General features: G+C 35.7%; 5 protein-coding genes across 5 annotated transcripts in view; all 5 read right to left on the bottom strand.

Moving 5' to 3' along the window:
- Window positions 1-1277: 1277 nt before the first annotated feature.
- On the bottom strand, window positions 1278-20912 carry Smp_028650 (hypothetical protein; the record flags this gene model as incomplete). The annotated part of the gene is made up of 8 exons (XM_018799977.1): window positions 1278-1448; window positions 2992-3518; window positions 5144-5306; window positions 8809-9068; window positions 10708-10977; window positions 16013-16090; window positions 17134-17296; window positions 20880-20912. 8 exons carry the CDS (start codon window positions 20910-20912, stop codon window positions 1278-1280), a joined length of 1665 nt encoding a protein of 554 aa, XP_018653836.1.
- A 690-nt stretch (window positions 20913-21602) lies between these two features.
- Smp_028640 (hypothetical protein) lies at window positions 21603-27795 on the bottom strand (the record flags this gene model as incomplete). Its single annotated transcript, XM_018799978.1, has 2 exons — window positions 21603-21723; window positions 27599-27795. 2 exons carry the CDS (start codon window positions 27793-27795, stop codon window positions 21603-21605), a joined length of 318 nt encoding a protein of 105 aa, XP_018653837.1.
- Window positions 27796-29225: 1430 nt separating this feature from the next.
- Window positions 29226-51229, bottom strand: Smp_028630 (exocyst complex component sec6, 3' fragment; the record flags this gene model as incomplete). Its single annotated transcript, XM_018799979.1, has 17 exons — window positions 29226-29321; window positions 30089-30181; window positions 31892-31975; window positions 33183-33294; window positions 34342-34497; window positions 36137-36208; window positions 36873-37021; window positions 38918-38988; window positions 40605-40707; window positions 43030-43122; window positions 43962-44028; window positions 44995-45105; window positions 45151-45224; window positions 45275-45358; window positions 47505-47607; window positions 49721-49834; window positions 51123-51229. 17 exons carry the CDS (start codon window positions 51227-51229, stop codon window positions 29226-29228), a joined length of 1689 nt encoding a protein of 562 aa, XP_018653838.1.
- Window positions 51230-51234: 5 nt separating this feature from the next.
- Window positions 51235-52040, bottom strand: Smp_028620 (exocyst complex component sec6, 5' fragment; the record flags this gene model as incomplete). Its single annotated transcript, XM_018799980.1, has 7 exons — window positions 51235-51270; window positions 51325-51400; window positions 51440-51546; window positions 51584-51674; window positions 51705-51817; window positions 51861-51917; window positions 51957-52040. The coding sequence occupies 7 exons, from the start codon at window positions 52038-52040 to the stop codon at window positions 51235-51237; spliced, it is 564 nt and encodes a 187-aa protein (XP_018653839.1).
- A 9332-nt stretch (window positions 52041-61372) lies between these two features.
- Window positions 61373-72089, bottom strand: part of Smp_137610 (tyrosine kinase) — a gene marked incomplete at both ends in the record, with an annotated part of 73142 nt that continues 62425 nt past the window's right edge. Inside the window, 6 exons of the mRNA XM_018799981.1 lie at window positions 61373-61564; window positions 63457-63528; window positions 64959-65416; window positions 66662-66689; window positions 68725-68919; window positions 70555-70902. Coding sequence (XP_018653840.1) covers window positions 61373-61564; window positions 63457-63528; window positions 64959-65416; window positions 66662-66689; window positions 68725-68919; window positions 70555-70902 — 1293 coding nt within the window. The remainder of the gene's footprint in view (window positions 61565-63456; window positions 63529-64958; window positions 65417-66661; window positions 66690-68724; window positions 68920-70554; window positions 70903-72089) is intronic.

The raw sequence follows: 72089 nt of genomic DNA on the forward strand, positions 1-72089 counted from the left end.
ACTGACAATGGAAAACTAAAAACACTATCAAGTAAAGCATTGATTGTTCAATGAAGATTGTGAATTACACAACAGTTGAAAACAATAAATCAATACTGACATAATAAACCAGAGAAGTACTATTACTGTTACTAATAACAATGAAGGCAAGTAAAATTGGTACACGTGCACACTCAGGACGAATTGAGGTTTACAATGTAAGTAAGAAGCAAAATGAACTGTTTCTTGATTATAAAAAATTTCACTGAGTAATCTTAAGGCGACACAAACAATAATACATCAGGTGCTGAACATACAAGAAAACAGAACGCCGCCATCATTCTTGAAAACAAGTGATTATGGTTGTCTCTGTGTTTATGTTTGAGAGCAGACATTAAAACAGATGTATTGGCCTAAATTGACTTTAAACAACAACTGAGACATAAAAAAAGCAATTGATTAGAGAGTAGAGAAGAAAAATCTAACAGATACAGACAGTAACGAGAAGTCGTGGATGAGACACTAAAAGGTACGAAAAAGGCAATCTGGACATATAAAATATGATAACTAAAAATAGTGATAAAACGACATGAAAACTTGCTAAAAACGAATAATACAGCAAGAATAAAAGTGATCTCAAAAAAATAAATGAATATCGGTGTTTATTTTTGTAATTTCTCAAAAGAAAAACAAAACAGGCAAAAGTCATAACCTACTTGTGGTTAAGTGGTATATAGTAGGGAGGAGAAACATTAAAGCGCACTGTTACGTAAAATTATAGGGAAACAAGTGAGTTATTTCATTGTTCATTTCTATGGACTTTTTTGGTTAGTTCATGTTAGTTGAAGAAAAACCTAAATTGTCTTTTCTACTTGGAAAAGTGAACAAACAAACAATGTTGGTAAATATATATCTACACAGAATCAGGCGTCATTCGTTGTTGTCATCTGCTTCATTCCTCTCCTTCGGTGGTCCTACCTAGACTCTTTCCGAAGAAAAGTAATTCAACAGGTAACTAGACAAATATTATCATTAAGAACGTGCAGATCTCTTTCGAGTGTACAGTAGCAGGCACATTGTGTGAATAATACAATAATTTCATGAATGTGCATCAAATTAATAAAAAGGTAAAGTGAAAACCAAGAAGTAGATAATGATAATAATAAAAGGAAGAATAAAGGCGAAACAAAAGAAAAGGAAGTTTTGTAGCTCATAAAACACAAGAAAATTACTACTTTTTACATACAGGTGGTTAGTGTATAAACGAATATGTTCATGTGTATGAAAAAAAGAACATATCAAGTGATTGAAATATACACCATAGATATCGTTGAACCTGTACATATTACATTAATGAAATTAGGTGGGTAGTTTTTGACCGTGATTAACAGGACGTTGTTGAATACTTGATGGTGGTGGTCGAGGTTCCGGACCATAATATCGTTCAACAATATAATATCGTATTTCAACCTTAAGGATAATTAAATTAAATAAAAGCATGTGAATACACAAACGAAAACTTAAAAAAATTACTGAAAATGAATATAGACTGTAACAACAAAGCGATCAGCGGGCAGTAATGAATATGTAATAAAGTTTCTGATAATTTAAGTGCTGTTCCATTGATTACGTTGTTTATAGTGTTTGAAAAAAGTCAACTGGAAACCATGAAACACAAATGTCATATATTCCCATGGTGTTTACCACCTATTTAGTCTCGGATAAAAATAATCATAGTAATAATACTAGACTCATACACCAGTTACTTGGGTTCGAGTCACACTAACTGTGAGATCTAATGATACGAATTGGTGGTCCAAACTGAAGTAGATGGAGATAAGTACCGACCTGGAATTCAGCAGCTCTTTAAAAAATCCTAACTATTGTTTACTATACTTAAAAATATACAGTCGTGTTTCTGTTCTTCGAAAATAACTCTTGATAGAAGGGATGGATTTTGGTTAGCAGTAGAATACAAGATGCTCGTTTTGTCCTATGCGGAAATTGCCAGATCAATGTCCCATCCATCACAGAGTCACACCCTGGACTCTACTGCTAGCCACAATCTCTTCTAAAAAAACTTGTAAAAAATAGCTATATCAAGGCAATCTGATAAGGATACATGTGTCAACTAAGACTAATCACAATTTAATTGTAAGCACTTATACAGTAGAACCATTGAGGTTAGCTTCCAACGGTACATTTTCCAACTTCAATCAATTTGTGATAAAAAGGAACGATTACAGTTAAAAATGCTTCCTCCTAAAACCTGAAAGACCAAAGTTCGACTTTTAGTAGCGTTGTGGATGTGCACTTCAGAGGAAACTCATGACAAGAGAAAACAGTTGTGCAGTATTTCCTGTTTTCGATTTTGCCTAAAAGGAGACCAATCTGCGATAAACATAAACTATGAACTTTTTAAAATGGATACGAAAGTAATTTTGATACAAGAAATTATAATAATAAAAACAGCGCTAATATTATTTAATTAAACATATTTAAGGGCCTAAAAAACAAGGACAGCATACAGTACTTGCTATCATTAATATACTAAGATTAGAAAATATAACAGTTGTATGCTTTTGTGTAAGAATCAAACTATATATATTACATACCATATCAAACAAAGAATGCATTAACAAGAAACTAGGCACTAAAAAACAGAAGAGATAGTGTGAGCGACAAAAGCCACTACTAACTAACAATGAAAGTATTCAGAATTCATAAGTATATTCACTACTCCCAACTGAATCTACATATAATACTTATATGCATTCATTTAAATACCGAAATAGAACAGATGACTGAATACAAACAGTTGCCATATATATATATATATATATATATATATATATATATATATATATATATAGGTCACATGTACACAACCTTGTTCAAGAGTTCAACAAAAACGGGAGAAATAAGTAGATCAAGCTAAAAATAGCTGAACAGGGAAGAAAAGAATATATTAGATGCAACAACAAGCTTTATAACAAAGAAACGAGATTTTACCTCTGGATAGTTTTCTTTTTCTTCAACTACTGCTGGTTGAAAAGAAGAACGTTTGACTGGATAATCTTTAAAACAATTTGTTGTTATTGACGTCGACAGTGGAGGCAACGGACAATTAGGTGGACTTGCAGTAGTTAGTGGCATTGTATGTTCAGGTGTAGAAAGTGTATGCGAATGACGTTTACAACCACCTGTCATAGTTGATAATAATTTATTTGGGTCGCCGCTACTGCTACTATTACTACTACAATTCCATATACGTTCAGGAGCGGTAAATACTAAATGTCCAATATCATTCACATCAACATCATTCCCATTAATGTTGAACTGACTTAGATTTTGGATGTAATCGTTTGTTGTTGTCGCATCTTCAGACAGATCAATGTCCATTAGTGAAGATGAATCAAGATCGGATAATGAATGTGGTTCAGTAGATACAACAGGATAGTTTCTAAAGTTAGACTTATTATTATTAGTTTGAGATGTGTTTAATTTATTCTGAATTTGGGGTATGGAACCGTGTACAGCTAGTCAGAGAAAGAAAAAGACAATTATGACAGTTTGCATGTAAACATTACATATGCACAAACTTGACTATGAAGAGCCAAGTATTTAATTTGACAATAATTAATATCATTAATCAAGTGTACCGATGAAAGTAGACTGATAAGACCTAAATGATCTAATGGATAGGAAGGTAAATGTATCCGTAAATCACTGAGTCGCATATTCTTTCTGATAATAAAATGCTATTGATGTAAGAAAACATTATCTCATTCATGTTTTTTCGGTTGGCGATATGATCCCTAAGAAGCGACCTACAAAATAATTTCTTTCAAACACCTATAGCAATTTATCATGTTTGTAATGTGATGTAATCTTGAAGGAACTGACGCTTTGTGTGGGATTCAAACTTTTGTCACTCAGCTTCACAGTATATAACGTTACTACTGAACTGTCCGGGTCACTATCCAATGGTCAACCAATTGTACATATCTTAGTCGTATAGGAGGTCAGTTACATCCCAAATTTTTAGAAACATTAGTAATTAGTGCATGTTCAACTGTCATCCAAGAAATAATCGTTTTAACAATATTACATTTATAAAGAGAATTTTTTGTTTCTGTTGTCGTAATTAGTTTCTTGTCATCATATAAGTTAATTTTGCATAAAAGTTAAATTTCACAAGCTCTAATAAATACATTGCAATTCTGTGTGGTCAGAACAGTCTTTTTTTCTAGTGTCGTACAGGTCTATATACTTGTTTTGTTTGAAAGGGACCTAATCAAAATAGATGTTTTTTTATCCCATTTTTCGATTTTCAAAAAAATATTGACCTTACTTATTTAAGGTGAAATAAACATTATTGCTAAATATGACCAACCGGGGTATGAGATATGTAAGTAGAATTGCATATAATTCCGTGTAAAGCAGTTTCTCAATGGTTAGTCTTTTCTACTACGTCATACGTTCAAACCACACTGTCTGCTTCAGTTTGAACAGCCCTGACTCTTAGAGTATGGTTTGAACCCAAACAGATAAATGTGTACTTACCAAGTAGGTTAATAACAACTATTAACCTCTTTGTATACGGCAATTACCATTGTAAATTTAATCAACACATGAAACCCGTAATTAGTTGTTGAGTCGCATAATTCTTGCTAAGTTTCACTACACTCATTAGATACATATTTCTTACTTTGACCACGATAGCATGATTAACGACATGAAAAGTAGAACCCGTTGTTCGGATTAACTTGTTTAATTAATTAATGGTGAAAACAGACTTTATTTTGGTCTTGGATAGAGATAACTACAGTAAAAATAATATTTTCGGGTCGTCTGGATGAAATAGCCAGTAATGTTGAAAATAAAATTGTAAAGAACCAACAAGAACAATACTGGACAACTGAATAATACTCATTCGTAAATAATTTCTACAAAGTATTGTTTGAAGTGTAATTTTCAGGCCGCTTATTAAGATATTTTTCTAAGAATTCTAGGCAAACTGAGTCAATTCACCAATCGACCAAACTTCAAAGAGATAGAAATCGTACATACAGAATAAAAAACTATACGAAACATACATTGCATACAATAGTATGAGGTTATGCAGTAAGAGAATGAAAGTATCAATTGCACTTAAACTCACTTCCAGGAGTACTAGGATTCAAGTGCATTAAACCAGTCGATGAGCGTAAGCCAGCTGGGGGACTAAGAAACCAATCGGAACGTTTTTGTAAGCGTTCCAACTGACGTCGTTTAACAGAATTAAAACAAACTGATTGAGAAGATGGTGTTCCATAGGTTGCACTCTGAGGAAATATATAAAGATAGAGTACAAGTTTTAAATAAAAGAAAACAGAATCATAATGAATTTATTACAAAATATAATTTATTTTAATTGTGAAGATATTAGTAAAACCATAGCAGTTATAGAGAGAAATATACGACAGTAACTTTAGCTACAACTAGGATACCGTATACAGCAACCCTGCTTTCATCTAGCTCTTAGCTGCTCCAAAAGACGAATTTAGCTAATATTTGTAGAAAATTCTCAAAGAAGATTCAGACTTACATGTAAGTCAATCCAGTCAAATATCCAATTTAGTGATTATTAAATAGCGAGTTTTGTCTACTGACTAATTGTCACTGAACGCAAAATCAAAGAGATATGTTTAATACAAGAAAAGTACAGTGAGAATTAAACAGCTAGTTACCGCTGACAATACACTGAGACTTAAGGAATAAAACTCACTCTGAATAATTTAATTCAAGGAAAATGCATCGCAGTTGACTGAACGAAAAATCACCTTTTTTATATTGTATTTAGGGATATATATAATCATTAACAGTTGTTTGTTTGGGTTTTAATTTCTTGTTGCAGAAGTAGTAATCATAAAAGTTGGATAGCACATGGTTATGGTGAGAACTAAGTAAGTGTGCAACACGTCTACATACTTGTTGGAGATTTGGAAAAAACGAAATTATACGACCTGTCATTAACAAGACTACACTTAAAGCTAGCTACGCTGATGATACTTTTATTTTGTGTGATGACATGAACCATACAAATCAAATGCTTGAATCTTTTGGTAAATTTCAATCCAGTATCAAATTCACAACAAAACGTAAAAACTACAGTGCGCCCCACTTCCTCGATTTAGTTATTTCCGGAAGAAATGATGGGACCTGTCAAATGTTCATGCATCTAAAAGATACGTAGAGTGGACAATACGCTTGTCATCACAAAATAGATTACGCTATACACAACACAATATCCGATAAAAAAACAGAAGTAGATAAGTATTCATCACACTTCACCTCCAACCGCATATATCGAATCGCTGTACATTTGAAGGACTGAAGAGTGAGCTTTTACTCGTTTTACCGAATACATATGACCTTAATATTTACAAAGAATCAGTAGTTAACCTTCAACTCCTTTGATAACAATTTGACCTTCTGTTTTAATTGACTGTAATCATAATTCAGTAAGTTGAACTCATACTTCCTTTTTTCCTTTCTAAATGTCCATAATTTTGTCAATGTCATGCAATTGAATTTACCTCAGCATTGTAGAACTATTACCTCAAGGTATTGTGAAAAGGAGTCTCTTTTTTAAAACATTAACGCTTCTATAACACTAAATACAATTTATTCGTATACTGATTGACAAATAACTTTTCAATATTATGTTAATAGTTGGGAACAACTAAACCTAATAGTTCGACATGCAACTGAAGAGAAATCAACGGGATACATAATGAATTTGCTGTATTCTAAAAATATATTATCGTTCATGATTTGTTTAAACTTAGTAAAATACCATACAATCCCGTTTGAATAAATTGTGTTCTGTATGAATATTGTTTCATGTGCACACTGGACAATTGAAAATACACCCAAAATTTCACCGCATCAACTACTTTAAGGGATTCGCATAAGGAATTAATATAAATTTAATTAAATACAGATCTATTTACTTGAAGTTTGTGTTACATTAATTGGTATGTGTAAGTAACCAACATAATATCTCAGTGTCTAAATTTCAAACCACTAGAAACACATCCAACAATTCTGTACAACGTAATAATTTTACCAAACACATAACAATAAATTTAGCAATAAAGAATACAGAGAAACAAATGTTATATGATAAGAAACATATTTGAAATCTCATAAAGAATTTTCTGTTGTGCAAGACAGCTAAAATTATTTACATTCAGTCATTTTACATATTAATAACAAGACTCTAAATCTATACTTTTAATATTAGAAAACAAACAACAAACCAACTGTTGAAAAATCAAGTTTTGGCTAACAATATATGACTTGGCCCACAAATGCCCTGGTATGGCCGAGAGTGGGGAAAGTTCGCTCTCCCTCTCCAAATGCCCTCACATGACCATGCGTATATAGCCTCTGCCAGGGAAGTCCTACTCACTGCCTTCTCGTGGCATTACTGTTGTTTACGAAATTGAGAGAACGAAAAGCGAATGTCCCACGCTTTAACCGGGTTGGTGGACATGGAAAATCCACCTAGGGGAGTTGGAAAACCCTGATTCCAAACCAATGATGCACATGGGCTCCAGCATCCTGAAAGAACAAATGGCGTACGAATCAATCGTTGGTCACCGGCTACTATGGGACTGCATCTCCTCACGATGCTCCACTGCCTAGTGGATCAGATCTTTAGGACAAAGGCGGGGGCTGTGGTACCCTAAGAAAACCACCTGTTTCGGTTTGGGCACCCGGGTAGTATCACAGCCCTCACACAAACCAAATGACATTTGCGCGGCGCATATGTATCTGGTGCTTCCTTGTACCAATATTTATGTGTTTAAATAAATAAATAAATAAAATGATAAAGGACAGTAACAAAATAATGCTTAAAAAATGTACTCATAGTTATTGCAATTTATTAAAATCAACTTTTAACATACAACGTTATTGCAAATTAGTATTTTTACTAGAAGCATTTTTGGTTTTTATCATATAGAGCTCCTATACTGGACCAACGAGCACCCTTGAACTAAATCTCAGTTTTCGTCTTCACAGATGTTTTTTGTACTCGAAACGCAACGGTGTAAATAAGTTGTAAGCAGTCGTCAGAAGACATTACAAAATGACTAAAATCCAAGTCGCTTATTCAGAAGGGGAGATGGACCTGTAAGCATATACGCCAAAATTGGCTGAGGATAATATGACCTGAATATACGCTCGAAATGCAGATTCGAAGTATAATATTAAAAATATTTATCGAACGTGCTTGGTTGAGTTTGTTCAATTGCAAAGATTCACATGTTTTCCGATGAGCACTAAGAATAAAACATCCGCTTACACCCTCTTACTTTTACTGGAATACGTTAAGATATCAAGCGGCGCTCCATAAAACACGTTATGTACATGTGACAGTATGAGAGCATCTCAAGAAGTAAAGCGAGATTCATTTATCACAGGTTATATAGGGGTAACTATGAGGTTTAATCAGGAAAATAAAAAGGAACTCTTCAAATTAATGATAACAACAGTTCCTTGTTCGAGATTGGTGATGAAGGTATTCACGTTATCAAAAAATATTAGCCATAAATTAACTTTAATAAATATTTGATAGCAAGCACTGAGAATCCTATATCAGTATCTTTAAAATATTTACTGGTAAAATAGATGGGTGATTACAGAAGTGTGCAGCAACTTGGCAAACACTTCGCATTTGGATAAGAGCAATAATAACGGGACAACTAATTCAATTAGTAGAAAGGAAAAATAGGTAGACACTTAGCAAGAATGTCTAAAAAATACCAACTGACCTACCTTTAATTTAGCATTAGATTCTTTATTCCCAACTGATGGAATGGATGAAACAACAGAGGGAGGTTTGAAATTCTTGGATGAATTATCTGAATTCATAACTGTTGTTGTTGGATTTGAAAAATCATGTGAGTTTAATGGATCTAAATTGACTACTGGAGTGGTATGATGAGAGGTTTTTCCAATAGGTGTCGTAGTAACACATGTACGTTTTTCTGATGTTTGCTGAATAGGAGCATTTAATATGTCAAATCTCCCAGTATCTATATGAGAAAATAATTTTTTTAATGCGTACGTCATAATTGTGATAAAGTGAAGATATTCTCAGTTACGAACCAAATAGCTCAATGGTAACATCCCAGACTGTGAAAACGAATGACCTAAGTTCGAATCCACCAAACATTAGTTAGTCCCCTCAAGTTTGCAGATATTCCTTGCTAATGAGTGGCCAACGAACATGGAACCTATGTCAAAGGGTTTCTAGCAGACTACTAAATATCCAATTACTTAACATTCTAAACCGATATACTTAATTACTATATTTAACACTATCCTAATCATGCGGAAAATAACAAGTTGAATAAATAAATATTACTTTTTGTTGTCTACATTCTGTGACACATGAACTCCCAGACACATAGTATGTGAGGGAAGAAAGTAATTTAAACAACAATCGATTAAACCATATTTACGAAAGTCGGTTCTATTGTTTTCACTGCGTAATATAAATTTCTAGATGTAGAAAATGATAAAAAATATTAGAGAGAAACAGTGACCCAGTATTTTCGAAGCATTAATGATTACAGGTCGGAAGCTCACATAGCAATTAAACGAAATAGCTGAAAACTACATTTTTCATAAAAATGCAAGAATAATTCCATTTATTAATCGGTCTATGTAAGCAAATCAACTAGCGTAGAGTAGTGTGGTGATAGAAGTTAGATGACAGTGAGAGAGAGAGAGAGGTGTTTCAGTGATAAATCAATTGCTAAGATAACAAAACTTATCACAGAGATGTGAAACTATACACATCAAACAACAGAACTTAACACACTAACTAGGGAATTTCTGTACAAGTCGACAGTTTTTGAAAAATGTAGTGATTTGTTAGGTAAAATCTAAACACCTTTTTCACCAATAAAATATAAAGATGGCGAGTTGACCAACAAGATAATGAATTTCAATCGGTTGAGACATGTATTATGTATGGCTAACCATAGCATATCTCAATGAGTGTTGTTTGCTGGCGTAGGAGTAGGCTAGACGAAAGTCAGAAGTGACCAGAACAAGATGTGATATCAATCCGTGAAATGATTGGCTGTTGAACAAAGCTATTTCGGTATGTGTAGATTGCCTGGTTGGGACCCGCATAATTATCATGACCAACGATTGTAGAAGTTGAGTGGAAGGGCTCGAAATTGGTCACAATGACACAAATGCGCGCACACTTTGTCTTTCCTTATACCTCGAGTTCCAAAATCACCACGAACCTCTTAATCCGAGTATTTACTTTAGAATCATATTGTCTGTTTAATCTTCTCACTACTATTACTACTTCTACCTCCTTCCTATTTATTTTGGTAATTTTGTCATTGACATGGTGTGATAACTTGAACCGATGGACATAAGTCCCAGGTCCTACGTTGCTTATGATTAAATGATTCACTATTAAATGTTACCTAATCTTGAATGGAACAAATTATTTTTGCGAATTTTAAAAAAGTTTAGGGAGAAAATTCTGAGCATGAAGAATGGATAATGAATAAAAAAGACTACTTAATACGTAGTCTAATAAGGGAGGAATGTTATAGTTTAAATTAGATACCAACACTTCGGTTGATTTGTGATCAAAACACACGTCCGCACAACAACATATCGACTTGAGGAAGATAGTCATCATACCTATTTCAAAAGGTCGATTTTCACGTCTTAGAAGAGTAGGTGTTAGCGTAGAGCTTGCCTCTGTATATAAAATGGTCCCATCTCCAGATATGTAACTCTCACTCTGTGTGGAACTGATATTCTGAATATATGAAACATTTGGTGGGATATTTTCAACTAGCAAATTATCATCTAGACGAGAAGTGACCTGATTAGATCCTGAGTTCATTGCACTGTTTGGAGTGGATATGTTATTACAAGCCGCTTTTTCAAAAACCTCCTTGGATACGGCTAAAAATAATACAAAACAAATACAAGTGTTATATGATTCAGAGGAAGTAACTAAAATAAGCTTAAATTGATTCATCAAAAATTAGTGACTGAAAAGTAGTTGTACACCAGAATCTGTATAATTCATAAAGAAAATACAAACTGTTTGCAAAAGTCCCAAACGTAGCGGTACCTTGATGTGATGGTCAGAGTTGTCTATCATGATGACTCAACCGAGCTATACTAGCTGTAACACATTTTCCTTTGAGCTCTACCACCAATGCAAGAAGGTTGGCTCAGTCAGTCGGTCACAACGTAGAACTTCGTACGTATGTACATCAGTTCGAGTTGCCATACCACATTAACACAGAGATGCAGTTGTCGATTCAAATCCCATAGTGGTAGAAATAGTAACAGTATAAGCAGTAATCGAAAAGATTAGGGTTTGAAGATCTTATTCAAGGAGTATAATCCAGTGAAATAAATTTGGAAAGAAGAAAAAGATAGAGACAAGAAGAATCCAGAAGATTATAATTCGGGAGAACACAAAGAGTGGATGCACCTTCACCATTGCAAACGATTTTAGGCCATGTCATTCAAGGTCTCTAACAGTCGATTGCTATCATCTCGCGGATCCCAACCAGGTAGTCTACACCTACCAAAATGACTCAGTCCACTTGTCAGTGACTTCATGGATGTGTGCCACGTTTTGGTCTGGCCGCCCCTAGCTTTCTTTCAACCCACTTCTACACCATAAAACATTGCACGTCGGGGCAGTCGATGGTTTGGCATACGTGACACGTGTCCTAGCCATCTCAACTGATGAAGTTTCACTACTTCATCAATCGATTTGCCATCCTTACCTAGTACCCGTTTCCTAACAACTGCATTACTTACTCGGTGGTCCCAGGATATACGAGCAATGCTTCGAAGACACCTATGATCGAATACTAGCAGCCTACGAATATCCTCTACTCTTATCGGCCATGTTTCACTGCCATAAAGTAGGACGGAACGAACTGCTGCGCAGTAAACCCGTCCTTTGGTTGCTAGACGGATATCTCGCCTACGTCATAAATGACGCAAGTAGGTGAAAGCTAGTCGAGCCTTCTGCATCCGAAAGCCAGCCTGGGTTTTCTCTGGTCTGCTCTTCACGAGCTTTGGTTAGACGTCGAAGTATTATTGAAGCTAATATTTTAGACACTACAATAGTCAAACTGATTCCTCTGTGATTGTCACAAGAGGACTTTTGTTTTCTTATAGACTGGAAAAATCAGTGATTGAGACCAGTCAGATAGGATTATGTCCAGTTCCCAGATTCTACCAAAGACCTCACTCAATCTCGCTGCTAGTACTGGACCGCCATCCTTAAAAATCTCAGGAGTAAACCTGTCAGGGCCTGCGGCTCTCCCTCGCTTCAGATTTCCTATAGCTTTTTCAACCTCGTAAAGAGTTGGAGGACTTACATTAACTTGCCATTCAGGTCGACTGGGAATCGTGGGTAACTGAAGTGTGGCTAAAGGCCAGCTGAACTGACCCCTAAAGTGTTCTGCCCATCGATCCAATCTCCTGGATTGAGAGTGAATAACATGTCCATCTTTTTCCGAGTTAGTTTCGTTGACAGTTGGGTTCCTAATACCGGTTTCTTTACTAAGTCTGAACAGTTGTCTGTTGTTGCCTATCGCCGCTGCCTTTTCCATCTCTCTTTTATTCGCTACCCACCACTGTTTGCGATCATTGCGTAAGCTTCTTACTAGCCTGAACTTATGCTGACTCCGCTCATCGCTATGTTCAGAGCCAAGTTGGCTGAAAAACGACAAAACTAAAGGTCTGAGGGCAACGTCGGGCTCGTGATTGTGCTGGGGTGTGACGACATTAAGGTGCTTCCCCCGGACAAATGGCATCTGCAGCAATACTACCTTCCCACACTAGAAGGAAAGGGTCGACCCTTAAAACGTCACACTCCACCTTACCCCGCGGGTTTCCGTCTCCTGTGGTAAGGCTTTTTGAAGTGAGAAGCTAACACATCAAGAACTTCCCATAAAAAGGCTGTGCATGAGAGGTCTCAAACAGTTATCCCTTAGGCTCCATAGCCATGCTTTCAGATCGCTAAGACCACCACTAACCTAACAACCGCATTTTTGGGCCTCTCGAAAATATATATCCATCCACATTGTGGCCCCCAAATGCCCTGGTACGGCCGAGAGTGAAGAGAGTCCGCTCTCCCTCTCGAAATACTCTCACATGGCCAGCGAATATATAGCCTCTGCCAGGGAAGTCCTACTCACTGCCTTCTCGTGGCATTACTGTTGTTTACGAAATTGAGAGAACGAAAAGCGAATGTCCCACGCTTTAACCGGGTTGGTGGACATGGAAAATCCACCTAGGGGAGTTGGAAAACCCTGATTCCAAACCAATGATGCACATGGGCTCCAGCATCCTGAAAGAACAAATGGCGTACGAATCAATCGTTGGTCACCGGCTACTATGGGACTGTATCTCCTTACGATGCTCCACTGCCTAGTGGATCAGATCTTTAGGACAAAGGCGGGGGCTGTGGTACCCTAAGAAAACCACCTGCTTCAGTCTGGGCACCTGGGCAGTATCACAGCCTTCACACAAACCAAATGACATTTGCGCGGCGCATATGTATCTGGTGCTTCCTTGTACCAATATTTATGTGTTTAAATAAATAAATAAATAAACATTGTGAAGAGCCAGGAATTGACAACAGCCCTCATACCTTTAACAGAACCCGAGGTCATCTTGTTTACGATAAAACCCCTCCTGCATATCTTATAAAAGCCTAAAAAGTATGAAGATTTGGTACCTTAATAATAGCTGGGAATGACGAAGAATTTCGGTTATAACAATAGTGAAGTAAAATGACGAACTTTTTCAACAATTTTCTATGGGACATCTTTAGAATGATTACAAACATATATAAATAACGGGAAATAAGCAAACAAATGTGAAAATAAACATGTCATTTGTACTAGGAAAGCCACTAGGAGAAAAGAAATAAAGTGACAGCAAATAATTGAGGTAGAAAAGGAAAGTATACATGTGAAGACAGAGAACAAAATGTATGGGATATTATGGTGTTGAAGAAAATGAAGTGAGCGGACACAGTGAGATGCTTTAGGTTTTGACTTATCCTACTTAAAATAGCTCTTCACTGATTGCGGCTATCTTATGAAATATCATGAAATCACTGCATCTCCATATAACTTGAATCCATATAGTGAAAGCTTACGGAATGACACCAAGTTCAAATTCTCCTTACCAACATTTGAATTAGACAGGAGAGCATGATAAGGTAGGTAGTCGATGAAAATTGATAACATCGTATAGCTCAGAATAATTTGTGATTTCTCAGACAAATTAATTTCCCACTATCTATCAAATCGTCAACTTGTACTCCATTACATCCTTTTTCTTACGTTGTGAAAGAAATTTACATTATATAGATTCCTAAAATCATCGGCAATTTCATTTTCCCTCCTTTCATGCTCATCATGTCAACTTTTCAACTACGCCTATGTGAATAGTGGGAAAATTGTACTGGGTCACATTTAAACCAAGTTCTGTTGTTCATAACTAATCAATAGTCGAAACAGTAACATTTTAAAATAGCAAGAATATTTAAATGGTTTGAGGGCGTGTTGCTCTGGTTCATCTTTATCTCAAAATTCGAGCAAACCAGTTAAACTGTTACAAGCTTCACGTAATCCATTACATAACATTCTATCTTCCTTTAGACTTTGAACTATAGTATTCCTTCATACATATCTTTCCGTTCATCTTTTCAAACTATATTCACAATGTTCGGTCATTGTTACTATCATTGGTATTATATTATTTCGACCGATTTTGCTATTCACCTTTTTATTTCAATTTTGTAATGCTAATGTAGTGTAGCAACTTTGGTCAACACACATCTGACGCAGGCTCTATGTTATGTCTGTCAGTGTTTTTAATATCCGAAAGTTTTTATCCTTACTAACACCCTATCAGTAATGCCCTCATCAGACTGCTTTAGAATATCCACTTAATTACAATAAACAAGGGCCTAATCTCATCAAAAATCCATGAATTAGTGAAAACGAAAACCTCAACGATGAAATTTAAACAAACCAAACAATATAGTAAGCAGCATAGTTTTATTCAAAAATGACTCGTAGAGGCCATAGCAATTAAGTTGAGACCTGGTTTTTATTTCTAATGGTTTTTGGTTAACTAAGTGTTGCCTTAGTAACGAAAATAGAGCATTCAAATAATTTTGTTCTCCTTCGAACTAGGACTACAATCCAATGAACTCAAAACTTTTCATGGTCTTCACTAGTATTCCAGAATGTAATTTTTAGGAAATTATGAGAAAATAACAGAACATATATATATATGGTTGAATCTGTCGAATTGCTTTTGCCTTGCTTCGCCTCGTCTCGATCCGATTTGACTCTGAATCGACCTTTGTATTCGCTTGCTCACGCTCATTAGCCCTTATGCTCAAAGTCACTCGGTGTTTTTGTAATACATATATATATATATGTATATGTATATATATATATATATATATATATATATATATATAATTACGCTTTACAGACAATTTACTATCAAATAGATGATGTGACTAGTAGAAGAATCGAGGGTGTGCCTTTAGTCTTATTCGCGACATGTCAGCTAGATAAACCTGCACTCCAGAGTTGCTGTCCACCTTGAGATTCAAATCCGGTAACTTTCATTTCGAACACACAAAGCGTTATGCACTTATATCAACTAGTACTGATCAAATTTCAGTTAAATTGCCAACCTTTGTAAACTGAATTAAAATTTAATATTAGTTACTTGATGGATGATTCAATTTGAAATTTTCAAGTATATTACTGTTTGTTAAAACGTCATATTAACATTGAACTTATCGACATGTATGTTTGTAGAAGTCGACGGAATAAAAATGAATTTATCGTTCACTCTACGAGCTATGTTATTTTTTGCTTCATTGTAAAATATGTGAAGGAAACTCATTAGAGGTATTTTTCAAAAGTTGAACACGTACCATCTTTAATCAGGTGAAATCCATGTTTTCTACCTTCTTCTAATAGCATTCGAACGAAAAGACGCACAGATTTTTCTCCTGTAAAATTAAAACAACGGTGTAGTCAAGGAGATCAGCAACAAGAAAAATTTTGGTTTTATATAGATATAAACTAAGGATTTAATTGGTAGGATAGTTAGCAAAACCCAACGACAACACTGTCGTGTTCGCCTAAAAACGTAGGTATGCAATACGCAACAGTAAAAGGGGGACAAGTATAAATTGTAAACTTTTGATCGTCAAGTTCATCCGAAAATATATTAATAACATTTGATAAGTAATTTCAAAACTGAAAGATAGTGTTCACAAGTAAAGTTATTATACATTAAAAAAATGGTGAATATGGGGCTATTAATCACAAAGTAATCCATACAGTTAACATTGCCCTTCGAATTGCTTTCAACTATTGCTTTGGTATCATTGAGAATGAGATTTTGTACATCAGTTACCTTAGATGAAACTAGGACGAGTTACAGCTTTAATTACTTCTCAATCGAAGGTTACTAACAAGTGAATTAGGGCAGTTGTTTCTAATCTTTACTTACAGATGTACAGATTAGACTATCAATGAATAAATAAGTGATGTACTCATCACGATAAGATCCTATGTTTAGACTTGACCAACACAACATCCTTATCATTACTTTTCGTGAAAATTACACAATAATTACTGTAGACGTTTTACAATTTTTCGATCATAGCTATTGAGACTGGAAACTGAATTGCTTTTGAACTTGAGTAGAGCTTCTAGTTGAACCAAATGGTCATATATGAGTATGGATAACTATTTGCAAATAAATGATACATATGAATACAACCCTGTTATAAATTACACTTAAAACCCTATGGAACAGGACAAATTTATTTTCTAATCAATGTGTCAAGAACACGTCGGCTGAAGTTATTCAAGTGTTATGATACAACGGAAAATCGGTAGGGGAAGCTTCATCAAACGGACATTCAGACATTTTAAATTCTTGTAAAAAGGTGAAAACCTACATTTACGCAATAAATCGAAAAACCAGTAACATTGCATAGAAAGACAATCTTTCAAAAGCTAATGCAAATGGACCTACTTGGTACGTCTTTAGGAAATCGAAACTCGTACTTGAACTTCTCCACTCTCGAGATGCTAGTTTTCGTTTCTAATGTGAAGTATTCAATAAGCTCACGACTGAAAAGATCAGCAGAGGCAAAGCCAGTTATGAGATATTCCATAACTTTTGATGCTCGTTCAACCTGAAATAAGACGAATCTTAGTTCTTGAGGAATTTTGATCATTATTATGGCGAGATTTTAAACACAATCATACCATTCAGGTATAAATATCTGCCTTATTTTCAATGTAAATAATCTACTACGACAAAAGTATGACAAATCTTATTTGCTGAAATAGGAATATATCTGGAAATAAGACAGACACTAACTGCATACAGAAAAAGAACTAATTAAGTATGTACAGCACTTGATGTGTGTTAATATACGAATAGTGAATAAAATGTTTTAGATGATAAAAACATTTTTAAGGTTAACAACACAACAGATGAATTCGTTACACATTGTCAGACACCTTTGTGATAGACATTCACAGAATTATACTGTACTACTATATTGTATATGTAATTAAGGAATAAGTCCATTATGCGAGAACGTTGGGGAGCTACTCATCAAAATGTGTTCGGAAATAAATAAAGAAGTCTTTGAAAAAGAGAGCCAAACATTTGTTTTGACGAGATAGATAGGTGAAAGGGTATCAGTCTTATATCACATGAAAAAAGGAATCCAGAATTTTCTAATACTTTCACACTACAGCGATTGACAGAACCATCCTTCCAAGAGATCAAGCAGTAGTTCTGAAATGGAGTTTTTTTAATAAGTCTTCAGTTAACAGACATCGTATTGTTGTTATCAACGACACAATACAAAACAGTTTTCCTTCAGTGTCATCAATCACTTATTAGTGCATTTAAAATATACAAACATTCACTGCCGGCAAAGTTTATGAGGACTGACCCAAACCTAGTATAAAAACATTTTCCACCAAACCACACAATATCAGACGTAAATACTATGATATAAAAGAATACCTGAGCGATTAATCAAAGCTAATAGCCGAAATGAGTGAACTGAAGCTAAACCATGTATACAAATGGCGTTTTCTGAAAATAACCATTCGACCCAAAAATAAAATCATTAGTTAAGAGCCATATAACAAGTATCTCTCACTTTTCTTGGGGTAGTCGTGCAGCTGGGGAAAACAGACCCGGCAACAGATTTAGCAACAGCTTCCACAGACATAGCATTAACTTCAGTATGATAGATCATTCGAAACCAGATGCCGAATAGTAGAGCAAGTAACTGCTGAACAGGCCTTGGTTGGGAAACAATCACACTAAAAATGTAGGAATGGTAATCAGAACACACGTTTTAAAAAGAATTCAGGCCATTAGTTCGTCGAAATATCCATAAGATTAAAAAATATGAAGTTTTTGTGCTGCTTATCATTAAAATGGCGTAGATGTAATTTAAGCCTTGACTAGGAAATAATCTGATGGGTGATTCACGACGTCAATGGCCTACCTTGATTTCCGTCATCGTCGTGTTGATGTGAAGTGTACCAAACTGCCTAGACTGCTACATATTTAAGTTATGAGATCAATAATGGACAAGTATCAACATGTTAGAACTAAACATTTCAGAAGCTAAAGCACGCATTCATCAGGAAACCTGCTATAGCTCAATCTTCGTAACAAGAAAATGAATTCTTAAATAAGTGTGTATAAATCTGGTTCCCCCTTAAATCAACATTTATGTGTTCAAATAAATAAATAAAAATAAATTCTTACAAAGACATTAATTTTCATACAACTGAAAATAATTGTATTTGAAAAAAACCTGTAGCTGCATGCACTTGAAGTTTCTATTACCTAAGAAGTTAATGTACTGAATAGAAGAGCAGAAGTGTGATTGGCGTTTTCATAAACTGAGATCAATAACTTTAACAGGGGTGTATGAAGCACTCACCTTCAAATTCCAAGTAATTTTCACCACTGACTGACAGTTCTTTACAAAACAAACACTAGACATATCTCCCACTTTGCGCAAACTGCATAACAAGTCTCAGCTTACGTAGCTTACATTTACGACGGAGCAGCGGTACTGTCAGATTAGGCTTTCGCAAAGTTCTAGGTGTGGTCCCTGCATTACCCCGTTTTGGTTTGAGAAGTCTGGTAGTTTTATTGACCCTCGTACAGAAAATGTGGTTAAATAACAAGTACGTAAATATGTACCTGGTAATACCTATTGCACATGCACGTGCGAAACCAGAATCTCCGAGTTTCTTCGTATGGACGCCATTGGTAAGTAACTGACTCCACATTGTGGCAACAATATCAACGGCTCTGTTGATATGCTCGATAGCTAGAATTTGTGAACTTGATTCAGTTGAAGCTGTAAATGACCATAACACTAAACTGAGTTAGTCAATCAGAAAGATGAAACTATCAGACCATATACCAGGGCAGTAGACGTAGTGACGGTATCACCAAACTTGAAGGACCGTTCTGATATCAGGAAATAGTAAAAACCCAACAAAACAATCGATGTAATTTTAACGATTATATATGATTACTATTACAATGATCAGTATTTAGAGACTTCTACACAACAAAATCAATTCAAAGTGAGCAAGTATATTAAAATTTAGTCCCCTTGCAAATTGTATGCAGCAAGAGAACAAAGCGGGACAAGTGAGTATTATGATTTGATAGTTAGTGAGTGGGCTGTACGCTGTACACTATTAAAAAAGCAGGATTGGTATCTATGCCTGAAGACTGACAGATAAACATTAACTAGAGCCCGTGGTTTTGCATAAACGCCTGCTGGAACGATTAGGAAAACGATATTACTATGAACCGCACTACGACATAAAGCACAACGTTTCATTAAACGATACGAATCTTCAGAATTATACTAACCAGTGCATTGCTTCGATGCGAGCTTGATCATCTGGAATGTCAAGAGTAGAAAGCAGTTGCTCTTCAGATTCAGGACCCAAAATCCCGCCCTCAATATGCAGCAAATACCGTTTGGCAATATTTGCAAGGGTATAAAAGTTGTAATCTGTCCATCTAATTGGTCTCCCGGCTTCAAGGTCAGAGATAATCTTTTTCATATCTTGTTGGTTTCCAGGTCTTCTGAACAAATCCGTTACAGCTACTCCCTCACGAGCAATGTAAACCAATAAATCCTAAAAGACCATATCAAAAACAAAAAACCTACTCGAATCTGTGACGGTATATTCTGTGATTTAAAAGATTCATTAATCTTTACATTGAATAACACCCTGGTTAGGCGACGAGACAATCCATGTCTCCGACATACACATTTTCGGATATTTTCAAATAGTGGCATGTGTATCATATGCTTTGAAACATTATTTAGAGCAAAGCAAGTATAAAGCACGTAAGGAAAGTAAACACAGTGAGTGAACTATAGCGGTTCACGTCTAGCTAGAAGGTAATTTGTGTACTTGGAAGGCATGTAATGTCAGTGAGGAAAGCTGCAAAACAAAAAATGATAGAAAGTCAACAACTAAGCCAGAGCAAACAATGTATATCCATTTGTTAGGTGGAACAATCAATAACAACCATGAATTACTCAGGTATCAGACCAAGACCACCAACCTGCTACAGAACTTACAACCGTACCCAGCGCCACACCAGAAGTTGGGGATTTTCATATGTTCAATATTCACTTCAACTTACAAGGTGCAGATTTTAAATTTTCCTTCTAGAAATAGAATACTCAAAATATCTTTTACTTTTTCCCTCACAATTATTAGCTTTTTCGCCATTTTTCTGATCAGATCGACAGGATATTCAAAAATCTTCATTTCCTAAACTGTGTACTAAAATTCATAAAGAGACTAGAAAATCTATGGAAACATTTACTGTCAAACTAAAAAATCGCCCTATAGCCTTCAAATATCTAGCAAAAAGAGATCTGAGTATATTTTATGGGAAACTCATGCTTCTAATACCATGGTAGTTTGATAATTTTTGTAGACATAACTAAATAACATATTTTCCCTCTGATTAAAGACAATATATGTATTTGCATTTTTCTAAAGCCAAGTTTTATTGGTTCTGTTTTCTGAACGAATAGTGTAATGTTGATGTGAATATTGGCCCTCCTAATTCCACTTCCACGTAGTTTGGCAATTTTGTTAATAAATCGAAATTTATGACTCACCAAGACATTCAATTGATCAGTCCGATAACAAAGATGTTTCCTAAGCACCCATGTAGACAATACAATCGTGTATAATGATGGACACGATATTTATGAACTGTCAACCTTTAGAGGAGAGATGTGTTGAGCTATTTTGTTATCAGATATAGCAAAGACTGACTACCAGATTTATTCAATTAAGTCCACAAGGTCTGAAAAAAAAACTAGATAGCTACGAAACTGTCCTTCTTCGTTATAAACCTCAAAAGACTATGTAAGTATTTCTTCCCCATTCGAATTCTGAAAGATTTATTCACGCAGGTTCAAAATTCATAGTCTTTATGTAGATATTCTTTTGACGTTCAGATAAAGGTCCATATATATTTACGGATTGATGCGTCAATCGTTTTACATCGAAAACGTCATCCTTGTGTCTAACATCTGAAGAATAAGCAGTGAAATTTACTGAAGTGCACAAACTTCAAAGTTTATTTACACTGATGCATAGATGTTATTCCATTTTGAATAATACAAAACTGATATGTTTATTTATTGAAAAGAGGTAATCTGATCACCAGCAAATATTGTACGGACAGCTAAACAACATCATTTGACCAGTGAAGAATTAATTCGTAGCTGGTATCATCAAAAACACATGAGCGAATACGCGATTCATTGATTTAAAGGTGCCGTGAGTATCTAGGTTTTCACGTCCTTACACGAAACACCATTATTATCGAAGGATACTAAGCCAGTCGAATAAGATGTTAGAAAAGAAAGGGTTTGAAGGTATATTTTGAAAGCTATCGATATATTGAGAGGCGTTTGGCCCAAGCTGGCTAGTAGTAGTAAGGGATGTGAGCATAGTGTAACTACTTGTGACCTAGTGCGTATGCTGAAACGGATGCCTTCAGCTAGGGTGTGCCCAGAACTAAAGAGGTCAGCTTTAACATCGAAGATCTAAGAACTACTTATTTTTAGTATTTGTTTTCTGTTGCCGCTCATCCCTCTTTGGGAGAGGGTAGTGATGACCTAAGATATGGCTAGTCAGGGATTAAAACTGAAGGAGCTTGAGGTGTGTAAACACTATTGGTACAGCTTGCTTTGTTCAGTAGCCTCTGATCGTCTTTCAATAATATAAGGGGCCATGTGTTGCAATCATCTAATAAAAGACGCAAAATGAAAATTTCTATCTCAGTCGTCCTGGAAAAAAATGAGAACGTAAATTTATTTCGAAGTACATTCGTACGTACGAAAAAAAACTGGCATACGTAACAATGCGAAAGATTTCACACAATGGTTTTTTTGACCTATTTTGAAATAGGAATATACACATATATGAGCATACCAGAAAAATAATGTTTTTGACACAAAAAATAAGCAAACAAGGCAATATAAAACGCGACTCAATGTCTTACGCGCAGAATCGTTTAGATGTTCTGAAAATCTTATCTTCCTTCCAGGGAGAGTTACTTTAGACAGGTTTTCAGAAATCGGCGAGGTTTCAACATCACCGTTTATCGTCGGAGGAGGCGATGAAGGACTTTGGAAGGTTCTTCGTTTAAGTCCATATTCAATGAAGAGGATGAAAGATCCAATAAGTCTCCTGGAAGTCGGTGTGTCATTTCGAAAACTAATTTGGTCTCAGCGCATCTATCATCAGATTCCACTGCATTGCGGATACCGATTAAAGCGAGTGGAAGAGCCTCAGTCCATCGTAAAGTTTGCAGCTGAGAATCAAGCTTTTAACTATCTATAAAATCGTTCTACCAACACTTTAGGTTCTGTGTGATAGGCGGTTGATCAGAATCATGTGAGTTTCAGAAGTGTAGTAATAATAAAAATAATAACATATATATTCTGAAAATAATAATTACAGAACTCATGCCAGTTCACAGGGATGATCTATTTGATATAAATAGTAACATAAGGTGTAGAGAACAAACTTGCGATATAAGATTGTTTTACTAAACCTGTATGTTTTAATTGGTGCACAGAGATCTAGATTAAAGTTAACGATCAAATAGAATTTGTCCATGGCATCCATGAGACTACTTCATGAGAAAAAATTATCTAAGTCGAGGATTTTAGTCAGTGAGCGCAAGAGGTCCAAGTCAGTATGTTTATAGTCTCTATATTGACAGGTTTTTTTGAATGAGTCGGTTATAAGAAAGGTAGATGGAGAGGGCATAAACTACTATCTCGTTGTTACTGCCTTCAAATTCATTGTATAGTTGTACAGGTGGTGGGATGAAATCTCCACTAAATATCATACCAATTATATTATCACCCCTTGTTGCGGTATGAACCCACTGTGACCAGCAGTGCAGGTTAATGATTGCCGAAAATTCGTCATTACTCAACTGACTACTACCGAAACTCTAGTTACTCCCAGGATAATTGAAATCTCCAGTGATAGCCTTAGCACTGAAGTTCAGAGCAAATGCATGTATAAACGTATTGATAATAAGATCATTCACGTTATCCGAACTATCAGGAGCTCTGAATGAACATCCTAGGATTACACTATGATTCACGGTGTTGATTGATATTCAGACTGATTCTGGTAAACTATCCAGGATATTGTCTCCAACTCTATTAGTTATAAGGGTATCCAAAGCAAATACAAGACAACCGTCTCCTCGTTTAGTTTCTCTGCCACAGCGATAGACTCGACAGTTCTGGATATTTAATTCGGAATCAGCTACTACTGGATAGCACCATGTGTCAGTGATAAGTATGAAAGAAGGCTTGGATAGAAAGGCTAAGGTTCTCAAGGCTGAAATTTTGTTCAGAAGTGAACGTGCATTGATAATTAGTAAGTTTAAAAAGGGAGTATGTAGTGTAAAAAAACCGAGAGCATCCTTATCGATGGTATGAGTTCTAGACAAGCCTGGACTATGGTTTAGTGTGTTTGCCTGATCGTATGGGCTATAGCTTGAGCGAATTGTAGTGCTAGTGGAACAAAGGATTTCTGGAGGCCGAAAAAAAATCCTTATTTTGGTAAGGTGAAATAATTTTTTGCAATTGTCTTGTTGGACAGTTATGACAGACGCCTGCTAGTTGGGGTTGCGTTGATGGTGCGTAACCTAGTATTCCATCTAACCCATTGCGAAAGTGATGGGAAGAGTTGCATCTTGCAGGTTTAATATTTATAACATTTGAGGGTAACCATGGGGCACATTGGTTCATTGCCGTCTGTCTAATAGTAGGCCTGCTTACATGATGGTTGTAGTGGCCGTCTCGTGTGACGTTTGAACGAAATGTGTTCTTATAACCTCCCTTACGATAAGTAAAGTAAAGCATGGTTTCGGAAAGTATGTTTTTCTTCTGTAAGGCCATTGAAACATTTTTGGTATTTGGTCTAGAACCAGAAGGTTCTGTATTTCCTTTCTTCCTAAGTGGTATAGACTTTTTAGTTTTAACAGTGATTTTAGGCGCCTTCACATTAGAATTAGGTGTTCGATTGTGGGCTTCAGATATTACACTGGAAAGAATCGCATTGGTGTCTCCATTAGATATGCATTGGTTATCTAGGGTCACTAGAGGTATGAGAGATGGACTAGCACTCTGCATTGGTAAATCAGTGCACTGTCTAACATGAGGTGGATTAGCTGCACCAGTGGGTTCAGCTGCTGACGCGACGGGATTTGTTGTCACCTCAACAGTGTTATTTTCGTTTAAGGTACGCTTTTGCGTAAGTCTTTGGTTCGTGGTCTTATCTGAAATTATACGAGCGTTTCTAAACTTCTTAAGCGCGCAGATTATCCGTTCAGATTCTTTCATCTGCTTAGCAAATAAGTGGAAATCGACTTTAAACAAGATTACTTACTTACTCCTGTTACGCCCAAATGAAGCATAGGCCGTCGACGAGCAGTCGCCAACCCACTCTGTTCTGGGCCTTCCTATCTAGTTCTATCCAGTTCTTGTTCATTCTTCTCATATCTGTCTTCATTTCTAGGAGTAATGTGTTCTTTAGTATTCCTCTTGTCCTTTGGCATTCAGGACTCCATGTGAGGGCTTGCCTTGTGACACAGTTGGGTGCTTTCCTCAATGTGTGTCCTATCCACTTACAGCGCTTCCTCCTGATTTCTTCCTCAGCTGAAATCTGGTTTGTTCTCTCCCACAGTAGCTTGTTGCTGATAGTGTCTAGCCAACGGATCCGAAGTATCTTGCGTAGACAACTGTTAATAAACACATGTATTTTCTGGATGATGGCTTCCATAGTTCTCCAACTTTCCGCCCCATACAGTAGAACTGCCTTGACATTGTATTGAAAATTCTGATCTTGATGTTGGTTGACAATTGCTTTGAGTTCTAGATGTTTTTTCAGTTGTAGATATGCTGCTCTTTCTTTGTCGATCCGTGCCTTCACATCTACATCAGATCCACCGTGTTTATCAATGATGCTGCCAAGATATGTAGGGTTTTATCTAAACAAGATAGGGCACGAGTATTTCTGTTGCTTTTTATTGAGTCGAATGCATTCTCATGAACTGTCTTGGAGGTCAGCTGCCCTTAATGTGGAATTCCTTACAGATTTAATGGCGATTTTGTGAAGTATGTTGTGGACAATCACGTTATTTCGAGAGACAATTGGCTAAGTAACTTCTCTAGTGTTAAAACAGATTCTACATTGATACTGTCTTCAAGTTTCCCAAGAATTATATCCTTTGACATTATCAGTTTAAGGGAGGATAGTGTCTATACTTCTTGCTTAAGATCATCATGCTTTGATAAAAAGCCCTCCACTTTAGAACGCATATACCTTAATTGTTTATACATAGTGTCTAATTCACTCCTAATATTATTGATACTTTTTGATCTTGAGGTAAAACTCATTGCTTAAGTAGAAGCTGAATCATCAGGCAGCATATGTGATATAAGTCCAATCCCAAAACTATTTTGTTCAAAAGGTGATGCAGAGCATGGACATAGCTATTGACAGAATTGTTATTATCTGAAGAATAAAGGTTTTCCCGTGCTCGTTTTAGGGTCGGTCGACCCATTTTGATTCAAAGGCTAATTCTAATGCTATTAATGAGTTATACACTAGGATTCAACGATATATAAAGACTTTATAAAAGATACCGTGTAATCATAACGCAGACTTCAAAGACAACGGAAAAGTCGAGATACGACATGATGTCCATGGTGTGGAGCGATAGTTGAAGAGCAGACGAAATTTGCCACCCGTCGTTCGACAGAGACTCATGCCACCGCTTTAGCAGTGATATCCTTGACAAGTAATGTTTCTGGCCGTCATATAAATGGTTCATGAACAATAAGAGGTGAGATTGTTTACATGAATCTGACAAGAGTCCTACCAAATGAAGCTGAAAATGGTTGAACCGAAAGTTGCAAATTAGCCTAAGGGACATCTGTTTTGTTTAGCCACCTTATTCATACCAGGCCAACAAAACACTTGGTTGTCAAACACCTGGATGAGTAACTTTGCGCACCGTGTAACAAACGGTGCTTTGATAATGTTTCGGCACGCTCAGACGGTCTCTACTTGCAGATATGTCACATGGAAACGTTTCTTTACCTTTCCCATCTGTTTAATCGGTAGTTTCAAGGGTATCGCGAATGTCTTGTGCTGGAGATCAGTATCTTCTTTCTGAAGCTGAGCGAGTTCAAAATCGATTCTTTGGAAACTGTTCGAGGACCTTATACTGGACAACGCGTAAGCAACTACATTCTTTGCATCAGAAATGTCATACGTCTAAAGTGAACTGCCAAAATAGTCCAGTTTCAGGGACTCTTGAGGGGCATTCTTCTCTGAACACGAGCTTTAAGGCAATATGAGAGGTTAGTAAACAGAGTGAATTATAGGCCTTCCACATAGTGTTGAAAGTGCCGTTCAGAGCGACACATGGTTGCGAGTTTCCTACTGAAAGTGAAATACCTCGATTTAGGGTCTTTCAACCGCCTCAAGAAGAATGTCATGTATTGTTGCCAGTGTTGCATGAATCCTTCGATTGCTGAGTCAGATGCATTTGTCATGAATCATTAACAGAAACTTGCCAGGCAATTGTACGTGAGTAATTGCTTGACTGATGTCGGACATAAGTAGTTCGGAATGTCTGCTAATTTGTATTATGGAGTGTGAGTATCCTGAGTTGCAACAGTACGTTCGACCTACAGCCAGAAAATGAAGTTCCACAAACGTGATCTAGTTTTGCAGTCCACTAACCTCTTTTTAAACGCGTCGACAGTGGATTATGCTGTAGCAGATCTTTGATGATGATTGGTGCATAAGCATCTAGAACAAAGAAGATCGAGTGAATTGATTCTCGAAAAACTCACGCTTGAGTGAACATATCTCTAGTCGGAAGCAGTTTTTCTTTTCCCACCAGTAAGTCAAAGATCGATTTATGAGAACGGTGATTAGGCTTCGCAGGATAAGCGCATACCCCCACACCAATGCCGATGAGATAGCGAAATTTCGTCGTCACATCGCTGTTCGATAATAGACGACCATGTACGCCAGCTACGGTCGCCATAATCGCGAGCTGGTGGGGAAGCTTCTCGAAAGGTTCCACGTGTTAAATGGTGGAGAGATTGGGAAACTAAAGCGTTTTCCGCAGTTTCTATGGGATTTACCATACTTATTGTGGTGCCAACATCAATCAGGATTATCTGTCTCTCATGGTCTAAAAACAGAACTTTTCGTGACGGGTTTTTTCGACGAGTTTTGGAATATGAAGATAGCAAATGAGAACGTGACGGTGAACTGCAACGTCACTTAGTGTCGGTCGCGGCTTTTTTATGGCACTTGAAGTCGTTGTAATCTCCTGAATTCGATCGACAGATGCATCCAGTTCGTCTACGACGTTATTTCAGAGTGAGACAGGACCATCTGAAGCTGTTTGGGAAGCTTAGATGAAGTGCTGTCGTGGAACGCCGTCAAACGCTTGTTGTCTATCGGGGCTCGACACGATGGTGCCGAAGTTATTAAGGGTTTCACGTCCTTACACGAAACACCATTATTATCGAAGGATACTAAGCCAGTCGAATAAGATGTTAGAAAAGAAAGGGTTTGAAGGTATATTTTGAAAGCTATCGATATATTGAGAGGCGTTTGGCCCAAGCTGGCTAGTAGTAGTAAGGGATGTGAGCATAGTGTAACCACTTGTGACCTAGTGCGTATGCTGAAACGGATGCCTTCAGCTAGGGTGTGCCCAAAACTAAAGAGGTCAGCTTTAACGTTGAAAGCTTAAAGAACTACTTATTTTCCACGACCGGTTATTGCTGTGACGAATTTTGACTCACAACACTTGAAGATTCTATTCCTGATCCTTCCCAATTGAATTTTACAGAGCTCTTACTTTACACGAATTACGACGTGAGGTTTGTGATGCTGCGAGATACGAAATCTAGGTCCTTCATATGAACGTTGACTATAATGGAATCTTAACTGTTCGCTATCATAACCAGTCTCGAAACTCAGTTGGATGTTTCGACCACCAGTCTTTCGTTCCAATGCCCAAACCATGACCTCGTACATCTCAGTTTTTGTGGTACATACTGTACCCTTATGCACCTAAACTCGTCCCCTTGCTGGTATGAAGGATATGTATGTCAAATCAATCTAATAACTTATCACTGCAAATCTGGTGCACTTAATATTCATATTATTAACTTAAATCTCCTGGTGACATGATAAATAGATGTAGCTGCAGATGTGACTTTTAGCACTCCGTTCAGTTAAACAAAAATGGTTAGAAGAAAAATGTTGGAGTGCTGAGGATTACCGTTGTTAGTATTACATACGTGATTTAATATAGGGGTTTATCCGAAGCATAAGACAAATAAACAGAATGTGGAAAGTAACAAGGTGATTACATTATAAAGATTTAAAAAAATCAGGATTGAAAAAACCAGTCGCGAAATTGATAAATTTTGCATCCCTTTTTCGGCCAAAAGGTGAACACTAATGCGTGTCCATTGCAACGACTAATCGTGTGAAAATTGCGAACGGTGATGGCTTCTGTGACAATTCCCTCCCGTAATGAGAGTCCGCCGAAAGCTGAGAAAGTAAATAACAGTGTGATGGTTAGATACAATACCACATTGAGTTAAGGAATGGAAAATTTCGTGTTCAGACAATAGTCTCAAAGCAAAATGTTACTACTATTGTCATAATTAGTACAAATTTATAATAACGATTTCACAACTTAACAGGAAGGTATAGATTCTAAAATTTAACAGCATATACCCTAAAGTGAAAATACATTTTATCATGGGTTGGATACCAGAATTCTCGTCGTTTGAGGCCCGACTGAATATAGTGATTAATCATTTAACTTGTAAAGGTTCTCGTCTTCTCGTTATCAATGTTAAGGACAGGGTCTGTTCAGTCTTCGTTGGCATATGTACATCGTAAAGGGATTTTCTCAATACTGCCATTTAGTTACAGGCTTTTATTAAGGTTGGATGGTGTGTAAATGTGGGATGCAAGGGGCGCGTTTAACCCTATTTGAGAGGCCTGGTAGGTAATCGGAATCAGCAACTCAGTGAATAAAATGTTGGTGCTTAAGCTGACAGGTAGTGGGTTCGAATCTCCGTGTGAACATCAACACTGAGAGATGCAGGAACATCCAGCTGATGAGTCTCAAATGAGGTGAAATGCGTCTATTGGATTCCACCCTTATCCACCATAAAACCTCAATAAAATGCCATTTAAATACAGTGAGAAACACCTAACTACAATCGAAGCTAAAATAAAAGCAACTCTCAAGGGAAATTGAATACTTCTGATCATTAAACAGCTCTTTATTTTTCTCGGAAACTTACTCCTTTAGCATTGTCTGATGAAACATCTCCACGAGCCACAAGCAACGCATAAACTTGATCAGAACGAACATCAGGAAATTGACGTTTCAAATTCTATAAGCAATACACATACATAAATATTGATAAATAAATTCCGAAAAAACTCAATGGCATTATGTGTCAGAGGTGGTTTGTGATACAGGTCTGATACGCGTAAATGAATTCATCGTTAGTAGACTTTTTAAAGTCTAGGGACTCTATTTTCTGGCACAAAGAGATGAGGATCATAACACGGTAATTATAATATAGTATTACAGAAAGTAAGTAGCAGATGACAAATATTATGTATTTAAAATGATCAAACATCTCTGAAAATGTATTTTTTGAAATATTACTGATGGATAATGAACTAATGTTCTTACTAGCATGACTCGAACCATCTCTAAATATCTTTAAAATGTATTTATGTAATGATTTTAATCTAGTTTTTCTTAGAATTCATGAGATTTTAATGATAGAATCCACCGTACATTTGTTATGCTTTTAAACTTTTTTTTCTACTGATGTATATAAAACAGGAGAAATGTATGGTGTGCTTGACTGGTGCATGATCTACACAGATCCTTATCCTACAATTGTTCATCTTAAACAACTATAAGTCAGATAAATTTTGTATGATATGTTATGACATCAACTTCCATACGCCTACCCAATTGGATTACTAAATTATTGAGTTCACTAACAGTAAATTTGCTTTGCATCTATCGGACCAAAGAACTTCCCTCAATCCAATGACACAAACGATCACCAACAATACTCGGATATTTTAACCTCGAATTCATGGGACGAAACTGATCAGTTACATGACCACAACGCAGCACAAACAAAAAATTACAATTTGTGTGCAATTAGACTATACGTCAACACAAGGCTGTGAAGACTGTTGGACAACCGCTTAAAATCTGGAGGCACTGAGTAGCCATTTCATCTTTTTATGGGACTCCTATGCAGCGCGCATACACGACCCCACAACAGGGGATTGGATCCAGAACCTTCAGTATCGAGTGCGAATGCATAAATTTTAAACCACTGAGCCAGGATCCAATGGTGTACAAGTCCAACTTCGATTCATCTTCCACTGTCTTCGGTGAGTGGCCTCTTGACACCCCACAGTTATATGTGATACAAAACTAAGTAAAAGATGCATGATTAATAAACAGTGAAACATATGCCAGCGGCTAATCATTTAAGTGAAAACTTAAGAAAAAAGAGATTTACAAATACAACAAACCAAATATTTAATATATATATATATATATATATATGCCGCAGAAGGATTCGTAAAGGTCTACCTTTTACGACTTATTTACACGTACTTAACACAAGTACTTTAGTCTATTTGAAAAAAATTAGTTTTTTTTACAAATAGTTATTTCGACAGATAATTGTTAGCTACTAATTAATTACAATATTGTTTTAATATCATAACATATTAAGCTTGTCCAGTATAAATTATATAACTTACGACCTACGGTGGTTGGTTTATATAACATATACGAATGTATAATTGAATTTCGACAACAATAAGTATTAACCACAAGATAGATGTAAGAAGCACAAAAATGCAGTGAAACTAATGTGCAATATTAGTCTAACAATGAGCCATGGTTACTACAATAGGCTAACACTTTAGAAATGTTGACTGAAATAGCAGGTTTACAACGAAAATCAAGATTTTGAACAGAATTTGTTGGTTAATTAACAAGAAAAGTGAACAAGAGATAACATCACAAACTGCATCCATTCATATAAGCAAACACTTACAGCAATATCCAAGGGTAACATTGATGTATCAGTTGTAAGGAACAACTGACCGATAGTTGTTAAAGCGTCGTAGGCCACAATTACCTAAAATTGTTTAAAAGAAATATAAATATATGTCCTGCAATATTTGGTAAATAAATGCCATTTACTGAGTTCTTAGATTTACAGTTACCTAATTGGAAATATTTATAATGACGATGGTCTCGAACTTCCCGTTATTGAGAATCAGGACTGAAAATGATCAGCAGATTGCCTCCAAAAAGAGATGTCTCGTGTTTTAGTATATTTGGTATTTGGCTAGCAAAGGAGACTAGGAAGCACGTTCCATTCTCCTTGAGAATTGGTAGCTGGATGTATCCTTACTCCAGTGCTGATATCAGCAGTGAGACGCGTTTGAGACAAAATATACTGAGTTCAAGACTCACTGTGAACATTGGAAAGCAGATATACCTAGATGATGAGTCTTAAATACAACAAAACATAGAACTAAGATTGCACCTCTATCCACACAACAAATGCACTCAGTTCCTTTAGCAACTTTTGAAGTCTAATTTGCTGGTCAAATGTATTACTAAGGATTACCGGCTGCTTTTAGTAGTATGTCATGTACGTAGTCAAAATGTCGTATACTGATTGCAGAAAAGAAATAATAGTATTGGATTCTGACTGTTCTGAATCTCAGTGGATGAATAAAACGCTATGATGACTCTGTCAAGAGATCTTTACCACGTGGTTTAAAAACATTAATATTTTACTGATAGTGAGTGAATCGGTTACACAAGTCTTTAATGTTAGAAGCTTTAGGTGAGTTAACTCGTTACATCTAATGCCTTAACACAGATGATGGTTATCCGTGGATTAAGTTAAATTATGTTATTTTAACGGTTGATCTTTTTAACTGTCTCCCTCATACAGCACTGCTGTAGATGCTGGTTGTCTAAGAGAAATATCTTACTGCCAACACATACTAGTACAGTCAGTAGTACAAATTAGCCATAGGACTTTAACTCAGTGTTTCTAGTTTTACGGTTCCCCAACAAATTTATCTGGTGAAGTAAGATCTAAAGGAATAAATGTTTCAGTCAGAAGAGTTTGATTGAGTCATCATCAAGTATAACCACCATGTTAAGATAACAGCGAAGGTCAGATTACATAAAAAGCAACGAAAATTATTTTATTGAATATGATGCTCTCTAAATTGTGGCGTATTCTTTGTTTTGAAAAAAATACATAACATATACCCCGTATGCTAAATGATAAATTAGTTAATAATCAATATAAATCTACTTACTTCACTTTTCACTCTCATTTTCTCTTCAAAATAATTTTTCAAATCATGTCCATCTCGTGTAATTTTTTCACCAGCTTTTTTTCTATCAGCTTCTGTAGAAAGTGGACTTCGTCTATGCACAATAAGATCAAAATAAACATACACAATGGAAAATTTCATTTCCGTTTTGTTTAACAATATAATGAAGTGTTCAAAGTTCACCATATTCCATGCTTCGTTTAGATTTTATACTTCCCTAATTGACTGCCATATTGCTGGTTATTTGTATTATTAATTAACTGTACATTATGATGTGCTAATTAAATTCTCAGTTGTTATTTGGTTTCCTTCTGCACTACCTTTATCAAATTAATGTAACAAAACCTATTTTTTTTTACTTGGTACCTACTGTTAAACCGGTAAAACTATTTAGGAGAGGTTTACTTATTTATGAAGATTGTACTTATCCTACTTGAATTTTCATAGACATTGTTAGAATGCATTTAATTTTTCATAAAATGGTCAATAAATTTTCATTGAAAAACAATCATACTGAACTACCAGATTATTCAAAGTTTAAAGTGATCTAGGTATTAAGTGAACAGAAAGATATTTTAGGATTATTCTTACACAACTGTTAGTAATCCAGTGGATTGCCGACAGTCTATTGTTAAACTATCTCCCCATGTTACTGATATTAGTGCAGAATAATCGAAAAGTATAAATCAAGAGTTTAATTAAGAGCTTTGAGGATAACAAGGACGATACAAAGTTAGAACAGTTCTCGATCATTTATGTCGAGAAAAATACTGAACGCTTGCAGGTTTTTCATGCTTTCTGATTATTGACTCTTTATCCAGACAATTACTAATCAGTTGAATTTGAAAACATTGTCTGTCGACATGATTCTAGCAAACACCGAACTGAAGAACTTAACTTATCAGGGTTTTTAAAGAACTTCAGAAGAGTAGAAAAGCAGATAGGGCAAGTATATTGTTTCACAAATGAAAAATATTTTGTAAGGCGATAAGAATATTGTGTCTTAAATTATATTGGAGTTTGTATGACATCAATTTGTCAACTTATTGAAGAGAATATGTAGTAAATTGTTAATATAACTGTGATTGAAATAACATTGATAATAATAAATAATACTGAAGATTATGAATAATTGTCATACCGGCTTATTAATGCTTTCAAGTATTCAATTAACATTCGTTCAGCCAATTTTTCAGCTAATTTATCATATAAATTTTGTCTTGTATGCTTCAGTGTTTCGTCATAATCGGCTAATGTACCAACCAGATATTGTGTTGTCATATCATCCGGGCGTAGCCTGATTTCAATAATTTGTAGAACAATATTAATAATAGTAAACATACAAGTTAAGTGTATTGGGGGGAGTGAGAAAAGAAAACAATAAAGAGAAATGAATAAAAGTGTCTCAAGTAAGAAACACACTCAACAATTTATCTGGATAGGGTAACAGAGCGTGAACGAAAATTGCTGTTCACAGGACCTTAACACTTTAAATATTGTGAATAAGAACAATATATATAAGCGAACAATATTGTTTTCAGTAAGATCCCCATCAGGCTTTACTCTAATATACAATAATAATACAAACTAAAGCTACGTTTGAAGAGATTATGATTCATCTAAACCAGCGAACGGAACGAAAAACAGCAACACGACAGAAGGACAAGCTAAACTATTCACTGAGCCCCAGCCGTGAGAAGTATAACTGACACTATTCTATGATCAGATTATTATTAAGTATACGGGATTTGTGAAGATTGTGGTATTTTTACCGTTGAAAACATGAACCGATCTTAGCTAGACCATCACTGAAAACCTGGAAGCACATGGCGGCCGTTTCGCCCTAGTACGGGACACCTTAGCAATAGGCATCCACGACTCCGAAACAGAGGATTGGACCCAGAATCTTTTCTCTCGTGTCCGGCATCCAATGGTGCTAACGTCTAGATTTCCAATGACGGTCCAGCTGAGATCAGTTCACGGTTTCGACGCTGAAAAACGACAATCTCCACAAATCCCCCATACTAAGAAAACCGCATGCTAACTAGCGATTAGCTTCAAGACGTAACTCCCGGAGTTGTAGTGAGAAGCCGTCACCAATTAGATCTAATCCATGTCGTGTGTAAGTTAATTATCTATCGCAAGCAATGGATGAAGGGTTGCGCAAGATCATGGATTGATTGAAGTTAGACGTTAACACTATTGGATGGCGGCTCAGTTGTTTGGAAGTTAAGCGTTGGCGTGCGGAATCGTGGATGTGCAATGCTTAAGAGTCCCATACTAAGAATAAGCGGTCGTCTAGTGATTCCATGTTTTCAATAGTGGTTTAGCTAAGATCAATATATGATTTCAACGGAGATCAATACTTATGTGTGAGGCAATCGATGAACGAACAATAAATCGATCGAAACTGTTAGTTCACGTGACAAATGTAACCTCGGCATTGATATGTAAAAAAGAAGTATAACCAGTTACATATTTTTTAAAATGATAATGATACATGATGATGCCTTAGTTAGTGCACCTAAATGTTAAACAATATATTTATAATTCATTTTTGTGTTGGTTGTTTGAATCTCCCCATTGATTTTTAGGACTACAAATGATCAGTCTCTTATTGGCATACATGCATTCTGTGAGGATTGCCTCCATATTATTTTAAGTTACAAACAGACATGATAGTGGCTAGAAGTGGAATCCAGGATATGTGTGTTATCCCATTCTGGGACTCGTCAGTTGAATATGCCTGCATCCCAGAACTGACGATCATTCAGGGACTCGAACCCTAGCTAACAGGACTCGGTAGCTATGTGGATAACGTGATGGCGCTTGAAGCAAATGGTATTGGGTAAAGTATTCAATGTTAAACCACTGATATTTCTACAAGAAATATAAAACACAATTTTCGCTAACTCCATATACACATATACACTCACCATTGAGGTGTCATAATCACGCTCAGTACACGATTTAAATCCATGAATACTGTTTCTTCAGCATAAGCTATCCTATAATAAAATATTACATATGTATAGAAATTTTCTTAAATAAGAATAAATTGTCGACTGAAGATTTATAATCATTAAATTAATCTAAGTGTTTAAAGATATTACCATACAACTAACTTCCTTTATGAATTTTAATAAAACAAGAATATATATAAAGGACCATCTGAGCAATAGACAGTCTTCGTTTCCTGTTCATTGAATTGATAAATCAAAAGATTCACTCAATTGTCTCCCAACTTAATTTAGTCTACCTACTTTGGTATCTAAATCACCTGTTACGATTCAAGCCTCATATAACAGGATAGCTTCGAACAGCTGAGTTAGAATCCAATGATCTACATTTCTAGCTTTCGTTAACTCATAACACAATGTACGATATCCACCCAATGTTAACGGGATCATAACAGTTTTAGTCCCGACAAAAAGAGTCTTTAAATTAAACTAAATATGAATTTGAATGATCAAATACTGACTGATATCTTTCAAATATTTCATAGGATGCCAAATTTTAAAATTCACGCAAATAGTAATGATAAATGACTTGTAAGGGTTTAGTTCACAGATAAATTATATGATATTTAACATGAGTCCCACGTAGAACTTATAACAAAATTCGGCCAACGGATGAAACAACAAATATAAAATCAATACAACAAGCATTCACCATTGTTCAGCTACTTTTTCATATTCTGATTTCAAATGACTAATCCTAGCTGTCAGGTTCCCTTTAAGATGTGAATCTTCAGCCAATTCATCCATTATTACTGTGACAAAACTGTGCGCAATCATACATGCACCATTTGCATTGGCTAACTGAAACAAATATTTAAAAAAGAAGTTAAATGATTAGAAGGAAATAACTGTTATAATGACAGTGAAGGTTAGTCTATTGAATCGTGAAGCTCGGGTAGAAAATAGCTGTGTCTTTGGGTGTACATTTGAACGGAATGAGAAACGTTTCTCTAGCATTTAGCATTGCTTTTAAATAAATTATTAATAAGTATTTCACTAAAATTTTAGGACTCATTCTAACTTAATATATTGTTATCGGAAAGTTTTTATCTGTAAATTCATTATTATTCAAACACATAAATATTGGTACAAGGAAGCACCAGATAAATATGCGCCTCACAAATCTCATTCGATTTGCTTGAGGGCTGTGATACTGCCCAGACTGAAGCAGGTGGTTTTCTTAAGGGACCACACCCCGAGCCTTTGACCTGAAGGTTTAGTCCACAAGGCAGTGGAGCATCGTGAGGAGATGCAGTACCATGGTAGCCGGTGACCAAATAATTGGTTCATACGCCATTTGTTCCCTCACGATACTGAAGCCCATGTGCACCATTGGTTTGGAATCAGGGTTTTCCAACTCCCCTAGGTGGATCCTCTATATCCGCCAACTCGGTTAAAGCGCCGGACATTCGCTTTTCGTCCTCTCAATTTCGTAAACAACACCCCCGCCACGAGAAGGCAGTGAGTAGGACTTCCCTGGCAGAGGCTATATATTTGCTGGCCATGTGAGAGCATTTCGAGAGGGAGAGCGGACTCTCCCCACTCTCGGCCGTACCAGGGCATCTGTAAAGAATTCTACTGATTCAAGAAATGGCAGTCAATTACTTAAAACTAATGAAAGGTCAAAGTGTTTGGACTTTCATCTATACTGATAATATCATATTGTACTCAACATGCAATACTACTTAAAGTAATCACTATCATTATTCATTTGTATTGGTCCTGCTTCGGTCTGGGCACCCGAGCAGTAACACAGCCCACACATAAATCAAGTGACTTGTGTGGAGCGTACGTATTAGGCGCTCCTTGTACAAATATTTATGTGTTCAAATAAATAGATAAATACATTTGTATTGGTTGTTTGAATCTTCCCATTGATATTTAGAACTGCAATTGATCAGTCTCTTTTGGAATATATGCATCCTGTGTGGATTGTCTCGATATTGCCACTGAACTAGTTAACTTATAAGCAGGAATGGATGGTGGCTAGCATTGGAATTTAGGACTTGTGAACTGGATATACTTGTATCCCAGAGTTGATGTGCACTCCCAGAGTCGAACCCAGTTCTGTTCGCTTCAGATGTCATCGCATTATTCACTTAACTACTGAGTCCAGATAACTACTGCCTCGTGCAATGGAGTAAGGTTTAACTGATATGTATTGATTATTTGAACCTTCCCAATGACTGCAGTTGATCAGTCTATTATTATTACTATTACTAACCACAGTGTTATAAGTTTGAAACTATTTCCATCTCATTTAAACCATTTATTATATCAAATATGACCCAGATTGACATAAGTCATTTTAGAATTTATTATTTAAAAATTTTTCCTATCTGGTACACTGCCACTAGTACTCATACGACTATATTCCTAACGGTTCATCACCTCAAAAAGTGAATGAAAGTACAGAAGTCCTAGAGGTATTTTAAAAATACCTGACATTTAGAAAGTGAAAAGTACATACCTATTTTTTTCTTCAAATCTACATTTATGTTATTTATGCTTAAGGTTCAGTGAGATAAACACAAACAAACAGATAAATGTTACATATAGCTTGATGCATACATGTGCAACCAATGTCAACATCATTACCATGCATATCGTATAATTAAGCATAACGATCGAAATAATAATAATAACAATAATAATAATAATAATACAGAAACATTGGAATTATCAATGAGTACTTACAATGTATTCTATATAGCATGGGAATTTCGATCTGTCTTGTATGTAGGCTGCTCGGTACTTTTTAATATCATCTAATAACCAATGCACATGTAAGGTATAAAAAAATGATATACAACAAAATGAAATTATGTACACTGCCGTATTAAACTATGCAAATATTATCCAGTTGGTGAGTAGTATGATTTGTGAAGCAACAACACAAAAGCTATGGTGCATTATTAAGTACTAACGTCGAAGTGGTAGTTTAGTAACTACTGACAATCATTGGATTGTACACTAAAACATTTCAAATTACTTAATGCCATTTAGGAAACTGAGTAGTGTATCATTTATTATACACTCAAGTGTGTGTATGTGTGACAAAACCAATGACATGAACATGTATGAACTAGGTTATAGTGATTTTATCATAAAAGTTATCATTATTATATCACAGGCACTAAAACAAAATAAGTATAATTGATTTCATTGTACAATAAAAATATACTTAGCCGACGGACCAATCAGATTCAAGACAGAGGTAGTTGGATTTTTGAGCGAGATTCAGAACGTATTGATGAATAGATCATATCTGGTTGAAGCTTAAGTAAAATCTACCAACATATGGTCGCTGAGACGCTTAGAGTTGATAACATGCAAAGACAAAAAAAATATAGTAACTACCGTTTATGATTTTTTGAAGGTAACTCCAAAGTTCTTAATACTTAAAAACAAAGAGCTGACCACATAGGTATTCACCCATATGGCTACAATAGTCTTTACTGTAACTACGAATTCTGATCCTAACCGAAACTTCTAAAACTAGCCCAGTAATAATAACAATAATAATGAGTATTGACGATTTTCAGGGTAATTAATGTAAATCCTACAAGCTACTGCAACTCAACTGTCATAATCAAACTGTAGTTTTCTTTGAGAATTAATTCAATGTGAAACCATTCGAGAAAGAAAAATAGCTAAAACGACCCTAAAAACAGTTGATTTGTGTTTACTTACACTACAAAACATCATAAATGACTTCGACTTCAAACAAACGGAGCATTTAATTTAGCATTTCAATTATTATGAAAAAATAAATAACTTGATTTAACCTAATCTGAAGAATGAATAACATCTCTAACTATGACAGTGAATGGCTTATATATTCAGATATTACATGGAACATTAGTTCGCCGCTTAAGGTTGAACGTAAATCTTGTTTAAAAAATACCATCTAGTACATTCACTTCATGAATAGATCAATGTTAGGCCACCATTGAAAACCTGTAAGCACTGGACGGCCGTCTTGTCCTGGCTTCAAGATAGATTTCTTGGAGTTCTAGTGAGAGTTCAACCGTGTCTGTTGTAAGGTAGTTACTCACTGGAAACAATGATGGACAGTCGCGCAATATCGTGGATTGGTTGGAGTTAGACATTAACACTGTAGGATGGCGGCTTGGTGGTCTAGAGGTTAAGCGTTGGCGTGGAAATCGCGGATGCGCACTACTGAGGAGTCCCATACTGGGACGAAACAGCCGTTTAGTGCTTCCACATTTTCAATGGTGGTCTAACATTGATTCATTCATGATATCAATTGAACTTCAACAATCTCCACAACCCTATACTGATAAAGTAAGAATTTACTACAGATCGCTATCGAACAACTAACAGTAAATAAGGTAATTAAGCAAATGAACAAAATCCTTACCATCGTAATCTTTCACGAAAAGCGCCATCTCTTCAACACATTGAGTAAAAAATTGTTCTCTTACAGCATTTCCCAGATAATGTAATAAATTACCTTTACCAATCTATACAAAATTAAGTTTAAGAAAAACAACATGCAAATCAAGTGAAGAAGTTTTTCTTCCCAATAAGATCATTGCGGCACAGTATACAAATATCAATAAATATTACTTTAGAGTATAGAACGTTTACCCATCAACTGATATTATGAACAAATCCAATTTAGTCGAAGAAAATTACTGAACAATATTGTGGATTAAAACGCAGTTTGTTCTATATTTCAAGCTTCTGAGGGATCTGAAAGATCATCCACAATTTTAGTGAAAGACCATTAGGTGGCTATTCTGTAGGTGAGACTCAAAGGTGATTAGTCGGTGTTCTAGACAGATGGGTGGATAGTCAGAAATATGCGACTTGAAATAGATACTTTTCTTGGCTCTTATATTTATCATAATATTACATAATATACGATTTGCTCGGGAATACTCGGTGTTCTCAATCGGTCTTTGGTTGAAGTGTGAGAAGTAGTTCAGTGGTTGGGTTGATAGTCTCAAGAGAATAAGATAAGCCTAACACAATAGGATCGGTTCCTGCCCAGACCACCTGGACATCACAAAAGCGGCGCTTTGTTATGCTTTAGCTTGTGAAGACATGGCGCTGATATTGTAGTGATCAACATCTTTTGTTTTGAATTAGAAATGAAGCATGACTGTCTAATACTCTGTGTTACTGCAACTGTATAGCAATTGATGGCCTCAAATCTTTTCACTGACCTCAACTAATTCTGAGATAATCACAAGTAATAAAATGAGGAGACCGATAGTCGACCTGAGTTATTTCGATAGATGAAGACAAGTCAGTTGACAAATTCCCATCCCGTATTACCTCCAAATGTATTTATCACTTTACATGTTTATGTTACGGCATTTACATTAGAACGGAAAACAGGGGTTCTTGTTCGCATCCAGGGGCACATTTCACAAAAAATTGGGATTAAAAGGTCAATATTCTTTTCATGCTGCCATTGCCCATCATTTTTTTGACAGCGGATAAGATGTTGATCTAAAATAAATCGACATAATTTATAGTTGGACAACTTCGAATATGCTTGGTGGCCGTGGCTACAAAAAACTGAAACTGGACCTACTTATTTAAAAGGATACGGTTGCAAGTCATTCACTAAGTAACAAATCCTGGGTCATTTTTGAGCTTTACCAATCTTAATCTGTTAATCTATCCAGTTTTATGGCTATTATTGCGTAACTTTGATATAAACTTTTATTCTTTAGAAACATGTCTTCATGTGTGTTAAAATTTTCTTCTAAAATTCTCAGTTAGTAATATATAAACATTTATCTCCTATACCAATTTAGTGTTCTATAACAGTTGGTATCATTCTGCTACTCATCCTCAATATGACATAAAGTATGTACATCAGTTAGAAATAATCGATACTTTTGTTTTTAAGCTGTAAGCCGCTGAAGAGAAACCACATGAAGTGAATGAATTCATCTTATTCTGATACGCTCTTTGTTTTTGCTTAGATCAAACAGGAAATCTTGTATTTTGACACATATTCATTACAAAAGAGACACTGAATTTAAGTTAGACGATTAATGTTTTTACAGTTACAGATCATGAACAATGAATAGAAATCCGTCGATCAATTTCAAAGCATATTCATACACTTTGGTAGCAATTCATTGGTTGTTTATAGTTTCCTTTTAAAAAAAACATGTGAAGATTCTTGGAAACCAATGTCTAAGTGGATTTTAGTAATACCAAATTTACAAAGACGTTAGTCAATCACGACCAACGTAAAATCTGGTACAATGTTGCCATACACCACATTAATCCAATGAGATGAAGTTAAAGAGATGAATAGTAAAGAAGCAATGATAAAGACTTAACATTGAGAATATGGCTCAAGAAGAAAAGATGTAAATGTATGTGTAAAAGAATACTGGGATTGAGCATATAAAGGGAGATAAAGAGTTGTAAAATAGTGGTTGGAGGTAGTTGGCAGGAGACCCTAGTTGACACAGATTTCGTTTTATTCGGCACTCGTCAGCAAGGCATGTCTGTGATCTTGAGGAAATGGATGCTCTCTGGAGGATTCGACAATTTTTCCCCAGCTTCACGGTGAAGGGCGTTACTACTGAAATAGTGAGGCCACGGCTGACCTCCTGCAGGACTGAGGTGTATTTACAATTGACTGGTCACTGAGTGGTGACTAATATCACATATGCCAGGTCAAGTCATTCGAACCCACACTATGACATTTGTTACTGATTCATAGCCATATTATGAAGATATACATAAAATTCCATTTACTGATAGTTCCTAATACTTATTAAGTAATAACAGCAATAATAATAGCAACTTACCATTTCATTGATAGGTGTCATGACTAATACAGGCAAATCAGTAAAATAATTAGAAGACCCATCTAATTCGGGACCGGTTGAACGTTGCCAATCCTAAATCAATTAAACATGATACGCAACACGAGTGAAAAGCTTATCAATAATGTTTTAGAGGTTAGATTCAATTTTTAATAAAATAGTTTTCTTTTAAGAAAAATAGACAACAGATCGACACCACAGTTTTAACTAGACTATTTTTGATAAGTCCAAGGTCTCTCTCAAAAATAACTATAAAGTTATGCTAAATCGATTTTCTGACGAAAAAATCGAACAGATAACACAGCGAGATGAAGACTTACAACACAAATATTTATAGTTCCAAAACTTTTATGATACGGCTTTATGTATCCAAATTGAAATGATAATGAACTAGTAAATGGAATGAATAAAAACAACGTAGATAGCTTCAACTGAATTTGTATTGTGACACATTACCGCTTAATCTAGCCGTTAAATCATTGAAAAAACAAAAAGGGCAAAAGGTCTAATCCTCATTTCAACCGACGATGGTAAATGAGGAAAAACGTAGGTATTTATATATTTTATATGATATCATTGAAAACCAGTCTTTCGAAACCCGGGTTTTATGGCGTCTGATTCAACGGTGTTTGTGAGGTTGAAAACTAAAAAATGGCGATTCTTGAAGAATATCCATTTTCTGACTGATTTAGATTCAGTTTTTGGAAAATAAAAGATTTTTAAGCGAACGTAAATAATCATTTGTATTAACTGTGATCGGTGTTTACTAAACTTGATCAATAAATATAGAAAATAAACCGAAATAATAAGCTAATTTCTGAAACTAGAATGGATGAGAAAGATGAAAGTTCATAAACGACAATCACATTCAATTATGAATAAAAATACAAACAAATTAGCAATGAAAAACTTACAGAAGTATCCTTTAAGAGTGAATTTGCTAACCATGATTTAAGTCGTTCAATCGTCTTTGAAACATACCTATTGAAAAAGTGAAAAGGAAAACAATATTCAACAAGGATTATATTATCATTGGATTTGAAGTACTCGGTAGTTATAAAGCTGGATAGAATTTCGATTAGTTGAAATGTGGGTATCCAGAGTGTACTGGCCCGATAGAACCATTTTATCACAAGCTCTTATAGAATAGATGGACCGTAGCTAGAAGTGGTAATCAAGACACGCGTTTTGTCCTATTTAGGACTCGTTACCTGGATGTACCTGAATCCTAGTGTTGACGGCCCCTCCTAGATTCCGATCCGGTACTTTCTCTTCTAATGCCGAACTTATCTACACAGGCAATCGACGAGTCTCAGAGACAAATGTGTATCATGGATTTCACTGGCAGATATAATTCATTCATGTCATTCAACAAGGATATTCAATAAATAATTTTTCCCACAAAATTCCAAGACAGAATAAGCAGTATCAGAATAGGTGATTATCGCATAATTGGTGCATATAGCACACAACGGAAGAATTTTATACGAACTTCTTGACAAATGTAAATCTTGTTCTATTGAATTAGTACCAATACAGTAGTTGTACTTAACGAAGGAAGAAATGAAATCCTACCGTCTACGATATCGAGTGTTTAGTACTGAAAGACAAACAACCTGAACAGATTTATATGAAGGTTGGATAATAGCTGTCAGTGGAATGTAGAACGCACCCCTCACATATGACACGGAAGAGACAATGAAAGATGGTCACATAATCTCACGAATTGGCTGGAATTAAACTTATATGCCAACGAATTGAGGTCCAGTTGGTTTAGTGTTAAGTGTTCGCGTGGGCGACTGAGGATGTCAGGTTCGATCCCTGTGGAACGGTCGTGAATGTTCCCAGGAGTTGCTTAACTTAGATCGGTTCGTGCTCTCAATAAAGAGAACAAGATTATTAGTGAAGTTATAGATCATTTAATTTACAATCATACTAAAAACTTACTGTTTTCGAAGTGAATTTAATTTTTCATCAGGTAACAAATTAATTGGATGTCTTAAATTCAGTCGATTAAAGTCAATATTCATAAAAGGATTCTTCATGAATTCTTCAGTACTAAAAATAAATTTTATCACGATGATATAGATCAAAGTAACTTACTGATAAGAATTTATCCAACCAAGTAGTTGTACAATCTCCGTGTCAGACAGACCCTCAAGCACTAAACTTTCAACCTGTGTGTATAGATTAAAACATAATGTATATTATTATGGTTTAAACTTACATGCATTCCGATAGCTTCATGATACATTTCAACAAATCGGTCAAATATAGCATAATCTGCTGGAAAATATGTTGGACATATATTCTGGAAAACGTAAATAAATGAACATTTACGGAATAAATATTAATAAGATATTTATGTTTTTATTACAATGATATTGTTTAGAAAAAATACCTGTAAACATTTCAATCAATATATACACGATTTATTTGAAGCGAATTGTGAAAGTTCTCTAAATTATTCGGTACTATTCGTTATAAATTGATCTCAATCGGGATAACATTTAAAGTCGTCGACACCAAACGAAATGGATAATCGTCGGGTTATATCGTGAATTATTTGAAGTTGGGATCAAATATCACAGTGGTTTTAAGTTTGGAGGTTCACTGAGATCTAAATTTACTTAGTTCGACCTCTGGAGAATTCAAGGGGGTGTAAAGGTAAGGAGTTCTATTAAAGAACCAAACAGTTTTCCAGTGCTCCTGGTTTTTAATGGCACCCTAAATATGTTCAATCTGGAACGTATACTAGTGACATAAGTGGTTTTTTCAGCAAATAAAGGAACTAAGCGACCAGGTGTGTGATTTTATTCATGAAAGTTACTGTATCGCGACGATTGGCTTGGATTTTCAAGAGTGACTGCTTGGGAGTTTCTAGCTAGATTCGCCTTACCTAATCATCAAACGTAACTGTCTGTGGTTCCGCTTTGCTTCCTAAAAGTAAACTAGTCATGAGGAGATGACACTAAAAAGGTGTTTCGATGATAACACACGAAATTAAAGGGAAAATTAAAAGCGTGAACTCTAATGGGATGTTATAGACAGTCGAAACACAGATACGATTAGTGTACTGTAATAAATCGGATTGGAGGTGTTTTGGGGAGAATGAGATTGGCATACCTTAGTCAGTGTGATGACTGTAGTTCATGTATTTATAAGACAGATTCGTATATGATAACAATGCTTATTCACATCCTTCAAATAATAAATGGAATGTTTGTGATAACGATTAGCATCCTTATACTCACTGAAAAGAATACTTCAATAGGTATTTATGGTTCATTCATGTACATGGGTCATAATTTATGGAACCGATTAGAAATGATATTGACGTAAAACAAAGTATATAAGACTGCAAAAATCAAACTAATTTTGTAGCCAAGGTCACTAAGTTTCTGATTTCAGATTGTACAGAGAAAAGAATCACTACAGGATTGACAGATGAAATAGATATGTTCTTGTTTACATCATTCTTACGTCTATTCAGGATAGAATTAGCCTTGAAATGTTCATTTTTCACATTTATATTAGAAATATGATCATATGTGTTTTATTGTTCAACACAGATCAGAGTAAAGATTTATCTGGGAATTTTTTGGTGAATGTGCTATACAATCAATATCTATTTTATTATTATTTACCATAGCAATAATTACATAGATCAGATGAGATTTACATTTGGTGATATATTTTAATGTTAGATACTATATATATATATATATATATATATATATATATATCCTTATTTTAGAGATAGTAATTGATTCAGGCAGTTATAGGCAACATAAAGTCTAACACATACTTGCAGCGACTCAAGCAGCTATAATACAACATTAGTGCCGTGGGATGAGATCATCAAGACAAATAATAGAGCAGCAGTAGTAGAGATAGTATCGAAAGTAATAGAAAACATTAGACAGGGACAGTATGGTTTGAGAAGGAAATATAAAGGAAGATAAAGACTGGATGAATCTGCACAATTTTGACCGACTCTGAGCCATATCACCCCAACACCTTCAACTACTGATCGCAGTTACTGAGAGGTCCCCAACCAAGTAATTCTCACCTACCCAAAACTATTCAGTCCAACAGATCATGCCTTCATGGAGTAATACCACGGAAATCAGTAAATAGTAAACGATGAATCAGAAATACACAACCAGGTTCGATGTGAAAATAATATCGCTTCAAAAATTGGCAGCATTGGGACTTGATTGGTAGAATCTAATCAGTACTAAAGACTATGTAACATGATATTAGTCATTGATCCGTGACGAACCTATGCAAATCTGTTAGTCCTACCAAAATCTCGCAGAGTGTATCAGCTTCCTTGAGATTGAAGATACCCTTTTCTAACGAGTTTGAATTAATAATGGACAGAATATAACAGACTATTTTGAAATTACAGAAAATAATCCATTATACAATACAACAAAAATGCATTTACTCACTTTTGCTATTTTCAAATCTGCTAGCGTATGCTGTCTAATGGCTTCATTGTGTCGAACTAATTTATTTTTATCATTTTCATTGTCTAGTGCGCTTCCAAACACCCTATTTATGTTAAAATAGATTTAAAATATCTGTAAAGTATCCTGTTGAAAAATGACGAAGAACTGGAAGAAAATAGTATTGACAATTATAAAGAGTTGGCTTATCCAAAAATAACATAGCCGACTGATCATTCCATAAGTCCTCAATCACGGGTGTGACCGGGTAACCAGTTGCCCAGTTGGAGACAGGGTACAAGGTCAAGATGGCAAGCCAATTCATGAGGCATTAAATCCCCGTCAACTGAGGTAGTTGGGACATGTGTTACGTCATCTTTAACTACCTACCTCGACGGAAGATTTTGTTTGATGCAAAAGTAGGCTCGAAGAGAGCTAGGGGTGACTAAACTAAAGCATGTCACTGTTCCATTAGTTCAGTGGCAACCGGACCAAGTCATATTGACAGATGTGAACCACCCGGTTGGAGTCCGTATGATTATCGTACCCAGTGGTTAGAGGCTGAATGACACGGTCCAAAATCATTTGTGATGGCGTAGATGTGTCTATTCTGTTTTTCCCTAGATTCTAAGTTTCTAGATCTCTTTTAATGTTTCCTATTTCACTAATTAATATTTCCTTGAATCGCATTTCCGGTACCTAATCTTTTCTATTACCACTGATACTGTCACTATCTATACTACTCTAAGGTTCGCCCTAACCATTTCATCTCGTTGAGCTAGTAAAGAATGGCAACATGAACCAATGTGCACACGTATTAGATTCTATGTTGCGTCCGATTAAATGGTCCAGAGTCTATTCAACAGGAAGCAACCAATGATATATCGCCTAGACCTAACTGCTGTCTGAATTCTAGGAAGTCTTTCCAATGCATCTGCCTAGATAACTTAATAACTACACAGCTGAGGTAGTGCGGATTCGAACTTCTGAAAATATGTCCGTTTTAACAATGTTGCAGATATTTATAAGAATTTGAATTTCCCTACTGTTGACATTTAGGACTATAGTTAACCAACCTTCATTGTTGTGTACCTTCAGTAAATTGTCTCGATATTGTCATTTAGCCACAAGTTTTAGTAAATTCGGATTGTGGCTAGCGAAGGGATCCAAAACATCCATTTTTCCTTTTCTGAGATTTTAGCCGGATGCACCTGGATCAGAGTGTGAACGTTGTTACCAAAATGTGAATCTAAGCAGTAATGCCAAAATACACATTCAATGAGGCCATATAACGATAGAGGTTTGTAAAATTCAGCTCAGAACCTCACAACAGGTGAGTATATGATCTCAAAAAATAAGTAAAAACCGCCAAACAAGTAATACAGGCCATTATAACTTAATACTCTGATGCAAAACATTTGAGTATTTAAGGTGAATTGGTACTGAGTCTGATGGTTTCTGTAAAAACGTCAAGACTGAGATCCAGGTGCTTCGGCCGATGAGATCTAACAAAGATTAAATGTGCATTTTGGATTTAAATGTTAGCAACTAATGCCCCCAAATGCCCTGGTACGGCCGAGAGTGGGGAAAGTCCGCTCTCCCTCTCCAAATGCTCTCACATGGCCACGCGTATATAGCCTCTGCCAGGGAAGTCCTACTCACTGCCTTCTCGTGGCACTACTGTTGTTTACGAAAGTGAGAGAACGAAAAGCGAATGTCCGGCGCCTTAATCGGGTTGGTGGACACGGAAAGTCCACCTAGTGGAGTCGAAAAACCCTCATTCCAAACCAATGGTGCACATGAGCTCCAGTATCCTGAGGGAACAAATGGCGTATGAACCAATTGTTAATCACCGGCTACCATGGGACTGCATCTCCTAATGTTGCCTCGCTGCCTCGCGAATTAGAACTGTAGATCAGGCATCGGAGTGTGGCCCCCTAAGAAAGCCACCTGCTTCAGTTTGGGCACCTGGGCAGTATCACAGCCCCCATACAAATTAAATGAGATTTATGTGGCGCATATGTATCTGAACAACGGATGGTGTACTTGCGCACTGAACTATTCATAATACAAATCAATCGGTGAAAACACTGGGTGCAATGCTGGAGTAAATATTAAAGTGGTCTATATTCCAACAGATTGATCAATTCAGTCATTAAAACTGATAGTAATGAGAATTGATGAATTTATCAAAACCCCATGAAATTAATTTAACCCACTTATTTTTTATAGCATTAAATATACTGTCGAATAACAGTTTTTTCCATTGTTTCGGTCGTCCATCTGGCATAAAACCATGTTTCTCTGATCGTTTCCGCCAATTAGCATCAGTTCTAATTATGTAAAACAAGATGAATACCGATACTTTATATCAGAAACGTTTCGATGAAATTTGAGTATAATATGTGGATGTAAGTTAATACTAAACAAAAGGATTGGGAAAGAATTAAAAATAAACTGTTTAAGCGGTTATTCATTTATACTTTAAATGTATGAATATTCTAGAAGAGAACACTGTCGAGCATAAAAACAATTTCCAGAAACCGAAGATTACGACATAGTTTATGTAGTACCTAAGAATAAAAATGACTAGTTCAGCAAAGCTCAGGCAGAAAGTAAAAAGGAAAAGAATTATGATTAAGGTTGTGGGAAAAGTAATATGTATAAAACTCTAGATACTATAGTTACCAAGTCAAAGCAAGATTAAAGTATCTCTTTGAATATGTAAATTTGGTTTTCGTTTTAGCAACAGCTTCAGTAAAGCGTAACGAATTTTGAATCCTTTGTTTATTGATTGTTTTGAAACGTCATCATATTTGATGTCAAGCGAATAATGAGGAATTACACTGTTGATAATATGCTGTTCTTTTGGTCTCCCAGCTTTTGTGGAACATTTCGAAGATGTGGACACTAAACCTTTCTGTTCCTCCAGTGTATGTGCTTCAACAAATACGTGTTAACTGGTAGATACAATTGGATACTTTAGTGAGCTAGGATCGTTGTCTAAACTTATAGATTGGAAAAACTGTACGCAACGTCAGCTTTATTATATTAGATTTAAGAAGACGACATACATTTACGAAACAGTCAAGATCAACTTAATATATGTAATATTTATTAGAAGCACGAGGTAGAAAGATCATAACAAAATTGTCATTGTATGTCACTTATAAGCAAAAATGATATTCTATCTGGTTTTGCATTATACCGCTTATGTACTTTGAAACATCCCTCTAATTAGCAGTTAACAGGTGGGAATTCCACTGCGTTTACTTTAGTTTGAACTACGGGTAGTATTGTCAGCGCACAGATTGCATGACTCAAAACTGAGTATTTACATTTGAATTAAGTAGAAGATTTACGTCGTATTGAGCCTGTATTTAAAGTTACAAACGTGGTTGAATGCTTAACCTCGATTAAAATTTATTTAGACAGACTTATTTCAAATTGTTCGGTTTTTCTAATGTCAGTCTGAATACGAGTGTGCAACTGATTTGATCAGCAAACTGGATTTTCGAAGATCAGGTCGCGTTATACGATATGACCATATACCAAAAAATACTGGTGGTCAAAGTAAATTAAACACACTATTAAGGAACCAAAATAAACTCGAACAATTACCTTTCTTCACGATCAATAACACGTACACAATTAACAACAAAGCGATTGTGAGTAATTACTGCACTAGTTAAACGTGATCCAAGAACAATTATTTTATGTCTAAACATATCATTTAAATTTCAAGCTCACGGAAAAAGGCACGCAATGTCTACAGAATGGATAAAGAAAGGAGAATTAAAGCAATCGAAAATTAAGGACATACATCTAAATCTTCCATAGACTTTTGTCGATACACTTCAAACATCAGTTCATCTCGAATCCCTTCCAAATCCTGCATTCTGAATGGGAAGAAAAGAATTAGGAGGAAAGGGACTTACAGTTTATGACCTTCTAAGAGATTTTCTGATTCCAGATAAGTTCGAGCCTGTTCAAATGTTTCAGGTGCCTTCACAAGATAACTCATATTTTCCATAGCAGCACCAAGCTACATAATTGTTTATTAGTAGCAAAAGAACACTCACTTGACTGTATTTAGTTGAAAGATTTTTTAACTCATGCAACTGCTGAGATAAGCCGGACAAACCAGACAATGAAGAGCCCAGTTGGATGAGTCTAGAGCATAATAAGAAAAGTAAAATCTACCTGTTTCTACATGTTTGTGACTCAGCGAGGGCAGTATCCAGTTTTTCCAAGCCGACTTTACTGCCGTCTAACTGACTATATAAAGCCATTTTTAACTGAGCTTCTGTGGCAGTCTGTACAAAATGGATATTTGAATGTACTGACAGTATAACTAACCTTTTGATTTAGAAATCTAGATTTAATAATATCTATCTTATCCAGTTGTTCTGGCTTCTGAAAAGAGATTGAGTAATCAGACGCATACAAACTAACTTGAAAATGATCGGAAACTCTTTTGAGTGCACTTGCACGAGCTTTTTCCTCTAATTCAGATAACTGAAAAGATTGGACACTCATATCTACACTGAGGAATCAGGATAAATATTTAGAAAATATCGTATCAAATCTTTGAATGCGTTGTTTTCAAAAGGCAAGTTCATTAAATTTATTCACAATAAAAATTCACGTTTCGAGTGATGAAGTCATCAAAAATGACAAACCAAAAATCTTAAAAGTGAGGCATCATACACTTGTCTTTTTAAGGTGCCAATCAAACGTTGTTCGACCACAAACTTTCATTGACTTGATGAACTGGTTTCCGTTGCAGTAGGCTCCAACCATTTTTATGCTCAAAACGTTCGGCAAAACGTCGTTTCTATATAAAAAAAAAGTTTGCAAACATGTATCCTACATCTCTACTATTTCTGTGAAAGCGTTCTGGTACAGATATGCTGGGAGTAACGGTGAAGAACAAAAGGCAGTTCCACTAATATGACTAACTGTACTCTTATCACATCTTAATAGGAGGATCGACGCCCAAATTCTGTTAAGCAGGTCGCAAACGTCTAGATATAAGATAAACAATAAAGATTTGACGTATTCGTTTGATTTTTCCTCTAATGAAATTTAGGCGGTTGTAGGTGACAGTACTGAGACAAGCTGATGTCATTTGTTGTGGCCTTGTTAAAACTTGAAACGATGCAGCAAGCACAGTGAGTAATGAACGACTACAGAGAAAAGATACGGAGTGATGTTAGATAATTTACAAATTAGTAAACGCTGAACTATGTGATACAGTTACGGGAGATCTTACAAATGGGGCCTACAACTAGTCATTTAAGTGATGTATCCAAACATTTTTATATCTCATTATCCAGAAGCTGATTTAAGATGAGACCGCCTGGTGTTTCTAGGATTCATGAAAGTTAAGCGAACTTTATATTGCACAACTACTAGTAAAAATAGAACTTCGGATCGAATAGACAAAAAATCGATCCATGAAACTTTTTGAACTCTGAACGTAGAAAAACTAGCCTTTGTTCACTGGGTGATCAGCTGTATGGTTACGGACTACACATAATCTCTACGAGTAACGCACAGACGGTATTTTGCGCTATCCTGTCGTATATACATTCAATATTATTGTCACAGACTTGTAAAAACCTACTGACTTCTTCGCTCTCTCTCCTTAATGTTTTAATACAAGACCATGTCTTTCATTTTATCCAAAAACGTAGTCCAGACGCCAAACTACACTACTTCTAGTGACTTTGGGAGATAATCGGAGATTGGTACCTTTAATTTGAGTGAGTTCAATTGTCTCGAAGAAGCAGTGTTTTTTGGATATTTTAGCGGTAAATAAACCCCAGAAATCAATAGCTCTGTATGTGTCCGACATTGGATGCTGACCACATTAGTTTTAATGGACTCGTCTAGCTGAAGGCTCTCGGTCTTGCATCTGCATTAGATCACGAGTGGGAACGCCGTGCTCAACTTCTCCTGAGATCACCAGTCAGTTTAGATCAGTCAATTCTCGATATATTGATAATCTATCAAATATATCTCCCAACATCCTTGCTCCTGACTTTTGATTTCACTGGGTCGGCACGATTCAATCATAAAAGTTGTTGCTGGGACAGTGTTGTCAAGCTACAACACCTGTAGCATCCTTAGTGGTGAGCTCAACGTGATCTGATACACCAACCCACAAACTGTGAGTCTCCTCCTTTTTGGAATTTCACAAATCATTACTTTATTTTAATTTCTATATACTTTTACTTTACGCCTGTTACCCCTCGTGGAGGAACATAGGCCGCACACCAGCATTCTCCATCCAACCCTGTCCTGAGCAATCCTTTCCAGTTCTTTCCAGGTAAAATTCATCCTTTACATATCTGCTTCTATTTCCCGGCGTAATGTGCTCTTTGGCTTTCCTCTTTTCCGCTTCCCTTCTGGATTTCAAGTTCCGGATTGCCTAGTGATGCAATTTGGGGATTTCCTCAATGTATGTCCTATCAACTCCCAACGTATTTTCCTTATTTCCTCTTCGGCTGGAAGATGGTTTGCCCTATTCCATAAAACGCTGTTGCTGATGGTATCTTGTCAGTGAATGTTGAGTATTTTGCAAGACAATTGTTTATAAATACTTTTCCGTCGTATGAGTTTTGGATAATGTTGACAATCTTCTCAGGAACTACATGGCATCGAAGAAGTTTCCATAATATTCTCTTGTACACACTGTCAAGCACCTTCTCATAGTCAACAAAGTTGATGTATAGTGAAGAATTCCACTCAACTGATTGTTCTACGATGATCCGTAGTGCCACAATTCGGTCTGTGCACGATCGATCCTTGCGGGATCCAACCTGTTGATCTTGAAGTCGAGCATCTACTGCGTCTTTCATCCGGTTCAGTAACACTCTTTTGGAAACTTTTCCTGGTACTGACAACAAACTGATGCCTCTGTAATTCTCACATTTGCTCAGATCTCCTTTCTTTGGTATCTTGATGAGATATTCTTCTTTCCAGTACGTTGGCACGTTTTCCCCTTCCAAATCTTCTTGAATAGAAAATGAAACAATTTTGCTGTTACTTCAGTGTCTGACTTCACTGCTTCAGCTGGTATATTGTCAGGTCCTGCAACTTTCCCGCTCTTGATTTGTCTGATGGCCATCTTGATTTCTTCGATCGTTGGTGGGGTGACATCTATAGGAAGGTCTGTGTGCTGCATCGATGTCTGATGAATTTAATGGGGCTGGTCTATTCAGCAGTTCCTCGAAGTATTCTGCCCATCTTTTCCTCTGTTCTTGAATCTCAGTGATTGTCTTTCCTTCTTTGTTCTTGACTGGTCTCTCCCGTTTGCTATATCTCCCTGCTAGTTTCTTCGTCGTATCATATACTTGTTTCATATTCCCTACTCCTGCAGATTTTCTCACTGTCGTTGCCATTTCTCCCATGTATTTCTGCCAATCAGTTTTTTTCAAGTTTTTGGATATTCTTTTTTTCCTTGTTCATTATCGTACTTAGTATTTCACCATGACGGAACAGACACACTAGGTGCTTAAGTTAAGGACTATGTCCCCACCTTCATTTCAACTAATACCCTTCTGACCAGACAACATCGAAGTCTGGTTCTGTTACGCAGAAGCCGATTTAAACGAGTACGGCATGACAGATTCACGCAAACAATTCCTCACGGTAGTAAAGGCACTACCGTGCGAGTTCAACAGGTTTGTCACACCTAGTGATGTTCCGGAACTTTACGAAACTCTAAAACGGTCTATTCTGAAACTCAGAGATCTAACCGATCGACAAAGGTTAGATCAACTTCTTAATAGTATCGATCTGCAACATGGTTCTGAGACAGACATGTTGCTAAGGATGAGAGTGGTTATCGGCCAAACAACTTTCGACGATTGCCTGTTCAAACAACTTTTCTTATCCAAACATCGCCAGCAGGTGCAAGCTGTGCTGGTTTCATTTTAATCCCACAGGTGTCAAATGGAAAGTCAGTCGGCACATATATTAAAGGGTACGTTTACCTTAACGTGGGTTTATGCAAACCAATTCACTGGATCTTCGTAGTTGCAGATGATTCTATGCCAATCCTTGGTAATATACCTCCTACAGCACCACAATCCACCCATCGATACGCGCAAACGGAAGCCACCTGTATTCGCGAAAGCACGCCGACTGGCTCCCGAAAAGCTGAGGTTGGCCAAAAACGAATTCGGCCACATGATAGGATTAGGAATCATTCGACCGTCAAACAGCCTATGGGCATCTCCCTTTCATATGGTCCCTAAAATAGACTGCAACGATTGGCGACCAACGGGTGATTATGGTTGTTTGAATGCGAAAACCATTCTTGATCATTATCCGTTGCTTCACATTCACGAATTAGCAGCTACCTTGAAAGGTACAACTGTCTTTTCGAAAATCGACTTAGCTAGAGCCTCTAACCAAATCCCTATTGTTACTGACAGTATTCCGAAAACCGTTATCATCACTTTATTTGCACACTACGAAGTTTTGCGAATGCCTTTCGGCCTAAGAAATGCTACCCAGACTTTCCAAAGGTTCAGAGATTACGATTTTTGAAGTCTCAACTTCGTACACGCGTATGTTGATGACTGCTTGATAGCATGTCTGGACAGAGAATCCCATCTCCAGCATCTGTATATTGTGTTCGAATGACTGCAAAGGCATGACATCACTGGAAACTTTCAGAAATGCCAATTTGGACCGACTCCTTAGATTTCCTAGAACACACTAATGGTTTTCTAGGCATCCGATCTCTTAGAAGCAAAGTGGAGGCCATTGTGCACTACCCAGAACCGACCACCACTAAGCAATTGCGCATATTTAACGGCCTAGTAAGCTTCTATAGACGGTTCATACTGAAATGCGCGTCCATCATGAAACCGCTAACCGACCAACTTCGTGGAGGTGCAAAATCCATCAATTTTGACGACAACGCGTGAAAAACATTCTCCACAATTAAGGAACTTATCGATAAGACAACCATGCTAGCATATCAGGACACTCAAGCACAGTAGATGCATCCGACTCAGCAATCAAAGGAGTCTTACAACGATCGGTTAACCGCTCCTGGCAAACTTTGACATTTTTCTCGAGACGGTTGAATAGACACAACAAATGTTTCTTAGGCTCGTTCAAAACTCCGGCGAGACTATAATTTATGAGCGAGCCAACCAAAAGCGTTTGAGCTGTTTCAAGGCCACGGCGCCGATTTCAGCACCTGATGCTCATGAACAGTCGGTTCACGGAGGATTTTAGAGAGGACGTGACAATTAGGCAGCTTAAATAAGTGGGACTACTATGAAGTTCCTTTATTTGCAATTACGGCAATCAAATAAATTGTAGACCTTGTGCAGACTACCGTGATGTCGTCCTCCGAAGGAATATATGTTGGAGGGAGATGTGCGCTAAAAATAGGAACATTTTCGCTCAATCCAGATTGAGACTGAGGCGAATTATAATAATTGCTACAAACTGTACAATAAAAGCACGGGTGAAAATGGCTGCAGTAATCGCAGACGTTACTGAAGCTTCAGCTGTTCAGTGATATGATTATTGTAGGTATATATGCGTAATAAAAATGATAAACACACCGGCGTACACACAAACACAACTGAAGCTATATGCTCGAGGCTGAGGGAGTTTTTGAGACCTTATCATGGCTCCAGAGACCGACTATCATGGAGCCATACGGATGAGTTCCTATACCTTGAGCATTACGATTTTAGGATCTTGAAACCTCCTAACCTTGACAAGTTTTTGGACCATGTTAAAGAAGTGTATCCACTCTAATTCTTTGGTGTTGTATATTTTTACTACGTACTGACTGTTTTCTCGCTGGCTAATATTTCTCAAGATCATTTACGATTCGTTCAAAGATCGTTGAAAAATTATAGTCCCGCCAAAACTCCTGATGCTAGTTTCGACAATGTTCATCTGAATTTGGTAGGACCCTTACTAGATTCAAATGGATTCTCTTATCTTTTAACTTGCGTAGACCGTTTCACTCGATGACCAGAAGCAGTACCTAGTAAGCACATTACTGCTGAAACAGTGGCATGCGCCTTCGTCGAGCGATGGGTAGCAAATTTCGGCTGCCTTCAAACCATTACTACAAACCACGGACGGCAGTTTGAATCTGGATTTTTCCGTTGTCTGACCACACTATTAGGAATCACTCTCTTCCGAACGATCGCCTACCCCCCACAAGCAAACGAATTGCTAGAACGCTTCCACCGACAGCTAAAAGCTTCATTATCGGCTACAAACTTCTCACACTGGACCGATGTTCTTCCATTTGTCTTACAAGGTATTCGTAATGCAGTGAAAGCTGATATTGGATACACTGCAGCACAACTCGTTTATGGGACGACACTTCAACTTCCAGGAGAACTCGTGGATCCTTCATCTTCTTCAATGAGCATGGATCGAAACTCCTACACGAGCTGGCTCACAAACGATATGCGTTCATTTAAACCTGTTTCCACTCGGTCTCAATCAACGAATGTTTTCGTTCAAGCTGGATTATAATGTGGTACACAAGTCTTCGCATGTCGAGACTCACATCGACGACCCCTCGATTCAGCAAACGAAGGACCCTTCAAGGTCCTTCAACGTGAACCGAAGTTCTATATAGTCTATAAGAACGGAACAAACGATAACATAAGCATCGACCGAGTCAAAGCAGCGTATTTAGAAGGAAATCTTATCCACGCCGATTATCCTTCGGTACAATCGAAAGACACCGCCCCTACACTCATAATACCTCATCCGACAGCCAATACGCACGTTGATACTCCGGCAGCGTCTGAAAATAAAACTAAAACAAAGCGTTCTGGAGGAAGAGTAAGATTTGAAGAACATTTAAACGATTATTGCACGCAAGAAACCAGTTAACATTTTGCCTTATCTCAATTTTCCTTTGTGTTATATATAATAAAAAAATTTAATATGCTTACACTTATATACTTATTTCAAAAACAAAAAAACAAACAATATTTTCTTGCTAATATGTGTATATGTAATTCTTTTTCTTTCAAAAAACCCGAAAAAATATTTAAAAATCGCTTTTACGCTGTCGCATGTGTATTAGTTTATTTACCTTTTTACGCTCACTTTGGGTCTTTACGCACGTACGACTGTATTTCGACACGCACTTACATATTCTTTTTTTCTCTCCCAGGACGGCTGGAAAGGATGATAAACAGAACGATGGAGTTTTCTGAGGAACCCAAGTATTGATTGTTCTTTGTTTCCTTAGTACAATAATGTACTTCATGATCCCTTATAGTAAGGAAAGACAACCAGACGCTGCTAAACATAGCAAGCTATCAGAAGAGTGCTCGTTGGGTTTAAACTTTTGTCTGGCCACGTCTTAAGGTCATCACTATTCCACTAGAGGGGGAGTGATCTGTAGCAGTAAATAAACCCCCGAAATCAATAGCTCTGTATGTGTCCGACATTGGATGCTGACCACATTAGTTTTAATGGACTCGTCTAGCTGAAGGCTCTCGGTCTTGCATCTGCATTAGATCACGAGTGGGAACGCCGTGCTCAACTTCTCCTGAGATCACCAGTCAGTTTAGATCAGTCAATTCTCGATATATTGATAATCTATCAAATATATCTCCCAACACCAAGCCTGTCACAGACCAGTCGCGTTACTTCCAATATTGTTTAAGGTAATTGGGAGACTGATGAATGAACAAATGAGGGAATATGTGGATAAAAAATATCCTGTTGTTTCGAAAAACGTTTTGGCACAGTACCTCACGTACTTTTCATAGTGAAAGTTGCAAAGATGGGTTTCACTGACTGACCTTTATCCTGCCTCCGAAACTATACGGGGAACAAGATGTATCGTACCAAGTTGAAAGGAGTGATTACGAGTTGGGAGGTTTCAACATCAGGAGTTTCAGAAGAAACAGTTTTAGGTTCACTCCCATCCTCAATCCTCATTGATGATCTGCTAGATGAAATTAACTCAGTAGGACTGACCTATGCGGACAACGGAAAGATTTGGAGGTTCATAGAAAGCGAAAAGGACTCAGTTGAGTTTTGTAGCAAATAGACTACAACCAATTTCGATCATAGTTAACTTTAATTAAGCCCTTTTATTACTTTACTTAACAGACGATGTTATTAGACTAGTAAGATTTCGCATATTTTTTCGCACAGTTATGACCACCAGATCACATGACAGACTCTAGCTAAAATGCTGATTGCTTAAATATCACTCGATGATTCATCCTTCTCTCCATGTATGTATGTACTCAAATCCTACTGTTAGCTTTTGATTTGCCTTGCTGGGCTCTTATACAATGTGACTATAAATTTACCTATGTATTTACTCTGATATACTTATTCGCCTCTCTGCACCGAATTCTTTTGAGGTGCTGATAACTTTGTGGTCTGCACTATCCGCAAATAGACTGTAGTTGCCGCTTTTCATGGCCTTCTGATTTCAAACACTGTTGAGATTTATTTTATAACGGTTATCGAATTGAACGATTAGCGAAACAGAGCCACTACAGCCTCAAAATAAACTTACAACAATAGAAAAATGGGAAGTAGACAATGAGTTAACAATCAGCCGATAGAAACATCACGTCATGAATATTTTGTCTCACATGATATAAAGTACTTACACCCTCAGCAGGAATTCGCTCTTGATTGTCTCCTCAGAGCATGACTTCAGGCTTGTATTGATAGAAAGGCTCTTTTGCAACCCCTGATACTCACTTTGATCACGGTTATCTTTACATTGTAGGACCCTTTCCAGATCACAGTAGGGTACGCTTTGTTACTCATTCCTCATGTACTATTCGATATATCAACCATCTTCCAAGTTTATCTTCTGACTCCTGGTTTGAATGGGTTTGGGATTCATGATTATAAAATAGTTACGGGCAAGCGCGTTGCTGATCTCTGAACATCCGTGACATATCCAACCCGTCATTCCAATGTACAGTAAAGGTTGAGCAGGGGATGGTTTTGACATACCGATACTTAAACAAAGCTCTTTCTAGAGTCGTGTTTCAAAAAAATTAAGCCGAATACTAAGGTGGTTGGAAGAAGCGATATACTTGAAAGTAGAGTCAGGCGGACTCGGACTGATCATTGACAAGATAAGAGCAACATCTCAAATGAGGCCACTTGAGGAATAGCCGGGATAATTAATGGAGCACCTTCAATTAGTTAAGCTTGTTATGGATAAAATGATCAGGAGCTCTAACAAATGTTTATCAAGCTACTGATTTACAAGCGCTAGTTTCTACTGACGAGCCTTGAATAATGTTGAAATTAGTATGAGTAAATTCAAAATGCCTGTGTTCCTCAAATATCTGTAATAATATCCATCAATAATCTTAACCCTTGCATATATTTTAAACGAATAATTGTCTTGGTTAATTGATATCAACTTATATTTCCGTCGGATTTATTACAGACTTTTATTCATCACGATTTGTGGCCACTTGGGATTAGTTTCCAAATTTAAATAATTCAACAAATAATATTTTGAATAAAACTCTACAACAGTTGTCTAAAAGTAAAAAAACAACGGAAAAAAGGACCAGCGAACAAACAAAACTAATTGTAGAAATGACAAAAAAGTGATAGAAAAGACATGAGCAAGTGTTGCATTATTACTTCATTGCTATTGTTATTATTATTATTATTACTTTTTATACAAATGTACAGCCTACTGATTTCAGTAGTATGTAAGAAGATGGTAGTAACTTAATTGTTAAGAAGAAATACACAGAAGAAAAAATAGCAATGTGGAAAAATGAATATAACACGCAATCAAATATTTATAGGAATATTCAAGAGAAATATATCCCCATTATTGATAGGTAGTGATATTATCATTTACTACGATTTTCATAAACAGTTGTATATAAAGAGTTTGCATCAGCTGCAATTGCATAAGCTAAACTCATTAAATGTCGTCGATATTCTTCTAGTAATGGACCTCGATTATTTTGTAATTTAGCACTTTTTGTAGTTGTTATGAGGGAATACATTGAAGAATTTAATTGACGTTCAGCTAAAAGAATCTAGAAGTTTAGAAATTAAGCAATAAGATCTCTTTTTATTTGATTAAAGAAAATGATTTTCGAAATATTTCATTAACTTAGAGATACATATGAAAGTAATTCTTACAGATGAGCCTATCCGCGTAGTGCTATTGATTTGAAAAAAGTGTAGTTTCATGACAAGTGTTAATTAACATTGTTATATTTGTGAACTCCAATCCTATGATGATGAAAAATGTACTTGAGAAAATTAATTAATATTATAAACAGAGATGGTTGGTGGATAGCACTGGAATCTAGGACGTGCGTTTCTTTCTATTTAGGACTCGTCAACTGGATGTACCTGCATCCCAGAGTTGATGCTCATTCCCGGACTCTAATCCAGTACTGTTCGCTTCAAACGCCATTGAGTTGTTCACTTAGCTACAGAGTCCCTATAGCCACTTGTTTGTGCAATGGGGTGAAGTTTTAATTCGTTTTTGTATTGTTTGTTTGAATCTTCCCATTGATGTTTAGGACTGCAATTGATTAGTCTCTTATTGGCATATGTTCATACTGTGCGCCTTGCCTCGATATAGGCTTAATTTACAAGCATTCCACTGCTAGTCACTATCCATCTTTGTTTATAATGCTTTCGAATTAAGGCTATATAGATGTAAACCGCACAGTATGCACATATGCCAATAAGAGACTGATCAATTGCAGTCCTTAACGTCAATGAGAACATTCAACCAAACGATACCAAGTGAATTTATGAATAATATTATTTGAAACACGACAAAATGTATGACTTTTTTGTATAATAATGTAGTCTTGTTTGAAGTATTTTAGAGCAACCTTTGTGGTATTGTCAGATGATGAGTTTGTAATGATTTGATTACATTAATTTAACTACATGATATGTTATATGAATGAAATACTATCCATTTTGAACTTATGTTTCACTAAAAGGGTCAAAGAAAGCATAAACTAATCTCTCCATAAGATTTAATTATTAAGAACTGTACAACTGACGAAAACATCTATTTATAAGGACGTGTGAAATGGTTTGTATTTAATACAATAGGAAAATATTGAAAGTACAATGGTAAAGAGTGTGCAACTTGATGGTTGAATTTTCCAATAGAATATGTTTCTTTTTTGAATCTATCTTCTATTCAAACTATCCTCTTTAATTATCACTTACAAGATTACATTATTCTTATATTTGCTAATGCTGTTTTATCAGATTGAAATTTCGTAAAAGTTCTTTTCAGTCGGTATGGATTCACTGAAACTTCCTGTTACATTTTGAAGACAATTATTGTAATTTAAAGTAAACTTTAGTTATTCGAATATTCAAGGTTTCGTCATTGGTTTTTAGTACTTAATTCTGTGAAAAAATCTCACCAGAACTCGTACATAAACAGACTCGTCTGTTCCTCAGCTAACAATAAAATAAATTTATTCGCAGGGTGATTATGTAGCGGACGCTACTCATAAGACTTTGCAAGTAGCGTGTAGCGGAACGTGGTGTTGAACTTAAAACACTTGTCAGACGGAGTGAAGAGTTTAACTGTATCAAAAGCACGGCGTTGTCAGAACACTTGAAGACCAGATGAGAAGATAGTTTAGATGCTAGAACACACCGAAAGTTGCCAGTGGATGATCGGAGGCGATGTATATGTAATATGTAAATACTTTATAAGTTCTCACAATAATTACTTATTCTACCGATTGTATTGTTTTGCAAGTACACATGCAATAGTTATCACCGAGGAGTGATTTCTATCTTTTTATCTATCTACCAAATTTACAAAGGGAAAATCATGATTCATGAATCATTTGTTTATAACTGACTAATAATTGTCACCAAACTAATTGCATTTAAACATATAAAATAAAATAGTAAGAAACAGATGAATCAATCTTACTGTTTCGCAAGCATGATCACCGAATTCATTTTGAATTGCAGAGAATAAATCTTTGATTGATGTTCCAATAGTCTGTTTAAATGAGTAAAAAGTCGATAACAATTATTTTAATCCAAGTGAATTTAAATGACTAGAGATGTTTAAACTTAATTCAAATTAATAAGACTTCTTATTGTTCAAAATATTTCTACAAAACAACATCAATGATTTGAATAAAACAAAATAAATCGCGAGCAAGATGTTGATAAATATCTCATATTTTGGCTACCAAGAGTGGAGAACAGATGGCAGTTGTTTTGAAGATTCAACTTGACTTGAAAGGTATTTTCTTCAAGAACTGATGTCAGCTAATGAACTATTTGACCACAAGAGGTATTATACAACTGCTTTATCGTTGTTCGGGACTTACCAACAATAAACTCCTATGATTTAACTTCGGATAGCATTCAGCATCTTCTAATGTAACAGTGAACATAATATCTATAAGTCGAAGAGTATCGGTCCACTATTGTGGAATCCTACCTAGTAGGATATTGTGTTCTTTTACGATTTTCTAGGTGATTTGAAACAATTAAACAAATTGCTGTCAGATTACGATTTATCAAACAGGGTTAGATACTCTAATATCCCAACATTTATTTAAAAAAAGGAGATATGTAATCAAATATATGTATACATAAAGTTGGTAGAAATGTAATTTACAACGTGCAAGATATAAAGCTTGAAAGTATTTGGCGTTTGACTAGAAGATAATTTATTAGTTAGGTAAACCGTGAAAAATTCGACTGAAGTTACTCTTATTTCCAAATTCATGTTAATGTTATCATTTTATTGATTTCATCTTAAGAAGTCCATATAGGATGTAGAAATTTAGTTCAATATATAATCAATTATTAATGATCTCCTAGGCAGAATTTACAATTCACAGTAAATTATATTTAAATTGTGTTTTAATCATATTGATTTCTGACGTAAAAATTTTGATTCTATTAATATACCATGTAGAGATGTTAGAAAATTGGAGGTAGTAGACAGGAAACCGTGTTTGAGGAAATTATCGTGCTCTTGAGCAATTGCATACTTGGACATTTAAGGGGAACGATGTTACAATCTGTAGAATTCAAGCCCTCATTATCAAGTTTCAAAAACTAAGACGTTATCACTGAGTGACTGACCTGTAAAACTAACATATCTGCGATTGATCGATCTCTGAGTAGTGAGTGACTTATATCATGTTTATGTGAAGTGATGAATCCTTTTTCTGGACAGATGTCCTACTCTTTTGTGATATCCATTAATCGATGGCTTTACATTATAAATTCGACTTCTATGGGTACTTGTCATTCAACCACACCCCCCCACTACTTACATCTACATCTAAACAAATAATGTTCAGTTCATTTTAACTGGGTCATTTCATCTGAGATTAGCAACATTTAGAAAATGATAAGTGGATAACAGTCAGAAGTTAGAGAAAAAGAACAGTAAGACAATAAACATACTTTTATCAAGGTACCATATTCTTCTGGTTTACTCGTAATTATCTGCTGACTAACTAAACTAACAGTTTGTACAACCTTTACAGTGGCCGAAAATACTGGGTCTACATGACCAGTATTATTATCATCATTATTATTACGTTTACTTGATGAAGCTTGGCGATTAGAACTGAAATCCGATGCTGTATGTTTACGAATACAACTGTTATCATTATTACTATTATGATTAATGAGAATATTACGAGTAGGACTATTCGGGACTTTGATGCTTTGATTAGAGGAATGTTGTGACATTGACTGAGAAATTGATTCATTCCGTGAAAGTGTTGGAGTTTTTTGATGACTTGCCAACCGAACACCATCAGATGAAAAACTTCGCACTTTGTGGGTATTATGGGATAACGAACAAGATTCTACCGAAGTGGTTGAGTTATTATTTTCATTAATGCTCAAGTTAATTACTGCGAAAAAATTAGAAAAATAGAAGTTAAAACAAAATATAACTGTATGAGATGAATTTAAATATTTCAAACAACAATGAATAGAAATTGAATACTGCAGTAACTGGTTTATAGTTTTTAACTAAATTATTAGTTGAACTGTGGCAGATAAAGATATAGTACAATATACTTGATAAACTTTTAGCAGATTTAATACTTTTTAATTTCATCAGTAAAGTTAAGTGATGAAAGTAAGTATGGGGTTGCGGAGATTGTCGAGTTGCATTAAAATCATAAACCGATCTAAAATAGACCATCATTGAAAACATGGAAACACTGGACAGCCATTTCGTTCTAGTATGGTTAGATAGTCACGCGATGACATGAATCGATCGGAGCTAGACATTAACGCCGTTGCACACCGGCTGAATGGTCTATAGGTTGGGCATTCACATTTGAGACAGAAAGTCCTGAACTCCACTCCCGGTCTCGGAATCGTGGACGCGTATCACTGGGGTGCCCCGTACGACGAGGAAACAGCCGTCCAGTACTTCCAGGCATTCAGTGGTGGTTTATCATCGATCGGTTCATGAATTCAACAAACGCTATTTTTATCTATGTGGTTAAGGTGACGGCATAAACTTAACTGTCATTTTATACGATAAATGATAGTCAGTCATGATTTCGTGATGAAGTATGCTTTCTTGTGGTAATCTTCCCCAGAAAGCTGTTCAGTATATGAATCTATTGAAGTTGGAAATTCTCAGCATTAAAGCTTAAACTAATTGTCTGTTAATTAAATTCTTTTCGTAGGACCTAAACGTTTTAAGGGTTGTACGTACTCATTGTTGAGGAGCGGTAGACCGAAATAAAACAGTTGTCAAGTTCTGTCTAATTTTTTACTGATGACCCAATAAATCTACATCCATAACAATAATCATATACAGGTAACAACTGTTTTAAGAATGTTCAGTGTATTCCATAATTAACAGTAAGAATATAGTTTAATTCGATTAGATAAAAAAAAATTAAATCTTCGATAATCTTAAACTTTTCAAAAAGGGAAATGGAAACAATGAAAAGAAACTATAATCAAGAGGGAAAAATAACAAGGTAGAAGTTAGTGATACTAATAAAACTCTTTGAAAATGCATACTAGATCGAAATAACTTCATGTGTAATTTAAGTTTCCAAGTACAATTTTATTGAGCAACATGATTACTTATCGATGAACAAAAATTGTTGTCAATGAAATTCAGAACTCACCTTGAGTAGCTAATGAAGGCGGCATTGTCTAATAATGGGTTGAAAAAAAAGAGAAAGAAACGATGAGTTCGTTAAGTAAGTGAATATTTTCCATAAGAATGTTACTTTCATTATAAGCAGAGATGGTTGGTGCCTAGCAGTGGGATCTAGGACGCGCGTTTCTTTCTATTTACGACTTGTCAGCTGGATGTACCTGCATCGCAGAGTTGATGTTTATTCCAGGACTCTAATCCAGTATTGTTAGCTGCAAATGCCATTGAATTGTTCATTTAGCTACTGTGTTCAGGTAGCCACTAGCTTGTGTCATGGGTTGGAGTTTTTTAATTCATTTTTCGTACTGTTTATTTGAATCTTGAACAACATATATAAGCGAACAATATTGTTTTCGATTAGATCCTCATCATGCCACTTCTATGTGTATCTATAAATTCAGCTGCTCCTGTGGAGAAAGCTATATTGGGCGCACTACCAGACAATTGAACCAAAGAGTTAGTGAACACCTCCCTTCGTGGTTAGGAAAAGGTATGGTCAAGTCGATACGGAGCTCGATTCTTTCACACTTGATTGATAGCGGTCATGAAGTTGACAGAAACCAGTCTTTTAAAGTTATTTATCGTATTCCTACTACTTTTCCTTATGGGGTTCGATCTCGTCTCCTACACATAGCAGAAGCTATAGGAATTCGATCCAACAACCCAAGTCTTTGTGTTCATAAGAAATTTGTAACACCCTTGGCCTTAATAAATAATCTTATTTTCCATACTCTTCGTTTATTTTTCTTCACCCCCCTATCAATTATTTACTTATAATTTTTCTAATATTCGCTTCCAATTATCTGAACACTTCTTATTACGTAATCTTATAATTTCTATGAATGTTATTTCAGTGTCTATATTTTTCTAATCATTGACCTATTTTCCTATTATGTAACATTGATTCAAGCCTTTTATTATTCTTATCACAACTAGTACACTTGTCATTACACTATCAATTTGTACTTTCTACTTATTATTAATTTTGATTATGTAATCTATTCCACTGTTATCATTGACTCATAAACTGCCTTGATTGGTTTAATAATCTCGTATATGCATATAAATATTACTGTATATTAGAGTAAAGCCTGATGAGGATCTAATCGAAAACAATATTGTTCGCTTATATATGTTGTTCTAAATCACAATATGGGAATTTTTCAAATATTTGAATCTTCCCATTGATGTTTAGGACCGCAATTGATCAGTCTTTTATTGCTCATATGCCAATAAGAGACTGGTCAGTCGTAGTTGTAAATATCAGTGAGAAAATATAAAAAATCAATACAAAATGAGTTAATGTTACATCCAGTTTTAGAACTTTACTGGTTTGAGCCTATGAAATAAAATGACCTATTGTAGTTAAATGTCATAGTTCAGAATTTCATTTTAGAGAGAAACAGTTCAATTCTTTAAAAACTCCAAAGTGTTTTTTGATGCTTTATTTTACTGTAGTCTTGTTTCATCTCATAGTAGTTCATTAGATGATACCTATTCATAATGAAAGCTGTTTTTCAATTTCTTTAAGGTATTAAAATCATCGATTTCTTAGTGTCTTACAATTACTTATGGCATAACTTCGAGATGGTGAAAATTTGTAGCTTAGGTGGGTAATTTCAATGGAGTATTGTTCTCTGATAAGATGACCCAATCGTGATGCTTTCATCATCTTTCTGGACAAGGTTGTCAGGACAAAATCCTGATAGAAGTGAGCTACTCAAATTTCTGTACATATGACAGACAGGATGCTTTGTTTCATATATATGACCAATAAATTATATCGAATTACCCTAGATTTAATTGTAAGCTGAAGTCTCATGTTGTCAACACATGCTAACAAGAACAAAAACTTTGTTTTTGACGATATAATTTACTGAAGTTGTGTAATGGTATTTGAAAAATACTTGTCAAGAATGTAAATGAATTTCCCTAACTTGAAATGACTAATTAGTGTCTTGTTCTTTTTAGTTGATTTTAGGATAATTCATGCTGTCATTATTATTATTATTACTGCTAATAGTAATTTACTTTTCTGTAAATTGAAGTATTTCTCCTTAGTTCTGACTTGTATCTTTTCTCAAAATCATCACTTCTACGTTCAGTTGATTTTCGTGATTCCGATGTAAAATCAAATATTTTCATTGTATTATGACACACAGGTGGAGATAGAATTGATTTAGGTCTGTTAGTATCAGGTGATTGTCCTTTCACAGTTACTGTACTCTGAAAAAAATGCACAACAATATAGGAAATTGATAACGAAGGGTAAGTATTCAACAGAGAGTTTACGCATATAAAAAACAGAAAATGACAAGTAGCCTATTCATAGTATCTTTAACAAAGTGTATTGATAACATAGGCTTCCTTTGTTCTTCTCATACTAAACAAATAGAAGGATAAATTTCCCAAATATTCTAACAATTACTGATTACAAACAGTGTAAATGAGACTGAGAATCTGTACCACGGCTCCGTTACATTGAAAACAGCAAAATAAATTGTCAACATATTAAGTGAAGTCATATTAGGTGAATTACCAATTTGTGCATACATATTTTATGTTACTTTATATCGTCGGCTGATATCACCTGGAAAACTGTTGGAAATCAAATAACTTTGAACACAGCTGTTTATGCCCAGCTCGACATTTCTAAGAAGTGATTGAATACTGGAGGTCCCATAAGGTGTGAAACAAATAGTTTTTAGTAATCGGCTATACATTCATGTTGTTGATGAGTAAATCTGTAGCTGACCAGCTTCTGATGCCTTATGTTCATTTTAAAAAGATTATCTCGGTACAGAGTTATATAACAAGTTTTATAATATTTAGTACGTGACTATGATAGATTCAAGGTCAACAATAACCAATCGAGATCGAAGTTGGCAAGATACACTGTTAATCGTCTGAGGGGAAATTTGAGTAACTTACTTCTACCTGACATTTGTTCTGATGATGGTTTTAGGAAGAACAACGAAATCTTCACGATCAAACCATCTAGCTGAAAGAATGAAACTCTCGCAAAATTGTCCACGCAACTTATAAATCTCTATCATTTTATAATGAATGTATCATTAGCTTGAAAAAACTGACTTTATAAAAGATAAGGTCTTCAATATTATGGAATTAGTATTATCCTCTTAGTAACTTTATGTTTATGAATCGATATTGACTTAAAAACATCAATTAGGTTTTTCGGTCACTCCATTTTCCAATACAGCAACAAAAATGAACATAGCAGAATCACATTAACTCAGTTTATTTCTTGGTTTCTCATCAGTTATTTCATGTGGGAACACACAATGTCCTAAAATCTTATAAGTATAAGACTCTTAGTAGCAAAACATCACAAAGAACTCGAGTATGAATAATGGATGAATTCAAGCTAATATGAGTATTCAGCTATCTATTATTTAGAGTAATAGAGTGAGAATATCGGTCGAAAGAATATTTTCGAGACAAAGTTTAGATTCAGTCATAGTTTTGCGGACAATTATACTTGTTAACTTATCGAAGTTGCTGATGTCGGTTGGCTTGTCAACTATCATTAAATTGTCGATTACTAAGTTCATTGCTGAAACGTCTTAACAAAATATTTCTCATATTCCTTTCCTTTTAAACCATGAAAATGTTGTAAAGTCTACGTTGTCTTATCGTGTGCATCTTTTTAAAACTCCCCTATATACAATTAAACATATATAAATGCGTTACAGTTCGATACACTACAAGATGTATACTTATTATCAAGAAATAGCGATAAAATATTTCGGATCACTCTACAAACTCATTATAAAAATGTCTTGAACAAGCTTCGAATATACAGTAAAAGTTTCAAAGAAATAAATTTAAAATGTATCTTACTGATACTGAACCAAGTGTCGATGAATTTACACTTGATGTAGAAGCATTTCGTGTAGCACTATGTTTTTTCATACCATGAAACGATGGAATATCTCTTTGAGGATTTGAATTGAGATCAATATCCACCAGACGACTTGGTGATGGAGAATTGCTCATAGTTTTATAGGATTTTTCTAAATTATTTGGTAAATATCGACCTGATGGAATATCTAATTTAGTCCAGTTCACTTTACTGGCTTCATCCCACCGACTTTGTAGACTCATGTAAGGTTTAGGTGGTTGTATCGTAGATTGCTTAGGTGGCTTCGGTGGTGTCAAGTTAATTCTGAATTGATTTTGATATGTTCTCTAAAAATAGTCGTTAAAAATATAGGTGAGATAAAAAGTAAACGACTATTAATTTCATAATATCGATGGTTATATAAGGTGCGAACATAATTATTAACTGTAAATAGTGTATAGAATATAGCATCTACAATATTTTTGGTTCAATGAAAAGCATTATGAAACAGAAATAATGATCGAATCATCTGGAATACATTTAAATGTAGACAAACAAATGAAATATTTCAATAATTATTTACTCAAGAACAATTTCTACTCGAGAGAAATTTATTTAAATCTATGGCATTTGATAAGACTACATGACAACTCCAGCATAGTTCATTAATTAGCCTGATATATCAAACTGATACGCATGGAACAATATTTTTCTCGCTAGTTTGGTTAAATCATTATTTGACTATTCAGTATTATATTAATTATCAGAAGGGGTTTTGTGGAGATTTAGTATTTTTCATAGTTGAAAGCGTGAGTCAATTGAAGCTAGACCACCATGGAAAACCTGGAAACACTGGACGGTCGTTTCGTTCTATTATGGGACTCCTCAGCATTCAGTATTATCCATGGACAGATTAATTATTTCGAACTTTGAAAATGAATTATGCAAACTAGGTTTACTCAGTTATAGGTTAAAGTGAATTGCAGTGCGCATTGTTCACATGTCATAACATATTACCGCTAAGAAAATATTTGAATAAGTTATTCTCAAAGGAGAAAATGGAAATTGTAGTTATATTAAATCTGTGATATTTCATAGCATTTTTGAGCGATAACATGAGTAAACTACTTTGAGTATAGTATTATCTTTCTATGGTAAATCCACTTGTTATTTAGGCTCAACAAAATTCTTATTGTTCGATACCAGTCAAATAGTACAGTCAACTAGAATCCAAAAGAATACGATAGCAGAATGCCAGTGAAGATGATCAATCACCAACCAAGTCCGCAAAATAAGAGAACTGGTCTATTCTGAAATGACTTCAAAGAGCTTGTTTCAAATTCAGGCGGATGGTGTTGGTGAAATTAAAATTAACAATGGAGCTTTGCTGAATAAACGATACATCCCATAGAGAGCAACATCATCAAAGCGAGTGGTAAGTAATGTATATGAAGTCACATTTGTCATTTTTACCAAGCCAAAATTTTGATTGGCAAGCATCTTCTAAGGCAAACGGTAGAAGATATATTAAAAT

The sequence above is a fragment of the Schistosoma mansoni genome, chromosome W, assembly GCF_000237925.1.
Source record: "Schistosoma mansoni strain Puerto Rico chromosome W, complete genome".
Taxonomy (NCBI): Eukaryota; Metazoa; Platyhelminthes; class Trematoda; order Strigeidida; family Schistosomatidae; genus Schistosoma; species Schistosoma mansoni.